The sequence below is a fragment of the Benincasa hispida genome, chromosome 6 (assembly GCF_027475165.1).
Source record: "Benincasa hispida cultivar pf3 chromosome 6, pf3_genome.v1.1, whole genome shotgun sequence".
Classification (NCBI taxonomy): domain Eukaryota; kingdom Viridiplantae; phylum Streptophyta; class Magnoliopsida; order Cucurbitales; family Cucurbitaceae; genus Benincasa; species Benincasa hispida.
The window spans coordinates 43,981,897-44,049,880 of NC_143483.1; the positions used below are offsets into that span (position 1 = coordinate 43,981,897).

The 67,984-nt window shown below is 35.1% G+C and overlaps 1 protein-coding gene across 1 annotated transcript; it reads right to left on the reverse strand.

Annotated features, from left to right (window-relative positions):
* Nucleotides 1–12,523: 12,523 nt before the first annotated feature.
* On the reverse strand, nucleotides 12,524–16,198 carry LOC120078634 (peroxisomal adenine nucleotide carrier 1-like). The gene is made up of 5 exons (XM_039032922.2): nucleotides 15,757–16,198; nucleotides 14,783–15,014; nucleotides 13,832–13,978; nucleotides 13,515–13,672; nucleotides 12,524–13,415 (listed from the first exon to the last, which is right to left on the reverse strand). Exons 1-5 carry the CDS (start codon nucleotides 15,897–15,899, stop codon nucleotides 13,142–13,144), a joined length of 954 nt encoding a protein of 317 aa, XP_038888850.1. The 5' UTR covers nucleotides 15,900–16,198; the 3' UTR covers nucleotides 12,524–13,141.
* Between the last annotated feature and the right edge of the window lie 51,786 nt (nucleotides 16,199–67,984).

Sequence of the window (67,984 nt, forward strand, 5' to 3'; positions counted from 1 at the left end):
AGAAAATAATGTATTCATAATTTAACATTTGAAAATATGGGTACTGAGGTTACCTTTTAGATCGAGTCAATAAATTCTTATATTGACCGCATGTGACCGAACATATCCAACATCATGCTTATCATAGCATTCATTTTATAATTCATGTCGGTTGGGATTGGTGTCCTAATTCTCCCAATGGTCTTGAAGTTTGTAAACTTTTTGTACACACATTGTTATTAATAAAATAAAGTCATTTTATATGCATTTACTCAAATCCAATAAACTAAGATCCGTGGTTATTTCATGTAACTTAAGCATGTATGTGAGACATACAAGTGGATCATGCCTTAAGTAATAACCTAAATGATCTGTAGTATAAGGATAAAGAAGGGATACCTTATCCTGATGACATTACAGATACGACCCGCTTTGTAGATTTGTAGATGTTATAAGTGTTGTAAAGTGCTACAAATAGTCTGATCCTGACCATTCATATGGAGACATGCGAGCATGGGTATTATATACAAAGAATTTGCATAAGAGTGGACGACGAGATTATTAGTCTCTTTATATAATACTGTTGATAATTGAGACTTACATTTCACTAAAATGACCATAGATGACATGACCTTAATCCTGAGTGAGTTAAGAACTCCTGCCTATGAGGGCAGTCCTTTGATTAGTATGGGTGAGAGTGGCCAGATTGCCAACTCAACAAGCCTACCTTTTTGGGAATTCGTCTGATTGAGGAGCTGGGAACTCAGCTACACAAGATGAAATTCACTCCTTCTCCGAAGCAGGGTAAGTAGATAAATTGCTCCCTTAAGAGTTTATTCTGGGTCTTGAACATAGTGGTCACACCCTCCCTTTGGAAGAGATGACTCGGTCATAGTAGAACTATGACTTATTGTTTATTAGAGGAATCAGTGGTACCTAAGGAGTTAGATGTAACTACCGAGGCAAAATGGTAAATTGACCTAATTGTACTGAGCGATTTGTGGAGGGTCATCGCACTGTTGATTGGTCATATGGATACAGAAATATATTTGTAGCGCGAAGAGTGCAACTGTCAATCTTTAGTGAAGTGACCAACAGTTAACGGATGGTGGATCTCGTGACTAAAGAGTTTAGTCAGTTATTCATGTATCGTTGGAGCTTCAAACTACAGGTCCATGAAGTCCCCTTGGTAGCTCAATGGGTTCAAGTTGAGAATCAAATTTTGGGTTAGTTTGTGATAACGGACAAAAATGTATGTTATTACAGTGCTAAGTTATTAAACAATGCAGGTTTGCGTTCATAAAAATATACAAGATTGCGTCCAAAAGCGCTAAGTTCACAATATTGTGGTCGCATGCGTCCATCGAATTAAAATAGTTAACTTATGTATTTTTGTGCAGAATATGCATTGACGCAAGGTGGAAAATGCGATCTATAGAAATCAATGGTTGAGTGCATCAAAAGATTGCGTTACCGCAAGGCTATGCGGTCATTTGCGCTTGCAAATATCTACTCAAGAAGGTTGTTGCATAGAGCCGGCGCAACTTGGTGGGCACATCTGGGTGAAAATCATAATAAATCACGATGGGACAGAAAGCTGATGATGGTCGATTCCGAATTAAGTTGACAAGCCGTTAACGAACTACACTAGCAAGTACACTCAACTTGTCGGTGACAAATATTTGGCGCATCAGATAGAGAATTAATGCCATCCCATCAATGCAATCATACGAGAGAAGAAGCCTTTCACCCCGAAGCTCTATAAATACCAGAGGCCACCTTCAGTAAAGGAGTTCGTCTAGTTCGATAGTTAGATAATTTTCCCTTAGATAGAAGTAGCCTTGTTCATAGTTTTTTTCTTTTACTTAGAAGGCGGAGCAAGAAAAGGGAAGAGAGGCCAGAAGATCGCTTTGGTCAGCTCGAGAAAGAACCCAGAAGGTGTGGAAAAGCAGAGAGAGGGCCGACTCTCGCGAGAGCGAGATTATCTTTTAAGCAAAATAAAGAAGAACAGTGTAAAAGCCTTGGGAAGCAAGAGATTGCTACCATGCTCTTTATTCTTATTTCGCATTATTATTTTGTATTTCAATTCTATATCTATAAAATGGAACTTGCTTATCTACATCTGTTCACTCTCTTAAAAGCACACATTAGTAGCTAAATCTATCGAATGGGTTGAGAATAACATAGCTAACATGACCTAGGATCTTCAATGCATGCGATTATCTTGTCTTATGTTGCACACAACACCTCTTTAGAGCTACTCAAGAGAGAGTTTTAAGAAAGAACCTGAGACTTAAGAGAGCTAAGTTAAAATCTAGACTCGAGAGAGTAAGATTAGATCTACATAAGCAAGAGATAGGGACTTAGAGATAAGCTCTGTTTTCCAACATGCATCGCATGCACCCTAGAGATAGGTTATGGTATTATGCAGTCGCCTTGTATATGTGTGTGTCATTCGTCATCGCATAGACAAGAATATAGGCTTAAGTGTAGGTCCTATAGACTTATCTCATATATCACATGTGTTCTAAAACTAGAAGTCATAGAATTTGCGTTGAGAGATGATTTGCTATTGTATGTGTGTTGCATGATTGCATAACATGAACGTAATAATAGGAAGTGTTAGCTAAACCCCTTCTCAACCCGTTCCCTGCATACTCATCGCATGCGTTGAGAGATGATTTGCTATTGTATGTGCGTTGAAAGTATACACGATCCAGCTACAAGTTGACTATACAATAGTTACTCGCTTGATCTCTAAACGATCGAGTAGCAAAGTCTATACGATAGGCTTCATCTTCTTCACGATCGAGTACATCGTCTATACGATAGACAGTCTTTATCTCCCACTTACTCGATCGTCTACATCCTGTTTTCTTCAATCCAAGATCATACAAAGCCCACAACTCCTAGATTCTCACATCGAGAATACCAAGGTAACACTTATGGTGGTGTTGTTCGAATTCAGTTCGAGGATCGAGTTGGACTCGATTGGGTTCGAGGTGCATCTAGTTGTTCGTGTTGTTGGTTGTTCCATTCGTTGCGTTCGAGTTCATCGTTGGATGCATTGGAAATCGATCGAGGGATATTTGAAGAAGGGTTCTTCAAAGGTATGCATACTCTATCCCTTGCTTGTTCATATTGAGAAGCATGCTGTAATTTCTAATTATTTATAATCTGTTTATTTCCATTTAAGATTGTAATTGTTGTGCTCATTCTGAATAGGATTTGGAATGATCCACTTCTGCTACTCATGGAGATCTCTGTTTAGATTTCCTTCAATCTCATCCTGTCTGTCACTGATAATACTAAGGCGATACTCTGAAGTGAACTTATTATCGTTAAAGGTAGACGCCGATGGTACCCACCCTGCAGATGGTTGTTCCATGCCATTACTATTTGCTAGCATAGACGAAGGCGCGGTGGAAAAGTTTTGTGGGGGATCATCTATGGAATGATCTTATAAGTCTTCATAAACGTTGATTGTATTATGCAAAGAAACAGAAGGATTAAGAGAAACTAATTCAGAAACAACACACTGCAGTGGCCACACTGTATGTTCGACGGGTTCTTCAGGCACATACAAATGTCTCTCGTGCACTATCATCATGCAAATTAAAGTGTAAGTACTAGAATATGCTAGTGAATTGAACTTATGTTGAATAACGAACTAACCGATGCACACTTGAACACCTTCTTTTGAAGCGTGCTTCATGGTATAGATCGGACGCAGGTCCATCTCATAATAGAAGGAATAGTGTCTCGTATAGTTAAACCTATGCAAATATGTATCCAGGAATATGATAATAATGAATATGATCAATTGAAGATGTATCATAACAGTAGTGGACATGCCTGTAGGGCAAGCGAAAACTTGGGAAAGCTGAATTTTATGATATAGGATCGGTTAGCTGTACTATTATCCTAGTAAATATTTGGTTTCCCGACAAAGTGCTCTCTGCAAACCTCCTAACATTCTTTCCATAAGATAATCCCCGAATCCATGCTATTGAAATGGCAAACATCATCAACATCAAGGAACAATGTTGTATCAATGGAAGTGTGCTCGTCCTTTCCCATCATTGTAAGTTTAATGTAGTATACAAGTGGGAGATGATACTGGGGTATGCCCTAGTTTATTATATTGTATTGTACATTAGTCTCTCGAGTCATTAAGACAAGTAGGAGATTGTTGGGATTGATGTCCTAATTCTCCCGGAGTCTTGTTGTTTTGTAAAGATACACATTGTTTAATGAATAAAATAAGTACTATTTAATTCTGACATTTACTCATGTCCAATAAATAAAGCTCTTTGGTTATGTTATGTGAACTAAAGAATGTATATGTGATATACAAGTGAATCATGCCTTAAGTGATAACCTAAATAGGTCTATAGTATAAGGATTAAGGTGGGATACCTGATCCTGGTGACATTATGGATACGACCCGCTTTGTAGAGGTTTTGCAAGTGTTGTAAACTACTACAGATGGTAGATCCTAACCATTCATGTGTAGACGTGCGAGCAGGGGTGTCCTATACAAAGAGTTTGTATAAGACCTGGACCATAAGATGACTAGACTCTATATATAACACCGTTGATACTAGAGACTTGCATCTCACCTAAACGACCATAGGAGACACAACCTCAATCCTGAGTGTTTTGGGAACTCCTGCCTTTGAGGGCAGTCCTTTGATTAGTATGGGTGAGAGTGGCCAGATTGCCAACTCAACATGCCTATCTTTTTAGGGACTTGTCTGATCTGGGAGTTGGGAACTCAATCCACAAGATGGAATTCACTCCTTTCCCGAAGTAGGGATAAGTAGAGAGATTGTTCCCTTAAGGGCTGATTCCGGGGCTTGAAAATAGTTGCCACAACTTCTCTTTGGAAGAGAAGACTCAGTCATAGTAGGATTATGACTTTTGCTAGACGATCGCTTAGCTTTAGCTAAACGATTGGGCATCGACTTATACGAATACGATAGATCTTCGCCATCTCCCACTTTTCCAATCATGTACACAATCGGTGTTTCCTTTTTCGTCTGTCTCACACCAAATCTGAATAGAGCCCACCCTTTGGATTCTCACATTGAGAATACCAAGGTAACCTTCTTGGTGGTGTCATACTCAACTCGACACCGTCGAGGTTCTGTGGAGGCCGTTCGTGTTGCTGAGGAGTTCGTGACCGAGGCGATCATTGAGGACGAGTGCGAAGTGTTCGTGCAGTGTTGCGATCGTGGTGTTTGCGCGTTCGAGGTTGCAGTTGTTCGAGCGTTCGTGAGCAAGGAGCATGGAGACGAGTCTACAAATGTTCGTAGAGTGTTCTCCTTATTCATTTGTAGTTGTTCATGCTGTAATTTCTATACTAATTATATAACCGCATATTTCTGTACGACTGTAATTTGTAATGTTCATTCATGATTGTAATTTGTAATATTCCTTCATAGACAAAATGCTTGATCGTTTAGGTGAAGTATACGATCGTGTAGAAAAAGGTAAGCGATCGTTTAAACGATCGTGTAGGATAAACTAAGCAATCTTCTATACGATCATTTAGTAAATGTCGGACGCTAAACGATCGCTTAGGAAAAGGTAAACGATCGTTTAGTAAATAGCGCGCGCGGGTGTAATCGCAATCGCTTAGCATATCATATAGGTAAGCGATCGTTCAAGCACTATCATATAGGCACAGGTTTTGCTAAGCGATGACACTCTTCAACACAATGTCCACGCCTCCCATGCTTAATACACCGTGAGCTATTTAAGCGCCTCAAAGTGATTTTTCAACTTACTCATCCGTTATGAAAACAGAAGAGATGTCGTCCTATTACCTCTTTAACCATCCAATTAATAGACAATGAATATCATCACATCATATTCATAACTTATGAATTAATATCATATATTAATCATAGTATTTTTCCTCCACTAGATATAAATCAAATTTAAATCCAATTTCCTCCAAATTAGTGTATCTCATACATAAAGTCAATTATATCATATATAATTAACTAGTTCAATTATATCATATATAATCAAACTCCCTCTTGTCAATTTGAATATTTCAAACTGACCCAAAAACTGATTCAACTTGTATCCAAGCTACCAAGGGGGCCTTGTGGACCTATGACTCAAAGCTCCAACGGTACGTGAATTACTAACTAAACTCTTTAGCCACGATATCCACCATCCGTTAACTGCTAGGCATTCCACTAAAGATCGATAGCTGAATTCTTCTTACCATAGATATATTTCTATGTCTATTGGATATAACCAATCATCAGTATGATAGCCCTTCACAGATGCTCGTAAGTACAATTGGGCCAATTTACCATTTTTCCCCTGTAGTTACATCTTACTCCTTAAGTACCACTGATCCCTCTAATGAACAATACAACATAATCCTACTATGTGTGAACACCTCTTGGGCCATGAGAAGGTGTGTGACGTCACATCGTTCAAGCCCTGGGATCAGCCCTTAAGGGAGCAATCTATCTACTTACCCCTGCTTCGGGAAAGAAGTGAACTCCATCTTGTGAAGCTGAGTTCTCAGCTCCCAAATCAGACGAATCCCCAAAGTGGTAGGTTTGAGTCGGCGCTCTGGCCACTCGCACCCATGCAAATCAAAGGACTGCCCTTAATGGAAGGAGTTCCCAACTCACTCAAGATTTAGGTCATGTTACCTATGGTCATCCCAGTAAAGTGAAGTCTCTGTCATGAACGGAGTTATATGACGAGACGTTAACACTTCATGGTCAGGTCTTATACAAACTCTTTATATAGGATGTCCCCGCTCGCATGTCCCCTATACGAATGATCAGGATCAGATCATCTGTGACAAGTCACAACACTTATAACTATTCCACAAAGCGGGCTGCATCTGTAGTGTTATCAGGATAAGGTTTCCCTCCTATATTCATATACTACAGACCATTTTGGTTGTCACTTAAGACATGATCCACTTATTTGTGACTACATACATGCTTAAGTTACATAAAGACAACCAGGGATATTAAGTTTATTCGTTTATGGTAAGATAAAAAATATCTAAATTTGTAAAGTCATGAAGTGAAGTAAATATCACATATATTATACATCACAAGCGTTCTTACAAAGTTGCTTACAAACTACAGGACATGAGACTTCAGGGCACAAACCTCAACAACTATATTTACACAAGGTCATAACTCTATCATCAAAAGGAACCTTGTCTTCCCAAAAGTCGAAATGGTTCCTTTTATGTTGAAAGTAATGCAGTCTTCTTGGCTGGTAACAACCCGCGCGTAAGGCCTCATGAACTACACCACTACTAAAAATGGTGTTTAGGTCAATGTACGGACCTTGTTTTCCTGAAAGCTTAAAGCTATGGGCGAGTTAACTTCCTCTTAATAAAAATATTTGCATTCTTGATATGGGATAGGCTCATATACTGCGCTAGAAACCATTCTTCTTGGGGAATCTTGTAACGAGGTTGTGTCGTTGCTTATCTGAAAATTTTGATTTCCATAGAAATCCAGTTAACAAAAACACATTTCAAAAACTTTACTGCATATACCAATACCGACTATATTACAGTTCCACCTCCATTAATTAACCGATATCGATTTATCAATGTATCCTTCTTCCTATTGACTTACTATTATATGACCAAATCGACATGACCATCAACGAAGCACATGTTGGGTTTTATGCCCTAAAACTCATAAATAGTAAATGTTATTAATTGATTGTCATCAATAAAGAACTATGAATGTTAATTCAATAAATGTTATCGCTTGTATTGTTGTCTATTTTATCTTAATATCCCTAAATTTAATAAATTAACATCCTAAGTTGTGTTATGAGTCTTGAACTATATGTGGAGACATAGAAGGCTCAATGTTCAAGATACAACCTAAATGGTCTATAGTATAGGGATAAGACTGGGTACCTTATCCTGGTAACACTATGAATACGACCCACTTTGTATATGGTACAAACGTAATGATCCAAGGCATTCGTGTAGGTGATACGCGAGTGGGGGTATCCTATGAAATGAGTTTGCATAAAACTGGATCGTGAAATAGTAACCACTAGATGTAACACTGTTGACTAGTCAGGTTTTTATTTCCAATAGGATGATCTATACGACTTAGTCTTAATCCTGAGTATATTATGAACTCCTGTTCATGAGGGATTGTCCTTTGATTTGTATAGGTGAGGGTGGTCAATTCTTCGACCCAATAAGCCTACCATTTTGGGGACAAGATCGTGTGAGGAGCTAGAAACATAATACTACAAGATGGAATCTGCTCCTTCCCACGTTAAGGGTAAATAATAAGTGTTCCTTCAAGTGGTGTCTCTGAGACTTGAACAAAGGACCTTACCCTCTCGTTGACCTGAGAGGGGTTTTTGTTTATTGTTGAACCATAAACATATTATTCATTAGAGGAGCACTGGTACTTAAGGAGTCGGAGGTAACCCAAGGGTAAAATGATAACCCAGTTGGAGTTATAAACACTTGTGAAAGACTAACTTGATGATATTAGTCTATCCATGGACATAGAAATATATCTGTAGTGAGAAGAGTGCAACTGTGTATCTTTAGTTGAGTGTACCTTAACGAATATTGATTAATTTGGTTAATGAGTTTAGCCAATTAATCTCATATCGTTGGAGCTTCTGATTTACAAGTCTACCAGGTCCCCTCATTAGCTCACTATTGGATACCTAAGAGGAATAATTTGAATTGTTCAAATTAATTTAAGAAAACTATATATTAATGTGATTAATATATAATTAATTATGGATATGATCTATAATTAAATTGGAAAGTAATATTTAAATAAGATTCAAATTAATTAACTCAAGTGAATTAGATTCACAAAGAATTATTTAATAGAGAGGTTTTGCACATATACATGTGATATTTATGATAATTAAATATATACATTAAATCATGTTTATTGTATAAATGGTTAATTATTTATTGTGCAAATTTAAATTAAATCGGTGTTATTTAATTAAATTGACTAATTGATTAAATAAATGTTATTTAATTAATTATAGAAAAGAAAAATATATTAGGAAAAGGGCTGGGTCCTTCTCTATATAAATATCTCCCTTTGGCCCTTTGCAAATACATATTCTCATATAATCTCATTGCAGAGAAATTCTCACAATACACAACACCCTAGTGTTATTGTGTAGACTTTTATGTGAGCCTCACTACTCTCCAAAACCCTATTCTCCTCTCCTTGTCCCAATAGAATAACAAGGTAACTCTCGTGGTAGGGTTCGAGATCGCTTAAGGAGTTGTTTGTGATCAAGATCGTTTGGAGATCTGTTCGTTGGAACCTTGGAAAGGTTTATTCGTGACATTAAAGAATCTACAAAGATAAGAAGTGTTCTAATCTTTTCCCTAATGCATGTTAATTTACATGTTTATACATTATGTTTAGCATAATGATTTTGTTTATTGTAAAAATTGAACTGTGGGATGCAAAGTGTTCTAAAAAAACGCTTCTGTTGCGGGAACACACAATTACATCATAGACGATAAGGAAGTCGATTTCTACGTTGATAAGTTTAAACAGAACATATAAAAAATCAAATAAAGTTGATATGAGTACCGATGAACGAATGGAATACTAAATAAACTAATATGACCAGATTAATGACGACTTCGTACTACTTCAAAAGTTACGATAGAAAACATGCAAGTTCCAGTTTTAGACAATATTGGAATGTATACATTCCTCGAAGCCCTAATTGTATGTATTCTAAACAATTAATCGAAGATGATTGTCAGTTAAAATGAAGTAAAAAATCGAAATAAAAGGTAGAATATGTTACACTTACATGAGGACGAGCGAACAAATGATCAATGAACATTGAAAAATGGAAATTGAAAACGGAATGGTGAGGAAGTAAAGAAGTGTGGATTAAAATGGTCAACGGATTGTTTGAAATGGGGATGAATGACGATGTTTGATGTTGTCAACAATGACGAGATGAGGATAGTATTATCATTTTCATTCCACCTTTGAATTAATAATTTGAAATAAACAGCCTCAATCACAATCATATTGCTTTTGAAAAATTAGATGAGTAAACACTAACAATCACAATCACATTGGTTGACAACTGAGACTCGTTTCGATTGATGGTCCAATTAGAAGCAACCTAAATTACATTTTTTTTTTCATTCCCCGTGTAAATGTGGCCTTAAAAGAACCATCATGAAGTAGAGATTGAAAATATATCTTCAAACATAGCATGGATTCAAGGAACAATTTAGCATAGGACAATTTGTCTGAAAAGGAAATTCCAAAAGAAATATCTAAAAAAGGAAATTAGTGAAGTACAATTAAACAACGCTAACCTAGATTTAGAAATATTTCTTTAGAAAAAGGAAAAAAATTCAAAATATTGACGAAATTAGTCCAAAATCGACCGTCAACCATCCTTTTTTTTTTTTCTTCTTCCAATTTATGTGATGAGTGCCGACAAATAGGTCCTAATTAGTTTTGGAAGATGCAGTAGATGAAGTAGTATCCTTAGAAATTTACAAACCCTTTTTATTTATTTTTTTAATCTAAGAAGAATTAAAAAGGAAAAAAAATTGTAGGGGCAGTTTGCCCACCAACTTTTAAGTTGGAATAAATGACTCAATTTTAAAAAAAAAATTATCAAAATTTACATATTTATTGTGGTACATCTGTCTCTATCTTTCTCTCCTTTCTTATTTTTCACATTTATTGAAGAATAATATCCAAAATTTTTCTAGTAATTCGGGGTATTAGATTCTCCTTGTTCACACTATAAATTTGTTTTCATAAATTTTTATGGATTTCATATATTAATGTCACTGGATCCTACGCTATTTTTAAAAGTGTGTTGACGTGACATACAATAAGTGTGTTATCGAAAAATCTATCTCGCAACTCTACACCCCAAACATAAAGTTATGAACTCCAACATATTAACTTCACACTAATTAATTTCACTCAATAGACCAACAATATCCTTAAAATTACTAATTACTAAAAGCACTTTATATTTGATTCCTATTTACAACCAGATATTGGGAACTCCACACATAGACTCCCCTGCTAATGAGAGGCTAACACCAACTTAACGGGAAAAAAAGGGAAGCATTTGGGGCAAGGAATTGATTATTATAGTTCTAAGTTATTACAATTGGATTATAATAGTTTGTGCTTGGGGTGTAGATTATTTTAGTTTAGGTTATAATAATATGTATTCAGGGTGTAAATTATTTTAGTTTGGGAAGGAAATAGTAAATACGGTAGCAAATAATAAAAAAATTGATGAATGTAAAATAGTAAAAACTGTAGTAAATAGTAAATATTTTAGCAAATGAGAGTTTTAAAATAGTATTAACTATAGCTAATTAGGGGTTTTTAAATAGTATTCACTATAGATTTATTATAGTCTTAGAATATTTTTTACCCAAATGGTCCCTAACGTTTCAAATGAGTCATTTTGGTCCCAAATTTTTAAAAATAGGTTTAAAAGATCTCTCCCTAAAAAAGAAAAAAAAAACTTTTTAATTGAATATAAAAATATTTGTAAATGCTTACGTGGTAATGTAACATGGAAAAAAAAAATGTTTTTTAATCATTTCCTTTCTTTCTCCCTCCTCCTCTTCGGCCTTTCTCATTCTCTCCTCTCAGTCTCTCTCTCTATGCAATGAATGGTTGATTGTTTGATCCTTTTTATTCTCAAGTATAGGTCTTTAAAGCTTCAACATATTCCTTTGATTTTTCCGTCATTATCTTGATTTGAATAAAATAGGAAGCGAGGAGGAGAGGCGAAAGATATTAAAAAAATATACTTTTTTCATGTCTTGCCGCATAAATATTTACAAATATTTTTATATTCAATTAAAAAGTTTTTTTTTAATCTTTCAAACCAATTCTCGAAAACTCACTGCTCAAAATGGCTAATTTAAAACTTCAAGAATTAAATGCAAAAAATAGATAAAAAATTACCTTTTTAATTTTATTTTGTATTATTTATTTATTTGTTATGAGTCCCCTTCAACTATGCAAAAGTGCTACTTTAAACCTTTAACTCGAGGTACATGCTTCATTTTACATTTTTAATTCTAAGTTTTAGAAATTTTCGATTTGGTCCTAAATTATAAAAATGCTACATTTTTATCTGTGAATTTTGAATTTCATTTGACCCTTTTCAACTGAATTTTTACTAATGCTTGTTTTTTGTCACTACGATTAACTTTCAGCTTATTAATCTAAAATAATTATAATTTGAATCTTTTAATTCATTTTAATAGTGAAAAAAAAATTAATGAAAAATAACTTAAATAAAATGAATTCAATCCTATCTAAATTAATTAATAGCAAATTAACACGTAAACTAAAAATGAGCCACCATCTTGAAATCTAGAACCATGTGAAAACAATACTCAAAAGATGTGGTATAACATCTTGAAATAGAGAATCAAATGCAAACTACACTCAGGAGTAAAATAGTAATATTTGAAAATCAATGGACGAAATGAAAATAATAATCAAAATTTAAGGATCAAAAAGATATTTCACCAAAAATTATATGGAAAGAAATGTAGGATTACAAACTAACTTACATGGACTACTAATTGACTTATGGCATTGGCAAATTATATGGAAAGAAATGTAGGATTACAAACTAACTTACATGGACTACTAATTGACTTATGGCATTGGCTACAGTCATGTTCTAACTAAACAGAATCCCCTCTAACAAAATATTCTGCATTTCATCGTAAAATGCTAATTATTAGTTAAATTGTAAATTTGAACTCTATGACTTGGAGAAACTTATAACTTAGTCCCTATGATTTGATACAACCTCATAAATAGTCTCTACAGTTTGATAAATTCTTTGTAAATAATCTTTTAAAACTATTTATGAAACTTTTATCAAACGATAGAGACTGAATTCAAATTTTAAACCATGAAGAAGACTAAATTCTAATTATAAACCATGAAGACTAAATTTTAACTTTCTCCAAATCTTAAGGACCAAATTAGCAATTTACCCATCATTATTTTGATAAAGATCAAAAAGCTTGCATTATTTCCATGGGAATGGTGCTTATTCCCATGTTATTGCTTCTTCTTCTTCACAGGTTTTTGGCCTTTATTGAACACCTTCAGCTACTTTTAAGTTTAGGTCTAGTAAGCAATAGATACCTTCTGGTTGCAAGTATTAAAACCCAAGTACTTGAAGTAATCTTCTCTTTTATCATCAAAAGAAGAGCTGAACTAAGTACAGTCTTCAAGATCTGTGCTTGCAATCCCTTGAAAAAACCTAGTATCCCTTCCTTTCTCCAAATAGAATGAACAACACCTGGAACTGTTCGGCGAACCTTTGAACGATTTTCTTTAGTATCATCGTCGTGTGCAGCTTGGATCATCACCTTACACCTGTACGCAGAGGGGAAAAAAAACTTCATTGTTTCAGCATGCCGGTGTTTGAAGGACAAGGATATGAGAATTTTGGTGAAGAAAGAAAAAATTATGCACCTGATTGCAGGATATGTCAAAACGGTGGCAATGCTTTTCGAAATTGCACCTATTACAAAAGCTGTAAAAGCAGAAAGAACTACTGGAGGTGAACCTTGTTCTGATTTATTCTTTTTTCCTTCGAGGATGTTCTGCTTCAGCTGATCAAATACTGTATACTGAAATAAATCATTAGATGATGGGTCAAACCTAGAGTGCAATCACAAAAAAGAATGGAAGATATATTGGCTGGAGAGAACTTTGCAAGTTGAATGACTTCGTCACACCGAGTACCGACAAATGGATGACTGAAAATTAGCAATGGATAGGATAAATACCTGAATGGCAGGGTTTGCAGTGAGCAGCAAAGAAATTCCAAGTCCATCAAATGCATCACTCCAACTGCCCTCTGTCAGGGTCTTGAAAAGCCCTTTCGATTTTCCGAAGGCGCTTGTCTGCATTCTCGAGGAAGCAGTATCCAAAGGCTACATGACAGAAAACCAAGAAAGAGTTTCTTCAGTTAAACCTTAAAATTTAATATTTCATTTATCCCAAAAAAATTTCAATATTTCATCAGTACTTGTTCTTGTCCATACAAAACTTCACAAAGAGGCCTGAAACTTTATATAACGATGGCATTCATCAAACTACACATCTGAATGTGGCACTCGATATCGTAATAAAAGCAATCGATATCGTAATAAAAGCAAACCTATCTTTTAACAAGCAGGATGGACTGAAACTAGAAGTGGATGGACAAAGAGTGAAGTATGCTTTGCTTTCTTGAATTATTTCTTCATCCATTCATTCTAGAAAAATTGCATCACTGAATTGAGAAATTACAACATGTGAACGAATATGAAGCCAAAACCTTATTTTGGTTCACAAGACTAAGCTCTAAATATTAGTGACCATAATACCAAACATCACAGGCAAATGTTGGCTGATCATCTCTTAATTCACGTAAGTGTGAAAATAATGTTATAAGCATCATAATTCATACTCACTCTTCTATGTAGCCAAAAGAATGATATGTCAGCTTCAACACACATCACATAAAAGGTCGAGATCTATTATTTTTAGAAATTAAAACATCAAAATAACACGTTTCACGGATCCTAAAAAAGAAAATACTATGTGTAAAGTTGGCAATTAAAATAATAGCAATAAGCTAATTACAAATAAATAATAAAAATCATGCTTTCCTCTAAGAACACAAATTCAGGGCTTGCGTAGATGGAAAGATTGTCTTTTATTCACCAGAAGGTTCACAACAGAGATATATCAACCTGAGTTAAAATGGCATTGCAAGCTCCAGCAGCAGCAGCAAGTAACAGGTTTGCTTTTGTTCCAATTGATTTAGCCCCAGTTTTTTCCAGATATAGTCTTTTGAAGTAGCTATACCCATAGAAGTACAAAAACTGAGAAACAAAAGATTGTAGATTCTTGGTTCCTAGTCCCTGGTACAGCGAAAGAACTTGATTGTTTTTTATTGCTTCCCACAACACATCTGAAAGATATCTACACAAGAAAAAACCAATGGAATCAATAGCTACACAAAAACGACAACTACATCCAACATTTTTGTGGCCTCTAATTAGTTTTCTAGCAGAAAAGCAGAACCATTGCAGTGAATGTGCTGGATTGTGTCAAAAGCGTTAATCAGAGGTACCAACTAACAAGTTTTCTATATTGCTTTGTTCTTCAACAAGCATCATTTCCTTAATGGTCTAAACGCCATGAACCCCAAACAAGCGATTTTGCATTGATACTTTAATTAAATCATCTCATCCAACTCACAATATTAGCTACAAAATACGTAACAAGAGATTTTCTAGATTTCAAGGAACCTGAAACAGCCGCAAATGCTTTCAAACTATCATTAAATTCCTAAGCTCACCAATCAACCACTTCAGAAGCGCTCAAATTCTATAGATCATTCAATTAAACAAAGAACAACCCTTACCAACTAAAATTCGCTAAAAGTACGTCGTCTGAGAAATCATGAGATCAATGACCAGATAGACTTCCAAAGATCATAAGATCGAATAAGAGGGGGGAAACAGAGCTCCAGTTATAATGTTAGGTACATTCATCAGAAACTAACTCAGTTTACTAAAGAAATTCCTTGAAAAACAGGGTAGCGACGATACCCCAGATCATGATTTGAGCGCAAAACAAGAAAGTTACCCCAATCCATCGAGATAACAGGGGAAACACACAAACCCAGATCAATAAAACCAAAAACGAAATTATGGGCAACCTGTATTTCTGTTGGCCATGAGCTCGAACCTCGGCTTGGTACTTGGACTTGCAAGTGTCAAGTGGGTACAAGACGGTGGTGCTGACGAGCGAACCGATCGCACCGGAAGTGGCCTCCGAGAGCGATTCAAGATCAAAACTCATGATTCTCTCTTCCTATGAATGAAATTTCAAGCAATTTCAAATGGAATTCTCTCGTTTTGTGGGTAGGTAAGGCTTTAAAATGGGAACAAACACAGGGAATTTCCGAGTAAGAGAATTGAGAGCGCGTGGTACCGGTGGCGTCTTTTGAAGAACTAGCTCCACCGTTCGGTTGGGGGTATTGGCCGTCGGATTAGGTTCACGGCGACTGGATCGACGGAGAAGATCGATCCACTTCCTAGGTCCCATTTGGCCTTTGTGTTTTCGATTTGAAGAGAAACTCAGCTACTTTTTTTGGACACTAGTAATAGTCTGCATGTTGCACGTGTTTTATGTATTTTTATGGGAAAAAAAACATTATTATTATTATTATTATTCTTGGTAAAAAAAATATATTTCCGTCCCTAATGGTCGTTTGATAGAAAATTTAAAAATATAAATTTGAAAACTAGAGATTAAATAAAAGTATGGTTGTTTTTCAAATATATGATTAATAGCATATTCAAAAATTGAATGCTAGTTTAACGTATTTGACTCAACTTATTTATAAATCACAAATTTAATTGCAGTTATTTACTAGTATTTAGTTGACAATAAATTATTATTTTGTAATATTATATCATTTAAAATATAATGTACAATACATATTGTATTTTTTTAAAACAAATTAATTGAATTTATAGTATGATAAGTTGTATTTTTTTCTTTTGGGTAAATGAGTGTTTGGGTCAAGGAGTTGGGAAGTGTGAAGGTGTGAATTTCACTCTTTGTTTAGTCAAGAAGTTTGTGGGCTTCTCGACTAAAAAACATGAATTCTACGCTTTGTTAACTTTTTACATTGGGGGTCCTAAGAGTTCACACAATGTTTTTATCTTTATTTAATATAATTCTGCATTTTAAGATTTAATATTCAAAGTCTGAATACAATGAAAACATAAAATTATCGTTTTCAGAATTTGCATATTACAGAATCCAAAAACAGTTTTTAAAATAGCATTTGAGGTATGTCAGGCACGGATTTGCTAAACTCAGTTAATCTGAAAACATAAAACATAATTCAGATTCTCTACCAAACAGTTCCTAAACTTTTCTCAAAAAAAAAAAAAAAAAAATAGTCCTTGAATTTTAGTTGGTAACGGATTAAATTATTACAAATTTAAAAATATAGAGACTAAATTGTTATCAACTAGATTAAATAGTTACTTTTACGAAAGTTGAATGATCCAGATTATTTTTATCTTAATTTTAAGGTAATCCATTTGTTTAGAAAATGCTCCAAAAAGCCAAATTTCACGTGTACCGGTGTGGAAACTTTGAGAGTATCGGAACAACCAAGTATTCAATGGTGTGGCGATCTCAATGCCATCACTTTTGGAGTCCATCCAAGATTTCTTCAACGAATTCACGTATCCAAGTCCTCCGACTGATTGCATTGATGGTTCAATCTCCTAGACTTCTTCACACTCACATACAAGTGATGCCATTGTCATGTGATACAGCTTGCCTCCAAGCTAAGATTAAGGGTGGTTTTGGTTGGGTTCTAAGAGATCATAACGGAGATATTGTTAGTGTGGATTGTGAGTTCATGATTGGATTTTTCAATTGATATTTTGTTGGAAATGTGGACAATAGGATATAGGATGTGGGCAATCCTTATATTGATCACCTCTTCTTTTCTTATTGAATCATATAGTCGTGATGCAATTCGTCTTCTTCTTTAAAAGGACATGAACTTAATTTTGGTGAAGTCGATCTCCGACAAAGTTCTCAGGATGGCTTCCTTGTTAGAGGTTTGTTCATTTTGACACGTTATTCACTCCCAAAATATTTTGATAGATGGTTTGGTTCATTGAATGTTGTATGAGACATGTTTTCATTTATTGATGACTCGTTTTTTTTTATTGGTTTGTTCGTCTTGTTGAGAGTCTCGAGAATGATGAATCTTCTCTGTTGAATATTTCATTTGTTGGCTTCATATTTTTCTAAGGCATTGGTCTCAAAAATAGTTTTATCATCGATGTTAGACAACATATTATTTTTCTGCATAATATCTTTTCCTATTCTGGAAATATCTTGACATATATGTTTTGCTTAATATTTTTCTTTATTTAGGTGAAAATCTTCTCCAAATTAGGAGTTGTTTCCTTTTCTGGATTTGTTTATAAAATAAGTATCATATTGATTTTTGAAAGGAGTCATTAGTCCTCGCTTTTGTTAATCAAGCAAGACCAATTTTCATTCTACGGCCATTGTGTGTATCGTGGTGTTCTTGCTTGTTGTTTATTGTTCTGCTGGGCAAATTCTTCATCCATTGATTGCAACAAAATAAAGATAATCACGGTCTTAGAGGGAGGCTAAGTTATTGCTATTGGAGAACGGATTCTCATTCTTAAGGGAGCCTAAAATTCAGCATCGATAGAGAAGTTCAACATCTTAGGGGAGATCCTAAGAATCATCGGTGAAAGGAGTTCACTGAGGAAAAATATCAACATGAGAGGAGTATCATTCATCGTCAGAAATCGAGATAGTTAACACTAATATTATCAAACTTAGGAGGAGCCTAAGTACACCTAAGAGGGAGTCTCACATCTAGTGAAAGCCTAGGTAGTTAGTGAATTGAGTTTTACATAAGTCATTGTAGTGGTCATGTATTACAGATATTTACTACGTCGTAAATTGCGTAACTCTTTAATATTAGATGATTATCTATCTTTATGTTGTTAGTATTCTGATGTTACAATGATTATCTATCTTTATGTTGTTAGTATTCTGATGTTACAATACTTGTCATTACTTTTTGTTTAACATTCAGTTTACAAGTAAAGAGTCATCCTAACGCTTTTTCATTCTCTTATTTCCTTGTAATTTTTCTTTGTTATCTTTTTGAAACAAAAAAAGAATATCCTTATAATTTCAAAAGTTTCAATATTATTTTGACCTTTTATAAAATTTCAAAACTACACTTGGAACAAAAACTTCTTTAGGTTCAAATGGAATTGGGATCTAGAATGGTGTGGTAATGACTTTTAACATATTGGATTACTACACTATTCTAAATCATCATCATGCTATTCTAGGTCCCAATGTTTGTCTAAAATTTTAAAAGATTTATATTTCAATGACAGTCTTGAAATATGTAAAAGATTAAGGGTAATATTGTCAATTTTGACCAAGGGTATATGCTTGTGAAACATGTGACAAATTTAGAAGCATTTTTTTTATAACTTAACCTAACTTTTACTCTAGAAGGTGTCGATTTTAATTTAAACTTTCAATCAATTTAAGCTACATGTTAGACTCTAACTAGGATTGAAAATAAGGATAAAAATATCGTTATTGGTGTAATTATATTTACGGATATATCGGATATTTTGAAAAGAATTACGAATATCACGGAAATTCATAAAATTATTGTGAATTTTTTAGTGAAAATCTAAAACAAACTTATTTAAGTAATAAACTATGACTTTAAACATATAAATAAATAATTAGAAGTCAAATATGATTGGTAATGGAATAAAAGATAATAATGAAGACAGAAATAATTATATGAACTGAACATTTTATTGATAAGTCTAGATCATACAAAATGAATGTCAAATACAAGATTCAATGATAAAAAGGTGATCTAAAGGTACTAGCTCAACATTGTTCCAAGTCATTGTATGTTAAAAATTTATAACATAATTGGAAGTATGTCATCCATAAGTCCCAATATGAACCCCAACGCTTCCAATAGGAGAATACCTTGGATCAAACTATGTTTCGTTCAAATAAGGATGGGTATAAAGAAGATAACATAGAGGCTCTAAGTTCGAGTCTCCATCAGATTGATGTCTTAAATCCATCACTATACCCCAGAAACCATAATCACTTGAATGGCTATAGTTACTATAAGAATAGCCATGGTTACTTCTTATAGATATATTGACCATGTCCATGTTAACTGTCCAAACTCATCCCTTCCATAGTTAAAACAAGTGAGTCGGCAATAATCTGAGCATCATCATGTGTGGATCTTCTACAAATGAAAGATTTTCCCATTGCTCCAGTTCCTAGCCCACCAACTCTATGGTCACGTTGGAGTCTTGTATGACATGCGTGAATTGAAATTGTCCAGTGAAGGGGCTAATTCCTGCTCCACCAGCTTTATGATCATGATAAAAAAAAAAATTGATTTTTCCAAATTTAATTTATTTGAAACTATTGAAAATTGGAAACCTTCCCTGTGTCTATCTTTTCTTCAAAAGGCGGGGTCTTCTTCCGCCCAAGACTTGTCGATCACATTGGAAAAGCTTGATATTGGAAAAAGAAAAAAATATATATATTAAGATATCCACTAAATATCCATGATATATCTATAAAATATCCACGATATATCCACAAAATATCAATAATTTTGTTGAGTTGAGAAAGATATTAGCCCAAAAAGATATATCGCTAATATCGACGATATATTGTGAAATTTGGAGAAAAAAGATCATACCCCTAATATCTCTATCGGATATTTGATTTTATGGATATATCGCCAATATATCGAGATATTTTCATCCTTGCTTGAAAATGTGAGTTTGATATAATTTTGATTTGATCATATTTTTGCTAAACTAGTATAATCATTACCAAATTAGAATTAAAGTTCAAACTTTCACTCACATGATACTTTTTTTAAAAAAAAATCTCAACAATATTTGTAATAAAGGTGTTTATGAGTTGGGTTGGGTTGGATTTAAGAATTTTTAGATCCGATCCAATTGTTTGGATCGAAAACCTCTTCAACCCAAATAACCTTTATTAAAAAATAAACTCAATCCAACCCAACCATGAAACATTTTATATTTGATTGGTTCGGGTTACTCAAGTCATTTATTTAAATTTTTATTCTAAAAATGTAACATCTTGAATTTTTCACGTAATTTTTATTAAATTATTTTGAAATATTTTGGTGTTATTTTGATATATTGTGGCTAAAAATTTAATTTGGAAGACAAGACAATTAATTTAAAAGATATTTGTAAAAGATTGGAATTTTAATTCAATTTAAGGGAAAATTGGATTATTTTAATGTGGAAGTGAGATTTTAAATTGATTCCTCTTTAATTTTGGAATATGGATCAAAATAGAAAAGATAATTAACTTAAATTGAATTGATAAGAAAAATTTTGATTTAATTTAAATTAATTAGATTATGGAATTTCTAATTTAGTTAGATTGTGAAATTTCTAATTCAATTAGAATATAGATTCCCAAATTAATCAGATCATGAATTTTCTAATTAATTAAAATATGGATTTCCTAAATAGAGAAAATGTCTTATTCATAAAGAAAATCTAATCTATCTACTACTTTAATTATTGATTTTCTAAAAAATAGATTTTCTAATTAGATAAACTGTCATATTCAAAAAGAAATTCTAAGCTATCTATTAATCTATCTACTACTTTAATTATTGATTTTCTAAAAAATAGATTTTCTAATTAGATAAACTGTCATATTCAAAAAGAAATTCTAAGCTATCTATTACTTCAAGTTATGGAATCCCAAATAATTTAGAATTAGGATTATTTTTTTCCATAAATATAGACATTCATTTCATTCCAAACCATTCACTTCATTCCAAAAGGAGGTCAATTAGAAAGAAAAATCCGAGAAGACAACTTTTTTTTTTCCAACAAGAATTTCTAGAAATTGGATAAGGGAGGTTGACTACTTGCAAATAAGTTTTATCTAACTCAAGTTCAAGGTAAGTGGTTTTCTAGTGGAATGTCCTTGAGTTGGACATTCAAGTTAAACAAAAATATTAGCTACATGGTACCCTAAAATCATGCTAAAGATTGATAGGAAGGATTTGCTAAACTATATAATTTTAAGCTTCATTATGAGCATGTTGGAAAGCCATGGACTATGACTTTATGTCTAACCTTCTTTGACTGTTGTGTGCATGCTAGGCTAAGGGGTGATTATTAACTCTCCTATCGGGCTGTGTACATCTTATTTTAATGAACCTTCGGGTTCACCACTTACGACTATTTGGGTGTCCCTATGGGATCACCACTATTGTTATGATGTGTGTTCCTTTGGGTTCACAGTTGCGACTGATTTGGTGTTCCTATGAGAGCATTACCTGTACCATGTTATTCCATGCTATGCTAAGCTATGTTGTGTTATATTCGTTATGCCAATATTAGGTTAGGTATAATAGTTCACCCAAATAGCCCTAGTAAGGGGTCATTTACTGAATATTTTTATACTCGACCTTTCTTAATTTATGTTTTTCAGGTAAGGATAGGAACAGACCGACGAGTGACAAGAGGGACCTGTAACCGTGCCATATGTGACATGTAAATTGCTTCCGCTCAGTTTATATTTTCAAGCTATTTAAAAGTTTTGATTTGAAACTCGATATTGGTCAAATTTTTATCTGGTTAAGTGTTATTTTCCTTAGTTATTTTAGGGGTCCCGAACAAAGCTTTTACTTATTTGTTATTTATTAACTTTCTAGTTTATTTTGGAAAACTATCTTATTGTTTTAATGAATTTTACTCCGATGATTAAAATGTTTTGAATGTAAATGTGTAATTATGAGTAATGGCCCTTATCAGAGTACTCGAAAGGTTGGGTCATTACAAAAAAGAAGTAAAGTGTTAATATGTAAAATTTTGATTTAATTATTTTCACATATTGAATTAATAATAAAACTTCGATTTATTTAGTGAAAATTTTCTTTTCAAAGTGATAAAAAACTACTTCTAAGAGTCATTGGATAATAAATTATCTAAAAAATAATGAATTAGATAAAACTAAACTAAATATATAGTAGTAGATGGTTTGGTTCCTTGATGTTGTACGAGACATGTTCTCATTTATTGATGATTGGTTTTTCTCAATTGGCTTGTTCATCTTGTTGAGAGTCTCGAGACTCACGAGTCTTCTCTTATTTCCTTGTAATTTTTCTTTGTTGTCTTTTTCGAAAAAAAAACTTTATACTTTCAAAAGTTTCAATATTATTTTGACCTTTCATAAATTTTCAAAACTAGTACTTGGAACAAAAAAAATTCTTTAAGTTCAAATGGAATTGGGATCTGGAATGGTGTGACAGCGACTTTTAACATAAAATTGGATTACCACACTATTCTAGATCATTGTCATACTATTTTAGGCTCCAATGTTCGTTTAAAATTTTAAAAGATTTATACTTCAATAATAGTTTTGAAATGAGTAAAAAATTAAGGATGATATTGTCACTTTTGACAAAGAATGCTTGTGAAACATATGACAGATTTTGAAGCACTTGTTTTATAACTTAACCTAACTCAGATCTTCACACACATGTTACCTTTGAAAAAAAAAAACAATTTCTTGATAAGATTTGTATTAGAGGTATTTGTGGGTTGGGTTAAATAACTTTTGAGATCCAACCCAATTGTTCGGGTTGTAAATTTCTTCAACCCAAATAATTCTAATTAAAAAATGAATCTGACTCAATCCAACTATGATACATTTTAGATTTGGTTGGTTTGGGTTACCCAAGTCATTTATTTAAATTTTTATTCTAAAAAGAAGTAAATTGTTAATACGTAAAAACTTGATTTAGTTATTTTCATATATTGAATTAATAATAAAACTCAATTTCAATTTATGTCGTGAAAATTTTCTTTTCAAAGTGATAATAAAACTATTTATAGAAATTGTTGGAGAATAAATTATCTAAAAACTAGTGAAATTAAATAAATTTAAAATAAATATATGTATATATAACTGCATCACAAGTAATATATATATATATATATATATATATATATATTAAAGTTAATAATAAGTTATGGTTGGGTTGGGTTATTTTAGATGAACCCATGAACCAACTCAATTCATAAAATTTTTATTTATTTCAACCCAATCCAACCCAGACCACATAGGTTGAGTTGGGTTGATGAATTTTTTTGTCATTGATTATTTTGAACACTCCTAATTTATATAGTTTACAATTGTTTAATAAAATAAAGATACTGTTATTTATAATGTTATAAATTATAATACACTTTTTGTCCTACAATTTTCATGAAAGTAAAAATCTAATATTTGGATTTTAGCTAGTAGTGATTTAGTTCATATACTTTTTATTTTGTAACAATTTAATATATAATTGCATATAGTCCCAAATGTGAAAATGTTGTCCAGATTTAATAGAATTTCTCATAGCTGTAGATGAATAAATTGACAAAAGACCATAGATATTCATAAACAATAAATACTAAGTTTTATTTTGCTTTTTTTTCTCTCTCTCTCTCTCTCTCTTTTTTTTTTGACCAACTAAGTTTTCTTTTTTAGTACATGAAAATACTTTAAAAAGAACATAAAAGTTAGGTTATTATAACAAAAATCAATGCTTAATTTGATTTTTTTTTCTTGCAAATGGGATTATATTGTTACAAAATATAACACATAGGTTAAGTTATTATGTATTAAAATTCAATTATAAAATCGTAACAAATAGGAAGCATAAGGCCAAAGTTTAGGAACTAAAAAATTAATCACATTCTCATTTCTTAAGGACATTTTGATAATTATGCACGTTTTTCCTTTTTTTCATTTTGAATAATTACATATTTAACTACCATCCTAAATTTATATGAAAGTAAACATTAACAGATTTTTTATTTTAGTTTTAGATAATTCTAATAAATAATATTAAATAAATAATATTCTTATTTTCAATTGATTTTCATTCAGATTCCATCCCATCCTGATTTCTAATAAATAAATGAGACCTAAATTGTTACTTTCGTAAAAAGTATTCAATCCTACCACGAAGTATATTTTTTTCCTTACTACATATTCATAAAATTTACTATCAATCACTTTAAAGACACTTGTTAGATATTCTATCAGGTGTTCCTAAAAAAAAAGGTTTTGAATTGTCATTATTTAATTTTAAATAGTTCTTTTTAATCATTAAAATTTTACCTATTTAGTGAAGGTATTATATCATCCTCCAATTAAATAGGAAGGCTCGTATAATTTTTTTTAACTTTTGAGAAAGAAATGGTTAATATGTACTTTTAAGTATCACAAAGATGTTATTGTTAAACAATTAATTAAAGATATAAATTCCTTAACTTATAAATCATTTTATTAATTTAAAGAAGATAATCTATATAATTTTAGTATGAGTCATATTTTCACCAATTGGCATTCAATGATGTTTTTTACGATGAATCTTTATTCATTATTGAAATTTTTTTAACGTATGGTGAAAACTTTAACTTTTTTTTTTATCAATAATTATACTATTTATTATGTGTTAAGATTTGGATAAGATTTAAACCATATCTTATAAGGTGGCTATTGAATTTTGCAATTTACATGAACAATTATTAAATCAACTATAACCATTGTTGAAATTATCCTACAAATTAATCCAGTGTAAAGGTTGATTTTACATGTTCTAATTTTTATTATATTTACAATCACTTTTTCAATATTATATATTTCGCATGCTCAATTTGCAACCATTCAAGACTTTTTAGAGTGTATTTACGAAATTGTTATTACTACATACAAATATATAATAACAAACAATTCTTAATTAATTTCTTCATCATATTTATATAAAAAAATAATTTGTTAAACTTTCAAAATATATTATATAAGTTTGGCTGCTTCAAGATATAATCTATGAATCAATTCCTACAAATATACTTAATTTATAAAAATGTCCATACATTAATTAATCTTATTCTGAGAATATATAAACTTGATTCGTAGTTGAATATGACGTTGGATGTCCATCTAACAATCTCCCTAACATTTAATTGAATTTTTACATTTTGGCGAAAAAATTAGTTGGACTAAATAAATATGTTTGTAGTTATATTTAAACTACTCATTACCCATATTACTATGTTTGTCAACCTTGTATTTTATTAAAATTTGGAAACTTCTTAATTATAACAATAAGTATGTTATCTCTATCTAGTATAAGTTTTTTTTTTTAAAAAAAAATTATTTTAAATGATAAAACTGCTTATATATTTACAAATAATAACAAAATATCACAGTCTATTTACGATAGACTGCGATAAATTATGATAGACTACTATATATATTATAATCCATTTCAAGAAGTTTAAAGTAATAATTCTAAGTTTATTATATAGACAAATATATTGTGAACTAACTTAAAAGATAGTTCTTATTGGGTGAAAATTTAATTTTAAAAAATAAGAGGAAACCAACCTTTGGTTGGAGAATCCCACATTGGAAGATTTTGATTTGGAAGCCTCCCCTATGTACTCCAATCTTGAGTTTTAGGTTTGGACTCCAAGGGATACTCATGTTTTGGAGGGAGTGAAGAGATAGATCAATGTGGATTCGATGGATGTCCTACATGCGGTGCCACTAACCTTCCACGTTGAAGGCCTATAAAAGGCGTGACCTTCAGCACTGAAACTCTTCCATTTTTTGCTGTTCTTCGTTCTGAGGGTCTTGCTGTTTTCAACAATTTTAAGATGGTGCCGCCACATCGCTAATGGCCATCACTAGCAACAATGATGTTCTGAGGCTCTCCGCCTCTTTTGCTCTCTACTATTCCACGTTGAAGGCCTATAAAAGGCGTGACCTTCAGCAGTTCATTCACACAAATTATTCATTCACTCCCATTCGAATGTTCTCTTTTCCTTTCCTAACTCTTCCATTTTTCGTTTTTCGAGCAGTGGGTTTTAGAAAGGGTGTGTGTTCCGGTCGGTAATGGTGTAGTTTCGATCGGATTTCTTTGATTGTTTTATCCTGTGGACGATGTGGCAATATTCCAAACCTGCTTGCACACTTGGGCAGAGCCACGAAACGCCTTAAAGAGCCGATCATCCCTTTAGAAGAACCAACTGAACAACAGATAAAAGAAGCTGCTGACTGGGAAGAGAAAAACTTTCTTTGTAAGAACTTTATTTTAAATGGTTTGATTGGTGATCTGTATGACTACTACAGTACAATGAAGACAGCGAAGGAGGTCTGGGATGCCCTGAAAAAGAAATACGACACTGAGGAGGCGGGTCGAAGAAATATATTGTTAGTTGTTATCTCAAGTTCCAAATGACGGATGAAAAATCCGTGGAGGCCTAATCCCATGAACTCCAAAAGATAACCCACGAGATAATTACTGAAGGTATGCCTCTAGATAAACAATTCCAAGTTGTTATTATTATTGATAAACTACCCTCTTTGTGGAAGGACTTTAAGAATACTTTGAGGTATAAGGCCAAGGAGTTCTCCTTGGAGAGTCTTATCACCCAATTAAGGATTGAGGAAGAAGCTAAAAAACAGGACCAGAGGGAGGAGGTGAACGCAGTATCTGGGAAACCCACCTCTGCCATGGTAAAACCTAACAAAAAAAATCCAAAGGGACAAAGAGAAAAGGTCAAAACCATGGCTTCAGCAACTAGAATCAACAGAAAAACCAAAAGCCCCCTTCAGAAGAAATGGTATAGTTCCTCTGCTTTAATTGTAATAAACCTGGGCACATGACTAGAAACTGTAGGAACAGACGTCGTCTAGCTGGTCAGACGAACCTGCAGAAGAACCATTAGTCGCCATGATCACATAAGTAAATGTGATCGGTGGTTGTGAAGGGTGGTGAATAGATAACTGCACTACGCACCATGTCTGTCACAACCTTAGTCTATTTAAAACTTGTACTGAAACTACGGATAAAAATATTCTATTAGGGGATCACCACTCCATGAAAGTTGCTGGAACCGACAAGGTAGAATTGAAATTTACCTCTGGGAAGACCCTCATGCTGAAGGATGTCCTGCACACTCTAGAGATAAGAAAGAATTTGGCCTCAGGCTATCTCCTCAACAAAGTCGGGTTTACTCAACTATAGGGTCAGACCTATATACCCTTACCAAAAATAATGTATTTGTAAGAAAAGGGTATGCAATTGAAGGAATGTTCAAATTAAATTTAGACCTCAATAAAATGAAATCTTTTGTGTATATGTTGTGTTCTATGAATGTTTAGCATGCTAGACTCTGTCATGTGAATAAGAATTTAATTAGTAACATAATTAGGCTGGAAATGATACCTAAGTTATCCATGAATGATTTTGATAAATATGAGTATTGTAGTCAGGCTAAAATTACTAAAACTATGCATAAATCTGTACTTTTGTATACTTGCTAAAAAACAAAAGTGATGTTTTTTTATGCCTTTAAACTTTTTGTTTCTGAAATAGAGAATCAGTTTAATAGAAAAGTTAAAAGACTTCGTAGTGATAGGGGAACCGAGTACGACTCGGACAATTTTAATGAGTTCTTTAACTCACATGAAATAATACAGGAAAAGACCGCACCTTATTCTCCTGAAATGAACGAAAAAGCCGAAAGAAAAAATAGAACTTTAGCTGAGCTAGTAGTTGCTATTTTACTTAGTTCAGGAGTCGCGTTTTATTGGTGGGGTGAAATCATCCTTACTGTGTGTTATGTCCTAAATAGAATCCCAAAGTCTAAAAACAAAACTTCACCTTACGAAATTCTCAAGAATAAGAAACCAAACTTGTCCTACTTTAGAACATGGGGTTGTCTAGCCTTTGTAAGGATTCCAGACCCAAAAAGGAGAAAGTTGGCTAATAGAGCTTACGAGTGCGTCTTTATAGGTTATGCCTTAAATAGTAAAGCCTATAGGTCCTATGATCTAGTGAACCAATTTATCATTGAGTCAAATGATTCAACTTCTTTGAAGATAGATTTCTTTTTAAATCAAGGAATAGTATGGGCTCTAGATCAAGTGTCTAACCCTAGTTAGAAATCCTAACCCTAGAGAGGAAACTGACTCAGAACCTAGAAGAAGCAAAAGAGCTAGAACCGCTAAAGATTTCATAAATGACTTCTTAACTTACAATGTAGAAGAAGATCCTAAAGATCTGAGAGCTGTCTTGTCCTCAGTAGATGCCAACCTATGGCAAGAAGCCATAAATGATGAGATGGACTCATTTGAGTCAAATAGAACTTGGCACTTAGTAGATCTACCCCTAGGCTGTAAAGCAATAGGGTGCAAATGGATCTTAAGGAGGAAACTTAGACCTGATGGGACTGTTGACAAATTTAAAGCTAGGTTAGTAGCAAAGGGCTTTAGACAAAGAGAAATGTAGATTTCTTTTACACCTTCTCCCCTATCACTAGAATTACCTCAATTTGTGTCCTATTCTCTCTCGTTGCTCTTTATAACCTCATAGTACATCAAATGGATGTAAAAATCGCTTTCCTAAGCGGTGAACTTGAAGAAGAGATTTACATGGAACAACCTGAGGGTTTTGTAGTCCATAGTCAAGAAAATAAGGTGTGTAAATTAGACAAATCTCTCTATGGACTAAAACAAGCTCCCAAGCAATGGCATGAAAAATTTGTCGACCTTATCCTATCTAAAGGTTTCAAGGTTAATGAAAGTGACAAATGCATCTACTATAAGTTTGAAAATAATCTCTGCATTATCTTGTGTCTATATGTAGATGATTTATTGATCTTTGAGTCGAATTTGCACGTCATAAATGATGTGAAATCAATATTGAGTGCAAACTTGGACATGAAAGACTTAGAAGAAGTTAGTGTAATCTTAGGCATAAAAGTGAATAGGTCTAAAAAAGGAATTTATTTGGATCGATCTCACTACATAGAAAAGATTCTAAAGAAATATAATTACTTTGATTGTAAACCAGCCTGTACTCCTTATAACCATAGTGTCAAGTTGTTCAAGAACACTGGTGACAGTGTTAATCAATCTGAGTATGCGAGCATCATAGGCAGTCTTAGATACGCTTCTGACTATACTAGGCCTGACATAGCTTATGCTGTAGGATTACTTTGCAGGTTTATCAAAGATTCATCTGCAACTTTTCTCAGATCGCAAGACCCATAAGTGCGCTCCTCAAGATTGACCGCGAATATGATTTTGATGACGCATGCGCCGAAGCATTCCATACGCTGAAAAATGCGCTCATCACCGCACCCATTCTGATTGCACTAGATTGGATGCAACCATTTGCGTTGATGTGTGATGCTAGTGGATATGCAGTGGGCGCCATCTTGAGTCAGCGCAAAGGCAAAGTTTTGCATCCTATTTATTATGCCAGCAAAACGTTGAATGATGGGCAGGAAAATTATACCACCACGGAAAAAGAAATGCCCGAGTGGTATTTGCGCTGGAGAGATTTTGACAGTACTTAATTGGAACCAATGTAATGGTGTATACTGATCATTCTGCGATCAAATACCTGATGACAAAGAAGTATGCGATACCGAGACTGATAAGGTGGGTACTACTCCTGCAAGAAATTGACCTATATCTATGTATAATTGCTTTCTTTATTGCTTTCTGCATTGCGTTATTTACTGTTTACTAGAATAGCCTTTACTGCTTTATGAGTTTACCTTCAGTTTAATTCAATTGTATTATTTCCATGCTTCATTTAAGTTCCTTACTCTTCGGCACTAGTTGCGTGGTTTTTAAAGCTTTGGGAATGACTGAATAAAAAGAAAATGAACACCGCAAAGTCTTATTGACTTGCGTTGTTGAGGAGTTATAAAAAAAAATAAAAGCCGATATGCATTATGGGTGCATCTTGTGCTGACAAGATACATTTTGCGTCCATCTTTCACAAATGCATTACGCTGAGGGGTGTGTTGCGCGCGTATGTATTTTGCGCCCGTCCTTGACGAAAACGCACTATGTTGAGGTAGTGTTGCGCCAGTAGAAATATCGTGCGTCCGTCTTCCAGAAATGCGTTGAGTTGAGGGGTGTGTTGCGCTGATACATGTGTTGTTACCCGTCCTCTGCAAAAATGCATTTGCGTTAATGGATGCATGGCGTTAATCTTTAACCTTGCAGTCGTCTAAATAAAATGCAAAGGATAAATCCATTCATTATTTTTATGTATAGAAGCTATTTCTTGATTATTTGTACATGCTCAAAATTTTGTATTGCGATATTTGTAATTTTTTGTATACTTGGTTAATTTTAATACAATTGAGTAACTATTCTTTTCATATGCGTTAGCCTCTTACTTATCATCCTTTGTCAATTATTGTGATGTTCTTTATCTTTTATTTTGCGTTAATCATTGTGCTGCCATGATGAGTAATATGCATACCCTTAGCAACATTTCTCACACTTTGCACTTTCTGACTAACACTTAGATAATTCGTAGTAATAGCACTGCTTTACCTTTTATACTTCAAGACTCTACTCAAATCTTCTTTTCGAAATTTTGACTAAGTATTTTGTCTATTCTGTCAAAAACAACGCAATGAGGACCTTGTGCACCTTTAAATTTGGCGGTGGGGAAGGTCTGAGCAGATGCGATCAAGCGGATGCGGTTATTATTAAGAAAATGTGACCATCAAAATATATATATACACATATAAAGTTTTCATACAAACTCCAATGTCAGCGCAGGGAAAAATCCCAACCTGATAAGAGATAAGTCGTGAAAGGAGTCTGCTCATAGTTGGATGCTCGCATGATACCCGTGGGAGCAAGCTAAAACGAAGGGTGTAACCATGATCAACAATCTCTAATAAAATGACGCAAACTAGACCACCGCATATAGACGCACCAAGTTGTTTTTGCAAGAAGAGGTAAACATTCTTTTCAAAACAAGAAGGGAATTTTTTAGTAGAGGTTTGTTGTATAAAAGAATAAAATAAGGCATGTTGATGAATTATCAAGGATAGAAGAAAATTGCATTGTTAAGTAATGTTGTATAGGGGGAGCATTCGGAGCAACCAATCGACGCAAAGTTAGGATAAAAATTTAGCGATATTGCCTTAGTCGAAGATATGCTTGAGGACAAGCATATATCTAAATTTGGGGGTGTGATAACTTGTAGAAATACAAGTTATTTATACTGTTTTATTTAGATATTGCAGCTAAAAGAAAGAAAAGTTTCTTCGATAGTATACAAATTGGCTAAGAAATACGAAAATTACGAAATGCCGTAAATATACCCACTAACACCATTGTGATGGTAGAATAGAATGTTTTAGTTTCTGTTTGTAGGAAATAAGTCACCGCAGGCGTTCATGGCTCCGCATCTACGTCGCATTGCGTCCATCAATCAAGAACGAAAAGATGATCAACGCAATGATGGCACATGGACAATCGATCTTGAGCTTAGCGATCAACGCAATTTCAACCGCATGCGGTAATAAAAAACAATACTACATGCGGCGATTGATCGAAGATGTGAAGAGCAACACATTTGCAGAGGATTCTGACAAATGTACAGCTTTTAATTGTGCATTTCTAACGGATTGATTGCGTAACAGAAGGAATTTTCCATTCCGCCATTTCGGGAACTACCATAACTATACAGTGGGGACAACAAATTCAAAGAGCCAAGGTCTCGCCTATAAATAGCTTCTTCAAATTCACTAAAATATATACATAGATACATAGATACATAGATACATAGATACATAGATATGAGATACTGGTACATACAGATATACATAGAGACGTGCATATATTGATTCTGAGATAGAGGCTGGTCTGGAGCGACTGTCCATAGTAGATCTGGGAGAACGACGAGAAAAGGCCGAGAGATGAGTCTCCGAACTGAGAATTCTTCCGATACCCATAATTGAAGCTCTGTGTAAAGGTCAATTCTACCGAGAAAGAAAGCCTGAGAGGGAAGCTTTCCTCTCCACCACGTCCACACGTCGGTAAGCACAAATCTCTGATCGGGATCTTTGTCAAGACGTTGACACTCTTTCCGTATTTGTTTCTATCCTCTATTTCATCTTCTGTGTTCATCTTCTATAATTCTTCATTCACAACATGTATTAAACGTTTAACTTTATAATTAAATGTTATCATCGTCACCATTATCATCTCTCTGTCTCTCTCCATATATTCATAATCTATTTTCTCCATGATGTGTTCTTAATCTCCAGGGTAAATAGCAAGGATTAAACGAGTGAGTTAAATTGTGTTAAGGAATTAATTAAGTTTAGCTAAAGCATGCTCGATGGCATCTTCACCTGTGAGAGCAGAAGTGAAGATGCTATTCCGCCTATCGAGAGAATGTTAAAAGAATGCATTAACTAAAACGAGAAGTATTTCCAGAGATGGAAACAACCTTGCGTTCATCACGTTCATCCCTGTTTCACCATAGAGATATAGGAACGCGGCCGATCATCGAGAGGTGTACGCCAAGGAAAAGTGAAACCTTAGTTGCGTTCTTAATACAATTGACAAACTTGAGATGTTTTTACTCTTTACTCTTTCTCTTTCTGCTTCATTCATAAGACTTGCCATCCCATACATCGATTCATTTGTACAACTTCACAGTCAGTTCTCGACCTCAGTACCATGTATCATGTATCTTGTATCATATATCATAGTAGTTTAGGATTTTACTTTATCAACGCATTTTTACTTTACTTAGTCAACACATTTTTACTTTCATCGCAATTTATATTTCTGTATAAAACAATATTCTTTATTCATTATTAAAACCGGTCGCATGTATCACATAAGTATCGCATTAACGACAACAATCCACGTGTTCGACCTCAGATCATTCTGAGAAACTTGCGTTGAAATTATACTTGGTTTTAGTGCAAGGAAACTTGTGACATGCACTACTTCATCGTATACTACGAGCACATCACTATCAACGCATATATTTTAGTCATCAAGTTTATGGCATCGTTGCCGGGGACATGATCTTGTATGATTATTATTCACATTGTCCATATGCTTTAAAGACCATTTTATTTATTTTTGTCATCAAGTTTATGGCGCCATTGCCGAGGACATGAGCTTGTATGATTATTATTCACATTGTCCATATGCTTTAAAGAACATTTTATTTATTTTAGTCATCAAGTTTATGGCATTGTTGCCGGGGACATGAGCTTGTATGATTATTATTCACATTGTCCATATGCTTTAAAGAACATTTTATTTATTTTAGTCATCACAAATTCTCTAGAGCATTCACTAAACCGGGATACACGTGCTAGGCCTTAAAGCACGGACCCTAAATGCTTTAAAGAACATTGTCCATATGCTGTTAGAGATAGAGTTCAAAACCAAGGGTTACTCTAGTATATTCTGAATCATCTACACTATATAAAGGTTCAAGTCGTAAGACACCTTTGCTTATGCACAGTGTTGTATAGATTGAAACTGCTCAATGAATTTTTTTTCCTTTCTCTTTTTGATTAAATTTCCAAGGGGGGGATTGTTGGGTGAAATTTCAATTTTCAAAAATAAGAGGGAATCAACCTTTGGTTGGAGAATCCCACATTAGAAGATTTTAATTTGGAAGCCTCCCTTATGTACTCCAATCTTGAGCTTTGGGTTTGTGCCCTAAGGGGTACCCATGTTTTGGAAGGAGTGAGGAGATAGACCAATGTGGGTTCAATGGACGTCCCACACATGCACCATTGCCACTATCCGTCCGGTCAGACGAGGCGCGTGTGTATGATTATTAATTTTAATAAAAAATTTATTTTTTTATTTATTATTTTTTTATTTTTTAAAACTGGAAAAAAAAAGGAAAAGTCATCTCATTTGCGTGATTCGTCTGTGTGAACATTGCACGTTCTGAGGCTCTCCGCACCTTTCGCGCTCTACCGTTCCACATTAAAGGCCTACAAAAGGCGTGGCCTTCAGCAGTTCATTCACACGAATTATTCATTCACTCCCATTCGAATGTTCTCTTTTCCTCTCCTAACTCTTCCATTTTTCGTTTTTCGAGTAGTGGGTTTTAGAAAAGGTGTGTGTTCTGGTCGGTAACGATGCATTTTCGATCGGGTTTCTTTGGCTGTTTTATCCTGAGACGACGTGGCAATATTCCAGACCTGCTTGCACAGGTAGAGCCGCGAAATGTCTTAGAGAGAGCAAGCTCCACGACTTAGCCTATAATGAGTTTTTATTTTGCAGGTTTTATTCTTTGCTTGACCATCGTGCCTTGACCGTTTGCTATTCGTCGTTCTGAAGGTCTTGTTATTTTCAACCGTTCTAGACATTTATTAGATACACAATATTGGAATAAACTATCTTTTTCATAGATATAATTATATAGGCGCAAAAAATTAACTCTAAATTTGTTGAACGTGCACATATTAAAATTAAAAAAACTACCAACTATGGACCAATATGAAATTTTAACCTACAAATTGTGAGTAAGATGGTAGACAAATATTAAGTTAAAATACAGTTTTGATCATGTATTTTATGCCTTATTTTATTTTAGTTACGTCTATGTATTTTTTTTTAATAAAGAAAACGTTTAGATACTATCAAGTGCTTGAATTTTGTTCATGTACTTTAAATAAATATTAAAATTAGTAATTATTATTGGTTTTAAGTTGTTTTTTATAATCAAAATGGGTTAAATAAGAATAATACTTGCCTACAGGGCCCTTCGAGTGAATATTAAATCTAATTTTAAAAACCAATAAATTTTGACCCTTTGCTTATGTCAAAACCATGAGAAATTACTACTTTAACCTCAAATACACTTGTTCCTTCTAAAAATTATGCATTTTTTATGATGAGGAACGAGAAGTGAGAGACCCGAGCAAGAAGCTAGATGATTAGGAAGTGAGAGGAATAACCTGAACAAAGAAAAAGGTCATGAATGTGCTTGATGAAGAATAAAAGAAAGAAACGAAAAATAAGAATTCGTCTTGAACGTCAGGTTCTCGCGCACCGTTTGGCGACGAGAGGATACTTCCAAGTTTTGCAGGAAGTTGACTAATAGTGACACCCTTTGGCTGGAAAAATACGACAAGAAGAATGATTATTTTGCCGAAATCATAGAATTGGAGTAATGTAGCGGATGTGCCCATATCTTTATTCCTTCTATAGAATGGAAGAATTCTCTTTCTTTACCTTACCATCTGAATACTTGGGGAACCCTATCCCCAACACATCAAATATCCATAAACCACTTTCCTATAATATAGTGGTTGGACTCTAGGCCTCCTCATCCAATCCATCATTGCCCACTAAGCCCCTAGCTCCACTTAAGACTTCCAATTCTCCACCTTCACATTCACCTATTAATGCACAATTTGACTAGAAAGCGACATTGATTGTTCAACGACATAGGCTAAGTGATTATCGATATATTACAATGACACATTCGGAGACATCTAGATGTTAGTTGCTCCATCAACCCCTCTCTTGTGGCAAAGTATTGCTCCATGTATACTATTTGGAGGTCTCCACATACACTATGCAACCTTTCGAAAATGGGCCACAATTGAAAAGCTCAGGCTCAAGTTCCTATCAATAAATTGTCTCTCCTCCTTCAAAGCAACAGATGATGGCAGGATTGTTTCTTTTAGTATTGTTTCTCCTAATTTTATATATCAATAAAATGTTTCTCCAGAAAGAAAAATATGTGCTCGTGTTAGCATCCATTGAACAATTGAGTTGCGTTATTGGTGGAAAAAAATTCCTAAAAACTATGAACTAAATCATATACTTAATGTATTTATCAACAATATCCCAAATATATAGAGAAAAGGACATTAAAAAAAATTAATTTATATAAAAAGATACTCTTAAACTTAATCAATCAACCAAAATACCTTCGTACTTTCAAAATTTCCAATATTATGATTGACATTTCATAAACATCTCAAAACTATCATTGAAGTAGAAATTTTATAGAATTTCAAATGAAAATTAAAACTTATAATAATGTGGCGAAGACCTAAAATAATAATTAAGATTGCCATGTCATATCATTGAGGTGGTAACATTATTCTAGGCTTCAAATTTTATATGTAATTTTAATTTTTTTTTACTAAAGATTATGCGTAATATTGTAATTCTATTATTATTTTTCAAATAACGATACTTTTGTTAAATTTGAAGGTTTTATAAATATTATGATAATAGATGCTCATTAGATGTTCATGTTTAGTATCTATCGATCATGTGTCATGTCCTTATATTTCCAAATTGTTGTCCATGTGTCTCAACATTACACATTATTGATGTCCATGTAATTCACCTCCTATTTGCCAAATTGCTTATAAACAGTGGAATTTGGTAGATTTTGGAAGACATGCACACATTGGGCAAAGTCCAAAAAAATTAGAGAAAGTGGAAAATCACTACAAGAAATAACGAATAGGATAGCTAACGAAAAAAACTATGATAGATTTTTATAGCCTTTTTCGAATGTCCTGAAAATCCATGTTATTAAAAGTCTAAGACTTTTTATAGCGTTTTTGTATGGCTATAATGAATGCTATAGTAGAGTAAGAAGATATAGTATATATACATTGCTATAAAAACATTTCATAGTCTTGATTATTAAGACTATTGTTAATAAAAATAGTTTGTTCTTAATGCTATTTTTTCCATATAATAACTTTTTTTAGTGCTATCTTTACCATATAACAACTTTTATTAATGCTATCTTTAACATATAATGAACTTTTCTTAATGCTATTATTATATCCTATATATAGGTTTAATTTTATGCTACAATGAACTTATACATCAAAATTTCATAATCAATTTACATTAGAATTACTTATTTTTAGCTAAGTACACACATGAAATACTTGGTAATGCATCAAATATCATGACTTCCTGTAATAATAAAAATTTGTAATCCATTTGTACATTATAAATTAATGAAATTATCCAATAATAAAAGTATACCAAATATAATTTGCAACTATATAAGTTCACAAAATATAAAATTTACAAGCGTTCAAAATTATGTCATCATAGAATTGAGCTTCCATCTTTGAGTCAAATTGGATTGAGATTATGGTTAAAGAATTTTGAGTTATTGAGTTGGATGAAGTGAAAGTTGGATCATGAGTCAAATTGAACCAAACAACGGGAGAAAATTTGGTGATGAAGATATCTCTTGAGGTGAAATTAACATTGAGATCTAAAAGGCTTCGACACAAGCAATATAACCTATAATTAAGAAAGTTATCAAAACGCTTCATCACAAGCAATCCTTTAAATCTCAGTGTTCCTCCTATTATTATAAAAGATCTAAGCCGACCTAGACAAATTTGTTGTATAAAGAGATCATAATTAGAGATACTATAAAAATCTCCTACTATTTTATTTCTCTATACAGTAACAACTTAAATCAATTATTGGCCAACAAAATCCTCGCCTAGCATAAATGATCTCCAATACCACAACTAGGGGGATTTTGAAAAAACAAAAATGAATGACCAATTTTACAACTTCCTACTAAATAACATTAATAAAAATAAGAGAATTGGAACGCAAATAGTTCCCATTTAGAGAATCCAAGTTTCAAAAATAAAAATATGACACAAGAACAAGATTAGGAAATTATCATATTTCAATAAAGAGTTAAGAGAGTTTCATGTTTAAGGAATTGTAAATTTACCAAGTTTTTTCTCAATAAGTTGAGTGTGATCCCCACCTTAAGTCGTCGTCTTCTTCTTTTTCTACTTCAACTTCATCTCTTGTTCTTCTTTCTTCAAAATCCCTCAACAGAACTCCCCACTACCCACTAAAACAGAATGTGAAAAACTTTATGTGCAACCTACAAAAGAACTCACCACTAAAAAATCCTCCAAACAATAAATGTATATAATATTCTAATCTGTTAAGTAGGTCTCTCTAAGAACAATCAATAACCATTATAAGATCAATAATCATTCACACAAAATTCTAAACAATCAAATGATCTACTCCAAAATTCAAAGAAGATTATTTAAGTTTGTGGTGTAATTTGACAAAACTAAAAGTTCAAATTAAAAATTGATACACCGTCATTTACTACACAAAGTAAATGAAAAGGAAAAGACAAAATAGAAGAAAATATTACAAATGAAAAGATCTAGACCTAATATGCAATCCTGTAATAATCACTTCAAGTTTCAATCAATATGCACTCCTTTAAATTCCAATGTTCTTCCAGTTTTTCATAATAAAAATAATCACAAAGACTCTATCTAAGTGTTTAGAAATGATCATCAAGAAAACAAAAACGTATGAAATAACGTATCTCCATTATTCAAAACATTAAAGTTCTCGACCTTTATACCATTCAGTGTTGGGTTTGTCAAAGGAAAATTGTTCAAAAAGATGTTGCAAGATTCATATTTTCAACAATGAAGAATAAAATAAGAACCGAAGATTAATCACTAACTCATAGTTTACTGCAACAATGAAGAACAAAATAAGAACTGAAGTCAAGGAGATGATAAATCTCCAAGCCTAAACTACCTAACAAGTGGTCGTAAAGGAAATAACCCATTAAGATTAATAAATAAACAGAAAAATAGGGAAAGTTATAGAGCTCTTATAGAGGGCAGTCCAAGTCTCCAAAGTGGCAGTATGTTTAACAGTCTCTCAAAAATGCTATGAACCCAATAAACTATAAGTATCCTTGAAATTTCAGTTATTTTTCTGCATCCATAACAGCCAAAGAAAAACTTTAGTTGTCTTTCTCCAAATGATTCTATTTCTAGCTTTACAATGGAACCATTAGCGACAAAACCTCAAGGAGTTGACGCAGGATGAGAGGCTAAACCTCCAAAAAAGGGGAGACCAAGACTTATAATTAGCAAATGGCAAGTGACAATGGAAGAAAAGCTCATACACCAGAACGAAATTTTGGATATTCTTCACTTTAGCCTATCATTAGTATTAGGATCTTAAAAGGTAGAGACCAAAACAGCCACATGAAAGCTCGAGGTTCATTAAAATTTAGAAAGCCACAGAAACTTGAGTCAGATTAAATTGGAAATTGTATTTATCTACAAAAATTAGGGAATAGCAACAGAACATAATTTGCGAACTCTAATTCGTAAATGATATATATAAAAATCAAGATTACCAAAACTTTTGTTGAATCATATAAACAGAATATATAAGAGTTGTTAAGATTGCAAACTCTTCGAAGTCTGAAAACTTCAAAATTCTAATGAAATTGTATTATGATTCATCAACGAAACTCTAAATTATGGTAGAGAATATAGAGGAGATTTTACGAACCTCGCAACTTTTCTCGAATCTCTTCATGGATATGTGAGGACAAGGAGCCGAGTCATACCATCCTCAAAACCCATCATCTACTGCCAAGTAACTCAAAAAATAAGAGGGCGTCGTTTGGAAGAAGGAATTAGAAACATAGAAGACAACATCTGTTGGGATTGGTGTCCTAATTCTCCCGGAGTCTCGTTGTTTGTAAACTGTATGCATTGTTATGAATAGAATAAGAGTTATTTTATTTGGCATTTACTCATATCCAATAAACAAAGCTCCATAGTTATTGTATGTAAACTTAAGCATATATATGAGATATACAAGTGGATCATGTCTTAAGTGATAACATAAAAAAGTCTGTAATATAAGGATTAAGGAGGGATACCTGATCCTTGTGACACTGCGGATATGGCCTGCTTTGCTTTGTAGAGGTTTGCAAGTGTTGTGAACTACTATAGATGGTAGATCCTGACCATTCATGTGGAGACATGCGAGCGGGGTGTCCTATACAAAGAGTTTGTATAAGATCGGACCACGAGATGACTAGTCTTTGTATATAACGTCGTTAATACTTGTGACTTACATCTCACCTGAACGACCAAATGTGATATGACCTCAATCCTGAGTGTTTTGGGAACTCCTACCTTTGAGGGCGGTCCTTTGATAATATAGGTGAGAGTGGCCAGATTGCCAACTCAACATGCCTACTTTTTTGGGGATTTGTTTGATTTGGGAGCTGGGAACTCAGTTACACAAGATGGAATTCACTCCTTCCCCGAAGCAGGGTTAAGTAGATAGATTGCTCCCTTAAGGGTTGATTCTGAGTCTTGAACATAGTGGCCACAAAGCCTCTTTGGAAGAGAGGACTCAGTCATAGCAGGACTATGACTTATGTTCGTTAGAGAGATCAATGGTACTTAAGGAGTTAGATGTAACTACAGAGGCATAACGGTTATTGGCCCAGTTGTACTTACGAGTGATCTATGAAGGGTTATCAAACTGTTGATTGGTTGATATGGACATAAAATATATCTGTAGCAAGGAGAGTGCAGTTGTCGATCTTTAGTGGAGTGCCTGATAGTTAACGGATGGTGGATCTTGTGACTAAAGAGTTTAGTCAGTTATTCATGTACCATTGGAGCTTCAAGCTACAGGTCCATAAGGTTCCCTTGGTAGCTCAATGGATTCAAGTTGAGAATTAGTTCTTGGTATTGATTTGAAATGTTCAAATTGACAAGAGAAAATTTGATTATATATGATATGATCGTTGTGATGTATGAGATATATCAAGAGGAGGATTAATGTAAATGAGATTTACATTAAGTACCATGAAATAGAAAAAGAACTATGGTTTATATGTTTCATGAGATAAAATATTAAAACTATAGGTTATAAATATAATATGGTAAGTTGGTTATCATATATATTTATAAAATATTAATTATTGGATAATTATCTCTTTTTCTCTAATAACCAATTGAGTGGGAGGTTATTAGTGGTTTCATGATAACCTTGAGATAAAAGGAAAAATGTTTTCCTAATTTTGGTAGAGATTTGAGAAAAAGTTTCTATTCTCGGGAAATCACTCACGGTTTGTTGTCAAGTGAATAGGATTCACTAACGATAGCTAAAGAGAGACTAAATGACTGTGGAGTGACACTACACGATAGTTCACTCAGCTAATCATCATCCAAACGATCGCAGGGCTCTAACTATACGATAGCTCGCCATCTTCTAAACGATTAGGCATTCATCTATACAATAGACCTTTGTCATCTCCCACTTGCTCAATCATTTATACGATTGTTATTCCTCCAATCTCTTCCTCTAACCAAGTCCACACAGAGCCCACACTTCTGAATTCTCACACCGAGAATAACAAGGTAGCCATTGTGGTGGTATCTTACTTAACTCGACTGAGGTCGAGGTTTTGGAGGCTGTTTGTTGAGTTCATGGTTGTTGTTTGATTGTGTTGTGATGCGGTCGTTGTGTTCGAGCGTTCATGTGTTGCAGTCTTGGAGATTAAATGAGCGTTCGTGATCGAGGGAGTTTGAAGATGAGTCTTCAAAGGTATGATAATCTTTCCCTAGATCTTATTGAAAGCATGCTGTAATTTTGTATTGTGCATGATCTGTAAGTTTCCGTTTCTTGATTGTAATTGTTATTGCTCAATAACAAATGGAATTTGGAATGATCATTTCGCTGCTCATGAAAATCCTCATGTCTTATTTCCTTCAACTGGTATCAGAGCCAGGTTGTTCTGATATTCCAAATTTCACTTCTGTTTTGAACTTCTTTTACAGTCGTGTGGGTTTTCTGTATTTGCGTTTAATTGTTAAATGCGTTTGTAGATGGCGTTGATGAATGTTTACGGGTTAATTGCCTCTGTTTAAAGCTTTCTTTAAATTACAAAGTGTTAATTTGTAAGGTCCCCTGTGTTTATAGACATAATTAACGAGCAATCGAGTCTGTAATTCAAAGTGTTTAAGTTTGTCGAGTCGTTTGTGATGAAGTTTCAAAGCATGGAGATGCACTTTTCAGCGAAGAAGAAAACCAAGAGTTGGTCATATCGTGTAGCCTCAGGTAAACGATCATTGGGATTTGGCTAAACGATCGTATATATTTTTTATGTGATTGTATAGCATTTACGCTAAACAATGGGATAAAGTGTTTGCTCTATCGCGTAGTGTTGGTTGCCTGATCGCATAGGCGCTGGAGGTAAAAGATCGAGTGGGAACATTTGATGCTCATCGTTTAATGAAACGTGCATACTAAATGATCGTGTAGTTAGCATGCCTCATTGCATAGTCACTGACTACACGATCATACGGTATACGATACTTAGGCACTCGCTCAGTGATGATGGGCAGAAACGTATATTATTATAAACCTTTTTATTTAGAATTATGAGGGGTGTTAAGTAGAATATGCGGCGATTATACTCAGGATTCATGAGAAAACAAGCTTGCGTCGATTAGCATTAAGAATCTCGGCTAACCCATTTTTATGCATTATTATGCGTTCAACTGTTTATTTTTGTACCAAACGCAGAAATCGATCGCATGCGCGAAAGCAAGGCTATCGCAAAGATGATCGCATACAGTGATCTCATGCATCTGTCGTATGGGTGTTGCGGTGACCAAGCGAATGTGGTCATCGCAGGGAGATTGCGGCTACAGAGTAATAACCATAATAGAGGGATGAACGCATGGGTGGTGGAATGCATTGACACTTCAGAAACCAAGCATGAACACATACCTCGGGAGTGTCAAAAGTTGATGTTGACATTTCACCTACCATGTCGTTAGCAGCAGAGATTCAGAAAAGGACCATCGTATCGCGAGTGTCAGATTCAGAGCAAGTCCATAAATACTATCGGCGATCAAGCTCTATAAATAGAAGCCTTAGAGCATAATTTCAAATCATCCAAGGTTTTCTGCCTGAAGGCGTCCAGAATTCTGCCTGAGGCAGATCTTTGTGATTCAGACCAAAGCGTGAGAAAATAGTCTTGAGAGTTCTTCATCCCCTCAACCATTCCGAGTGACGAACAGAGCCTTCGCTGGAGTTAGAGCTCGAGAGAGTCCACTCCACCGCTCATCTATGGCACCACCGGCAGCCTTGACACACATTTGCTGGAAGCAAGATATTGCTTCCAGCTGGCCCTCCATTTCTCTTCTTTCCTTGTATTGTATTACATAATGGCTTAAGAGATTAATACATTTTGTGATCAATGCATTTCTATATTTTCCTTTGATTCCATCTCCATTTTCGTTTTCTTAGCATCCTTCACTTTCATTGCATTACTAAGTAGGATTGTTAGAGTATCGCATACTTAATCATGTGAAATAGATATATGAAGCATGTAGCAAACCACCGGGAGGGTGCATTGCGCGAGTATTGTGAGAAAATCCTATTTGCTTAGTGTGAAGCTATAGCAATGCTTGTCTATAAGCGGATGCAATGCCTGTCTAACAGTAGAGTTAGCAACAACCAACTGCCCGGGAGGGTAAGTAGTTGATCGCATTAAGCAATGTAAGCAAGTGTTCGCTAAAGATAGGAATAATCTTACGTCAACCATGTTTTATGTGATTACCTTGTCTTATGAGCGCATCATTAATCATTTAGGCATACTTGGGAGAGTAGCCTAAAATCCAAATCGAGACTCGGGAGAGCAGATTGGATCACATAAGCAAGAATGGGAACTTAGGAATAAGCTCCGTTTGTTACTACACAGCGTATACACCCTTTAAGAAAGATATAGTGGTATGCGGTCATCTTGCTTATGTGTGAGAGCACGTGAGCGGGAATAGATACTTAGAAATAAGGCCTCTCGACACTATCGTATATACATCACATGCATCTACGTCAAGTGTGTATAGCATGATCGCATAGCATGCATTGGTTGGGGTTACCCTTGCGATCAAGCTTAGTATTGTGGTGAAGACATCATCGCCATTTCATCTATTTTCCCATACATTTTACTACGCGTTAGCAGTTTTCGCGTCTCTTATCTTTCACAGTCATACTTCCACTGCTTAATCTGTTAGTTAGGAGTAGGAGTAGTGCAAAGTCGTAACCCTCAACATTCTTTTATTCTTTGTCGCAAACACATTACTTCATGACATTTAGCTACAAGTCCCTGAGTTCGACCTTGGATCACCCGAGAAACTTGCGATCTCATTATACTTGGCGAGAGTGCAATAAAACTTGTGATAGGAACGCATGGTCATTGCATACGAGATTAACGCATACTTTCCATTCCAATGCATGACCACCGATGCATGAGAACAAATGCATAACTTAAGACATGCATCACATAATTGCGTTCCGAATTTCCATCACCACTCAACGATCGTTTAGACAATTGTGTTTCATCGCATTGTTTTCGTTTAGACGATTGTTTAAGGTTTGTGTTGTCTTGCGTGTTTCACGATCGCGTACCTCATGCTTCATCGCATAGTAAAAGATACGCAATTGTTGCTAAATGGTCATTTAGCTCTGGAAGCGTTGGTAAACGATTCAGTAAAGTGTTTACTCTTTCATGTAGACGATCGCTTAGGTTTTGGTACAAGATCAGTGGAGATGCGGACTTCGACCGGATGGTTCAAGACTCGGTTCGCCGTTTTGAATCGAGACTCTTTGCTTTTGTAATAGTTAGCTATTAGTTTTTGAGGATTTGAGGCTAATCATCCTGGTTCATCAACTTTTGCTTAAAATACATGAGATGTGTGTGGTTTATATGGCATAATGTATGAAACATATATTTGAAACCTACCTTAGGTTGTGCAATTATTTATGCATTATGTATTATAAGTGTTATAATACGACATGATGAAATTACAAGAAAGCATGTGCATGCATCATGAAATATAAGGGTTATATTTGTGCATGCAGTAAGCATATTCATGCATCATCTTTATATTATAAGCTTTATAGTATAAGGGTGAATGGAAACATGTTTTTGCTTGGTTCGTTGCTTATATGTATAAGAGTTATATAAAAAGTAGCAATGAATGAACAATGCATGAAGCATGATACTTAGGTTATTTATAAACGTTATGAATGCTTTGTATGTGTGTTGTTTTGTGTTGTGATTGGTTTTAGTTGCTTCTGTTATAAGTGTTATAATAGAAATTAGAACTAAAATCGATAAGAAAAATTTGCATGCGGACGTAGGCAAACTCATGTTTTAAAAGGGTTTTAAAATTGGATTGAGATAGACCTAAGTTCAAGGTTCTAATGGGATTAGCAACCTAATTTTAATCTTTTTAAATCGTTTTAATAGGATTAAATTGATTGGCATAAAAGATTAAAATTGCATTAAATTTATCTATAAGGGACATTTTTTTCTAAGGCGGGTTCTATCTAAGCTAGGGTACTTAAGCTGACGAAAACGGAACACCCCTACCTGGGAACCTACCTGGAAAGGTGAATTAGATAGATTTTCTGCAAGCATGTGACAGTTGGTCAAAGACTCCGTTAAAGAGTTTAATGGATGGTGATAAAAAAAATTATTAAACTATCCCAAGTAAAAGTTACTCTTGGGCAAACCTAAAAAGTCACTTAGTTAAAATTCTTAGCCGTGTTTTTTCTAAGTAAACTAAACCCTAGGTTATAAATACTCAGTGAGAGTAAGAGATGTATATGATATGTCAATGATTCCACTCATGTTTCTCCCTGAATGTTCACGCCGTGAGATTCATGCTTGGCCTCGTGATGCCCTAGGAGCAACCCCCTTCGGATGGTGTTTGCATGAGTCAATATCAAGGTTGACGAAGAGAGTGTTTATAGTAAGTAGGTGAAGAGTGTGTGTCAACACGTTCTACGGTCTCTGTCATTGGTTCTCACCGTGAGATCATCTTGTACTCCCTCGTGGTGCCTTAGGAGCGTCCCCCTTCGGATGGGTTTTGTGCAGTTGGTCAATATCAAGGCGAACTCCAAAAGTGGATAGAGTCACTTTAGTTTTTGCCCTAATCAGATTTTTTCCCTTCGGATTGGCTGCTTGGGGCAGAACTCTAGGGCCTAAAATGGCGGGTCACACTTAAGAGAAATTGTTAAGTAAGTTAATGATTTCTTGATCAAATCAATGATGGCTAGTCGTTATAGAAGCAAGAGTTGTTCTGATATTAATGGTTGATTTAGAATGTCTCAATTCAGAGGAGGGATAAATTGACCACCCTTCGGCGGCTTTTGTCCTAAACCTTTGAAGTGTCATTACGAAACTAGATGTCACACGAGGTTCATGTTAGTTTTGCTAAACCATATTGGATGTTATATGTTTTTTCAACGGGTATTTGCTTAAAATCGAACGAGGCCAATGTGTTTTTTGTTTTCAATAACATGTTTGATTTTTCGTTGAATGCCTCTAGTTTGATCGGTTATTGTTGGGGATGATGCCCTAAAGTCTCGTGTCCTGTAGTTTGTAAACACATTTTATACGAATGCTTGTGATGTATAATATATGATACTTACTTCACTTCTTGACTTTGCACATTGGATGTTTTATTTTCTTTACCACAACCAATAAACTAAAATCTCTGGTTGTCATTATGTAACTTAAACTTGTATATGGTGACATACAAGTGGATCATGTCTTAAGTGATAACCAAAATGGTCTGTAGTATATGGATATAGGAGGGAAACCTTATCCTGGTAATGCTAAGGGTGTAGCCCACTTTATGGAATGGTTACAAGTGTTGTAACTTGCCACAGATGGTCTAATCCTGATCATTCGTGTGGGGACATGCGAGCAGGGGCATCCTATACAAAGAGTTTGTATAAGACCTGACCACAAAGTGTTAATGTCTCATTATATGACGTCGTTCATGACAGAGACTTCACTTCACTAGGATAACCATAGGTAACATGACCTGAATCCTGAGTGAGTTGGGAACTCGTGCCATTGAGGGCGGTCCTTTGATTTGTATAGGTGCGAGTGATAGACGACCGGGGTGTTGCTAAATGATCGTATAGACGATCACTTATCTTTTCCTACACAATCGTGTACCTCGCCTAAACGATCAAGCACTTTTCCTATACTATAGACTTAACATTCTCCCACTTGCTTGATCGTTGTATACGATCTCCTTTCCTCCTCCCCTCTACCAAATCCGAACAGAGCCCACTCTTTGGATTTTCATTCTGAGAATACTAAGGGCTCCAAGTGGTGGTGTCATCCTCATCTTCATCTGTTCATGTGAAGCCGATCGTGGTAGACGACCGGGGTGTTGCTGAACAATAATTTAACGTTCCAGGAGATTAAAAGCTATCATTCGTGGAGAGAGTGAGATTTCAAGTTAATAGAGTCTTCAATTGGTAAGTTTACTCATTCTCTTGTTTATTTATCTTCAAGCATGTCGGTAATTTAGTTGTTTGATGCATATCTGTATGTGTGAATATAAATGTGGTAATTCTGTCACAATGCTTTTGGAAAGATTCGATTCCGCTCATAGGTACTCTTGTATAAGAGTTCCTTCAGTTACATATAGTGGAAAGCATCTTGTAAAACGTATTTCGTGGAAAACGACCTCAAGTTTATCATGGTTGAGGAATGTCCTCAAGCCCCAACACTTGATGCACCGTGAAGTGTTTGTAATGCATATGAGGTGTGGATGAAGGCTAACTCATTGGTTCAACTTCACATTTTGGCTAGCATACTTGATGCTTTGGCCAAAAGGGTTGAGAACATGGTCATTGCACATGAGATCATGGACTCGTTGCAAGATTTGTTTGAACGTCAGTTCTCACTTTTCGAGCACAAAGGGATAGATGACAAAACCAGTAGTGTCAGTTCCCAAGTTAAACTCTAAGAAGAGAAAGCAAGTGTTGCTAACTCTGTTGAAGTTCACTGACGAGAAGTGTTCTCTGACATGGAACTTGGAGCTTATTTAGGTTCTGATACTAACCTCACTACTTTCCAAAAGAGGAGGATGTCTAAAGATAGTAAATATGATTTATTGGTCTTGGAGACGTGTTTGGTAGAGAATGATGATTCTGCCTAGATCCTTGATTCGGGTTCTACTAATCACGTCAATTTCTCTTACCAAGGATTCAGTTCCTGGCAAATGTTGTCACAGGGAGAGATAACTCTTCGAGTCAGTAGTGGTTACGGTTTTTTAGTTGTTGCTATAGGCAGGCTGAAGTTATTTTTGGACAAGAAACGTTATCTGTTACTGATAATGTTTTCGTAGTTCCTCATATCAAGAGGAACTTAATCTCGATTTCTTATCTCATTGAACAAGGTTATACCATCTCTTTTTTTTAGAATAAAGTGTTTATTTTCAAGAATGGGATAGAGATTGGTTTTGGTTCAATGGAAAGTAACTTATATGTACTAAGGTCATTAGTCATAAAAGTCTTGTTTAATACTGAAATGTTCAGTACAATGACAATAGCTAATAGAGCAAAGGTTTCTCCTAAGGAAAATGTCTATCTTTGGTATCTAAGGTTAAGTCACATTAACCTCAATAGAATTAAGCAGTTGGTGAAATGTGAACTTCTAAAGAGTTTTGAAGAAAACTCTTTGTCGTTGTGTGAATCATGCCTCAAAGGCAAGATGACCAAACGACATTTTACTGGTATGTGCACTTCTAAATAGTTTAGTATTGTATGTGGATGATATCCTACATCATTCCCAATGAGTAGGATATCATCCACATACAGTACTAGGAAACCTACTGAGCTGTTGATGATTTTCTTGTAAACACAAGGCTCATCAACAATCTTATCAAAGCCAAACGACTTGATCACACTGTCAAATCCAATGTTCCACGATCGAGATGCTTGTTTCAGCCCATAAATGGACCTATTAAGCTTGCAAACTTGCTCTTGATCTGGAACTACGAACCCCTCTAGTTGAGCCATGTAGATGGTCTCCTCAAGATTACCATTAAGAAAGGAAATCTTGACGTCCATTTTCCATATCTCATAATCATAAAATATGACTATGGACAGAGTATTCTGATAGACTTGAGTGTGACAACAGGCGAGAAAGTTTCCTCATAGTTCACTCTCTCGCTTTGGGTATAACCCTTTTCCACGAGTCTAGCCTTCAAGGTTTGCACCTTTTCATCTACACCTCGCTTTCGCCTATAGATCTACTTACACCCTATAGGTTTTACCCTATCAGGCTCATCCACAAGCTCCCAGACTTGTTTGAAGTACATAGACTCCATCTCCTGGTTCAGATCAGTTCATCCTTGTGAACACCCTCCATTGCTTGCTTAAAAGACAATGGATCCTCGACCCCATCATTAAAAATGATGTTTTGGGCTTCAGTTAAACCCATGCAGTGATCTGATGGGTTCATAACCCTCCCATTATGTCGAGGCAATCTCAACTCTTGAGTTGGTTGACTAGATGTACCGACCTCAACAACTCTTGTTGATCTGTTAGTCTGTTCAACAACTCTTGTTGATCCCTCAGTAGTCTTAGTCTCACTAGAAATCTCACGTAAAACAAGCTTACTTCGTGGTTTATGATCCCTTATATGGTCATCTTCCAAGAAGATAGCATTTGTAGAAACAAACACTTTATTCTCACTCAGACCATAGAAGTATCCACCCCTCATTTCCCTGGGTTAGCCTACAAAGAGACAAACTTCCGAATGTAGTAACAACTTCTTCGGGTTAGTCACAAGCACGTGGGCCGAACACCCCCAAATCCTGAAGTGGCGTAAACTACCTTTATGACCTCTCCAAAACTCAAAAGGTGTTTCAGAAACATTTTTCGAGCGAACGTTGTTCAGAATGTAACATCAGTCTCCATTGCAAAACCCCAAAATGAGTCTGGAAGATGAGCATAACTCATCATAGACCGAACCATGTTCAACAAGGTTCTGTTTCTCCTTTCTGATACACCATTCTGCTGAGGTGTACTTGGGGCCGAGAGTTGAGATATAATTCCATGTTCTATCATATATTTCTGGAATTAGAGGTCCATATACTCTCCATCACGATCAGATCATAGTGTTTTTATCTTCTTACCTAACAAGTTTTCAACTTCAGCCTTATACTCCCTGAACCTGTCAAGGGCTTCAGACTTATGTTGCATTAGGTAAAGATACTCGTACCTTGAATAATCATCTATGAAAAAGATGAAATATTCATACCCACCTCGAGCCCTAACACTCATCAGACCACAGAGTCTGAATGTACAAGCTCTAAAGCTTCCTTGGCTCTATAACCTTTTCCAGTAAAAGTCGTTTGGTCATCTTGCCTTCAAGGCATGTTTCATACACCGGCAAGGAGTTTTCTTCTAAACTCTTTAGAAGTCCACATTTTACCAACTGCTCAATTCTATTGAGGTTGATGTGACCTAACCTTAGATGCCGAAGATGGGCATTGTCTTTAGGCAAACCTTTGGTCTTTTAGCTATTGTCGTTGTACTGAACATTTCAGTATTAAACAAGGCTTTTATGACTAACAGTCTTAATACATACAGGTTACTTTCCATTGAACCAAAACCAATCTTCATCCCATTCTTGAAAATAAATAATTTATTCTCAGAAAAGGATACGGTATAACCTTGCTTAATGAGACAAGAAACTGAGATTAAGTTCCTCTTGATATGATGAACTACGAAAAAATTATCCAGTAACAGATAACGTTTCTTGTCCAAAAATAACTTCAGCCTGCCTACAGCAACAGCTGAAACAACCTCATCAGTACCAACTCGAAGAGTCATCTCTCCTTGTGGTAACGTTTGTCAAGAACTGAATCCTTGGTAAGAGGAACTGACGTGGTTAGTAGCACACGAATCAAGGATCCAGGCAGAATAATCATTCTCTACCAAACATGTTTCCAAGACCAATAAATCATATTTACTATCTTTAAACATCCTCTAAATTGACCTCGGTCGAGTTGAGTAAGACACCACCACAATGGCTACCTTGGTATTCTCAGTTTGAGAATTCAGAAGTGTGGGCTCTGTGTGGACTTGGTTAGAGGAAGAGATTAGAGGAATAACAATCGTGTAAACGATTGAGCAAGTTGGAGATGATAAAGGTCTATCGTATAACAAATGCCTAATCGTTTAGAAGATGGCGAGCTATCGTATAGCAAAAGCCTCACGATCGTTCAGCTACGAACAGCTGCGTTAACTATCGTGTAGTGTCACTCCACGATTGTTTAGTCTCTCTTCAGCTATCATTTTGTGAATCCTATTCACTTAATAGAAAACCGTGAGTGAGTTTTCGAGAATAGCAACTCTCACAACAACTTCTAAAATTAGGAAAATATTTTTCCTTTTACCTCACGGTTACCATGAAACTACCAATAACCTCCAACTCAATTGTTATTAGAGAAAAAGATATAATTATCCAATAATTAATGTTATTATAAATATATATAATAACCAACTTACCATAATATATTCATAACCTATAGTTTTAATATTTCATCTCATGAAACATATAAACCATAGTTTTTTTTTTTCTATTTCATGGTGCTTAATGTAAATCTCATTTATATTAATCCTCCACTTGATGTATCTCATACATCACACCGATCATATTGGTGTCCTAATTCTCCCGGAGTCTTGTTATTTGTAATTATACACATTGTTTATGAATAAAATAATTGTTATTTCATTCTGGAATTTACTCATATCAAATAAACAATGCTCCATGGTTATCTTATGTAAACTTAAGCATGTATATAAGATATACAAGTGGATCATGCCTTAAGCGATAACCTAAATAGATCTGTAGTATAAAGATTAAGGTGGGATACCTGATCCTAGTGACACTACGGATACAGCCCGCTTTGTAGGGATTTGCAAGTGTTGTAAACTACTACAGATGGTATATCCTGACCATTCGTAAAATCAGACAACGAGATGACTAGACTCTGTATATAACATCGTTGATACTAGAGACTTACATCTCACCTAAATGACCATAGGGGACATGACCTCAATCCTGAGTATTTTGGGAACTCCTGCCTTTGAGGGCGATCCTTTGATTAGTATGGGTGAGAGTGGCCAGATTGCCAACTCAACATGCTTACCTTTTTGGGGACTTATCTGATTTGGGAGCTGGGAACTCAATTACACAAGATGAAATTCACTCTTTCCCCGAAGTAGGGGTAACTAGATAGATTTCCCCCTTAAGGGCTGAGTCCAAGGCTTGAACATAGTGGCCACAACTTCTCTTTGGAAGAGATGACTCAGTCATAGGACTATGACTTATGTTCATTAGAGCGATCAGTGGTACTTAAAAAGTTAGATGTAACTACACGGGTATAACGGTTATTGGTCTAGCTGTACTTACGAGCGATCTGTGAAGGGTTGTCGCATCGTTGATTGGTTAAGATGGACAAATAATATATCTGTAGTAAGGAGAGTTCGGTTGTCGGTCTTTAGTGGAGTGCCTGGTAGTTAACGGATGGTGGATCCCATGACTAAAGAGTCTAGTTAGTTATTCACGTATCGTTGGAGCTTCGAGCTACAGGTCTATAATGTCCCCTTGGTAGCTCAATGGTTTCAAGTTGAGGATCAGTTCTTGGTGTTGATTTGAAATGTTCAAATTGACAAGAGGTTATTCGATTATATATGATATGATCGGTATGGTATATGAGATATATCAAGTGGGGGGTTAATGTAAATAAGATTTACATTAAGTGCCATGAAATAGAAAAAAAGTTATGGTTTGTATGTTTCATGAGATGAAATATTAAAACTATAGGTTATAAATATAGTATGATAAGTTGGTTATCATTTATATTTATAATAATATTAAATATTGGATAACTATCTTTTTTTCTCTAATAACCAATTAAGTGCGAGGTTATTGATGGTTTCATGGTAATCGTGAGATAAAAGGAAAAATGTTTTCCTAAATTTAGTAAAAATGTTGATTTGAGATTTCCTATCTCGGAAAGTTCTCACAGAATAATTGTCAAGTAAATCAGATTTACTAAACGACAGCTTAGAGAGACTAGACGATCATGGAGTGTTCCTACACGATAGACACTCAGCTAGACGATTAGCTAGACGATCGTATAGCTTTTGATAAACGATTGGGCATCGCCCTATACGATAGGTTTTATCTTCTCCCACTTGCTCAATCGTTTACACAATTGTTCTTCCTCCGATTTCTACCTCTAACCAAGTCCACACAGATCTCACACTCAGGATTATCACACCGAGAATACCGAGGTAACCTTTTTGGTGGGTCATAATCAACTTGATACAGTCGAGTTTCTGTGGAGGCCATTCGTGGTGTTTAGGGTGTTTGTGACATTATGATCGCTTTGTTCGAGTTTGCTATGATTGTGCAGTGTAGCGGTCGTGTTATACGAGCGTTTGAGTGTTGCAGTGTTGTAGTTTGTTCGACTGTTCGTGATCAAGGAACTTGAAGATGAGTTTTCAAAGGCTTGTTTGTTCTATCCCTTGATCGTTTAGAAAAGCATGTTGTAATTTCTGTTTTATGCATAACCATATGTTTTCGTTTGTGATTGTAATTGTAATGTTCATATACGATTGAAATTTGAAAAGATCCTTCCGCTGCTCATGAAAATCTTCATGTCTGTTTTCCTTCAATTGGTATTAGAGCCAGGTTATTCTGATATTCCAAATTTCACTTCTATTTTGAACTTCTTTACAGTCGTGGTGGGTTTTCTATATTTGTGTTTAAATGTTAAATGCTTTTGTGGATGGAGTTGATGAATGTTTATGGGTTCATTGCCTCTGTTTAAAGCTTTCTTTAAATTACAAAGTGTTAATTTATAAGGGCCCCTGTGTTTTTGGGCGTAATTAACATGCTATCAAGTCTGTAATTCAAAGAGTTTGAGTTAGTCGAGTCATTCGTGATGAAGTTCCGAAGAAGGTCGATATGGTTCTCAGCGAAGAAGAAGACCAAGAGTTGGTCGTGTTATGTAGCCTCAGGTAAACAATCGTTGGGATTTAACTAAACGATCGTGTAAATTTTTCTATACGATCGTGTATATTTATTAAACGATCGTTTAGCTAATGCTAAACGATGGGATAAATTGTTTACTCTATTGTGTACCGTTGGTTGTCCAATCGCATAGACGTTGGGGTTAGACGATCATAGTGGGAGCATTTGATGCTCATCGTTTAGAAAAAGGTGTGCGCTAGACGATCGTGTAGTTAGCATGCCTCATCCCATAGTTACTACTTATAAGATCATGCAGTATACAATACGAAGGCGCTCGCTCAGCGATCATTTAGACGATGGTGCTTCACCGCATTGTTGTTGTTTAGACGATCATATAAGGCTTGCATTGTGCGGAGCGCGTTAAACGATCGCATACCTCGTGCTTCATCGGATAGTAAAAGGTACACGATCATTGGTAAACGATCGTTTAGCTCTTGAAGCATTGGTAAACGATAGAGCAAAGTGTTTGTTTTTTTGGGTAGACGGTCACGAGGTGTTTGGTGCACGATGAGTGGAGACGCGTTGCTTCTCCCAGACGATTTTATCCGATTCATCAACATTTGTTATTATACATGTGATGTATGGTGTTTATATATGGCAAAGTGTTTGACATATAGTTTTAAAACCCACATTAGGTTGTGCATTGTGCAATCATTCATGCATCATGTATTATAAGTGTTATAATATTACATGAAGAAATTACATGAAAGCATGCGCATGCATCATGAAATATAGGAGTTATATTTTGCATGTAGTGAGCATATTTATGCATCATCCTTTTATTATAAGTGTTATAGTATAAGGGTGTATGGAAGCGTGTTTTGCTTGTTTTATTGTTGTTTTGTATAAGCGTTATATAAAAGAAGTAGCAATGAATGAACAATGCATTGAGCATGACACTTAGGTTGTTTATAATCGTTATGAATACGTTGTATGTGTCTACTTTGTGTTGTGGTTTTGTTTATTTCCATTTATAAGCATTATAAAGGAAATTAAAACTAAAATCAATAAGAAAGAGTTGCATGCGGACTTAGGGTGAACTCATGTTTTTTAAAAGGGTTTTAAAAATTGGATTGAGATAGACCTAAGTTATGAACCTTCTAATGAGATTAGTAACCTAGATTAATCTTTTAAAATCGGTTTAATAGGATTAAATTGATTAGCATAAAAGATTAAAATTGTTTTAAATCTATCTATAAGGGACATTTTGTCTAAGGCGGGTTCTGTCTAGGCTAGGGTTCTTAAGCTGTCAGAAATGGAATACCCCTACTTGGAAACCTACCTGGAAAGATGAATTAGATAGATTTTCTACAAGCATGCGACAATTGGTCAAACACTCCGTTAAAGAATTTAATGGATGATGATCAAAAGTTGTTTAACTATCCAAGGTAAAAGTTACTCTTGGGAAAACCTAAAAAGTCACTTAGTTAAAATTCTTAGCCATGTTTCCCTAAGTAAGCTAAACCCTAGATCCTAAAATACTCAGTGGGAGGAAGAGATGTATCTGATATGTTAATGATTCCACTCATGTTTCTCCCTGAATGTCCATATTGTGATATTCATGCTTGGCCTCGTGGTGCCCTGGGAGCATCCCCCTTTGGATGGTGTTTGCATGAGTCAATATCAAGGTGGACGGAGAGAGTGTTTACAGTAAGTGGGTGAAGAGTGTGTGTCAACACGTCCTACGGTCTCTATCATTGGTTCACATCGTGAGATCATTCTGTACTCCCTCATGGTGCCATGGGAGCGTCCCCCTTCGAATGGGTTTTGTGCAGTTGGTCAAGATCAAAGTGAACTTCAGAAATGGATAGGGTCCCTTTAGGTTTTGACCCGATCAAATTTTTCCCTTCGAATTGGCTACTTGGGGAAGATCTCTAGGGCCTAAAATGGTCGGTCACACTTACGAGAGATTGTTAAGTAAGTTAATGATCTCTTGACCAAATCAATGATAGCTAGTCGTTATAGGAGCAAGAGTTGTTCTGATATTAATGATTGGTTGACAACTTCTCAATTTAGAGGAGGGATAATTGACCTCCCTACGATGGCTTTTGTCATAAACCTTTGAAGCGTCATTGCAAAACTAGATGTCACACGGGGTTCATATTAGTTTTGCTAAAACCTTATTGGATGTTGTTTGTTTTACAACGGGTATTTGCTTAAAACCTAACGTAGGTCAATGTATTTTTCTTTTCAACAACTCATTAGTATTTTCATTTAGTGCTTTTAATATGACCGATTACATACAATGCAAAGAGTCATGAAAAACGTTTTTCGTGGTAAACGACCTCAAATTTTTCATGGTTGAGGAATGTCCTCAAGTCCCGACCCTTGATGCACCACGAAGTGTTTGTAATGCATATAAGATGTGAATGAAGGCTAATTCATTGGCCAGACTTCACATTTTGGCTAGCATACCTGATGTTTTGACCAAAAGGGTTGAGAACATGGTCATTGCAGCGATATCATGGACTCGTTGCAAGATTTGTTTGAACGTCAATTCTTACTTTTCGAGCACAAAGGGATGGATGACAAAACCAGTAGTGTCAGTTTTTCTGACACTGATCCCACTACTCTTCAAAAGAGGAGAACAGACAGTAAATCTGATTTATCGGTCTTGGAGACGTGTTTGGTAAAGAATGATGATTCTACCTGGATCCTTGATTCGGGTGCTACCAACCATTTCAGTACCTCTAACCAAGGATTTAGTTCCTGGCAAACGTTGTCACAGGGAGAGATGACTCTACAAGTCGGTATTGGTGAGGTTGTTTAAGTTGCTGCTGTAGGTAGGCTAAAGTTATTTTTTTGACAAGAAACGTTATCTTTTACTGGATAGTGTTTTCGTAGTTCCTCATATTAAGAGGAACTTAATCTCGGTTTCTTATCTCATTGAACAAGGGTATACCATCTTCTTTTCTGAGAATAAAGTGTTTATTTTCAAGAATGGAATGGAGATTGATTTTGGTTTAATGGAAAGTAACTTATATGTACTAAGGCTGTTAGTCATAAAAGCCTTGTTTAATACTGAAATATTTAGTATGACAACAATAGCTAAAAGACCAAAGGTTTCTCTAAAGAAAAACGCCCATCTTTGGCATCTTAAGTTAGGTCATATCAACCTCAATAGGATTGAGAAGTTGGTGAAAAATGGACTTCTAAAGAGTTTAGAAAAAAACTCCTTGTCGGTATGTGAATCATGCCTCGAAGGCAAAATGACCAAACGACTTTTTACTGGAAAAGGTTACAGAGCCAAGAAAACCTTGGAGCTTGTACATTCAGACCTTTGTGGTCCGATGAATGTTAGAGCTCGAGGTGGGTATGAATATTTCATCTCTTTTATAGATGATTATTCAAGGTTTGGGTATCTCTTCCTAATGCAACGTAAGTCTAAATCCCTTGACAAGTTCAAGGAGTATAAGGCTGAAGTTGAAAACTTGTTAGGTAAGAAGATAAAAACACTACGATCTGGCAAAATGACCAGAACTATATGATAGAACCATCCCAACTCTCAGCCCCTAGGACACCTCAGCAGAATGGTGTATCAGAAAGGAGAAACAGGACCTTGTTGGACATGGTTCAATCTATGATGAGTTATGCTCATCTTTCAAACTTGTTTTGAGGTTATGCAGTGCAGCTGCATGTTATATCCTGAACAACGTTCCCTCGAAATGTGTTTCTGAAACACCTTTTGAGTTATGGAGAGGCCGTAAAGATAGTTTACGCCACTTCAGGATTTGGGTATATCCAACACATATGCTAACAACTAACCCAAAGAAGTTGGAACCGCGTTCGAAGGTTTGCCTCTTTGTAGGCTACCCCAAGGAAACAAGAGGAGGATATTTCTATGATCCGAGTGAGAACAAAGTGTTTGTCTCCACTAATGTTATCTTCTTGGAAGAAGACAACATGAGGGATCATAAGCCACGAAGTCAGATCGTTTTACGTGAAATCTCTAGTGAGACTGAGACTGCTAAGGGTTCAACAAGAGTTGTTGAACAGACCGACAGATCAACAAGAGTTGTCGAGGTCGGAACGTCTAGTCAACCAGCTCAAAAGTTGAGACTGCCTCGATGTAGTGGGAGGGTTATCAACCCACTGGATCACTACATGGGTTTGACTGAAGCCTATAAAGTCATTATGAATGATGTGGTCGAGGATCTGTTGTCTTTTAAGAAAGAAATGAAGGATGTTGACAAAGATGAATGGGTTAAGGCCATGAACCAAGAAATGGAGTCTATATACTTCAATAATGTCTGGGAGCTTGTTGATCCACCTGATGGGGTAAGACCTATTGGGCATAAGTGGATCTTTAAGCGAAAGTGAGGTGTAGATGGAAAGGTGCAAACCTTTAAGGCTAGGCTCGTGGCAAAGGGTTATACCCAGGTTGAGGAAGTTGACTATGAGGGAACTTTCTCACCTGTTGTCATGTTGAAGTCTATCCGGATTCTCCTGTCCATAGCCACATTTTATGATTATGACAAGTTCAAGGAGTATAAGGCTGATGGTTTGGGCTCTTCCTAATGCAACGTAAGTCTAAAGCCCTTGATAAGTTCAAGGAGTATAAGGCTGAAGTTGAAAACTTGTTAAGTAAGAAGATAAAAACACTACGATCTGATCGTGGTGGAAAGTATATGGACTCTAATTCTAGAACTATATGATAGAAGCATCCCAACTCTCAGCCCCTGGTACACCTCAGCAGAATGGTGTATCAGAAAGGAGAAATAGAACCTTGTTGGACATGGTTCGGTCTATGATGAGTTATGCTCATCTTCCAGACTCATTTTGGGGTTTTGAAATGGAGACTGCATGTTACATTCTGAACAACGTTCCCTCGAAAAGTGTTTCTGAAACATCTTTTGAGCTATGGAAAAGCCATAAAGGTAGTTTACACCACTTCAGGATTTGAGGTTGTCTGGCACATGTGCTTGTGACTAACCCGAAGAAGTTGGAACCGCATTCGAAGGTTTGCCACTTTCTAGCCTACCCCAAGGAAACGAGATGTGGATACTTCTATGATCCAAGTGAGAACAAAGTGTTTGTTTCTACAAATGCTATCTTCTTGAAAGAAGACCACATCCAGGATCATAAGACACGAAGTAAGCTAATTTTGCGTGAGATTTCTAGTCAGACTGAGACTGCTGAGGATTCAACAAGAGTTGTTGAAGTCGGTACATCTAGTCAACCAGCTCAAGAGTTGAGACTGCCAGGGTTATGAACCCACCGGATCGCTACATGGGTTTAACTAAAGCCCAGAACGTCATTTCCAATGATGGGGTCAAGGATCCATTGTCTTTTAAGAAAGCAATGGAGGATGTTGACAAGGATGAGTGGATTAAAGCCATGAACCCGGAGATGGAGTCTATGTACTTTAATAACGTCTGGGATCTTGTTAATCTACCTGATGGGATAAGACCTATTGGATGTAAGTGGATGGCGAAAGAGGGGTGTAGATGGAAAGGTGCAAACCTTTAAGGCTAGACTCGTGGCAAGGGTTATACCCAAGTTGAGGGAGTTGACTATGAGGAAATTTTCTCACCTATTGTCATGCTCAAGTCTATCAGGATACTCTTATCCATAGCCACATTTTATGATTATGAGATATGTCAAATGGACGTCAAGACTGCCTTTCTTAATGGTAATCTTGAGAATATCATCTACATGACTCAACCAGAGGGGTTCATAGTTCCAGATCAAGAGCAAAAAGTTTGCAAGCTTAATAGATCCATTTATAGGCTGAAATAAGTGTTAGATCATAGAACATTAGATTTGACACTGCGATCAAGTCATTTGGCTTTGATCAGAATGTTGATGAGCCTTGTGTCTACAAGAAGATCATCAATAGCTCAGTAGCTTTCCTCGTACAGTATGTGGATGATATCCTACTCATTGCGAATGATGTAGGGTATCTGACTGACATTAAGAAATGGCTAGCTGCCCAGTTCTAAATGAAAGATTTGGGTGAGGCACAGTATGTTATAGGGATCCAGGTTATTCGGGATCGTAAGAACAAGAGGTTAGCTTTGTCTCAGGCATCGTACATCGATCAAATGTTGATCAGGTACAGGATGTAGGATTTCAAGAGGGGTTTGTTACCCTTCAGGCATGGAATCGTTTTGTATAAGGATCAATTTCCTAAGATACCTCAAGGGGTTGAGGAGATGAGACGGATTCCCTATGCTTCAGCTGTAGGAAGCTTAATGTATGCAATGTTGTGTACCAGACCTGACATTTGCTATGCTGTAGGGATTGTCAGATGATATCAGTCTAATCCAGGATTCGATCACTGAACAACTGTCAAGATGATCCTCAAGTATCTTCGGAGAATGAAGGACTACATGCTCGTGTATAGAGATAAGGATCTAATCTTTATAGGATACACGGATTCTGAATTTCAAACCGATAGAGATTCTCACAAATCGACATTGGGGTCAGTGTTCACCCTGAATTGAGAGGTTGTAGTGTGGCGAAGCATCAAGCAAGGATGCATCACGGACTCCACTATGGAAGCCGAATACATAGCAATTTGTGAAGCAGCTAAGGAGGCTATTTGGCTGAAGAAATTCCTTTCAGATTTGGAAGTTGTTCCAAATATGGATTTGCCAATCACTCTTCATTGTGATAACAGTGGGGCTGTGGCAAATTCGAAGGAGCCTCGAAGTCATTGTCGGGGCAAGCATATAAAGTGGAAATACCACTTGATTAGGGAGATTGTGTATCACAGTGATGTGATAGTCACAAAGATCGCGTCAGAGCACAACGTTGCTGATCCCTTTACAAATGCTCTCACGGCTAAAGTGTTCGAGGGTTACTTAGAGAGTCTGGGTCTGTAGGACATGTGGCATCTTGTCTAGGGCAAGTGGGAGATGATACTGGGGTATACCCTAGTTTATTGTATTGTACATTAGTCTCCCGAGGCATTAGGACAAGTGGGAGATGTATGATACTAGGGTATGCCCTAGTTTATTGTATATTGTACATGTTTTCTCTTGTATTGTACATTAGTCTCCCGAGGCATTACAAGTGGGAGATTTTTGAGATTGGTATCCTAATTTTCCCGGAGTCTCGTTGTTTGTAATTATACACATTGTTTATAAATAAAATAATTGTTATTTCATTCTGACATTTACTCATATCCAATAAACTAATCTCCATGGTTATCTTATGTAAACTTAAGCATGTATATGAGATATACAAGTGGATCATGCCTTAAGTGATAACCTAAATAGGTCCGTAGTATAAGGATTAAGGTGGGATACCTGATCTTGGTGACACTACGGATATGACCCGCTTTGTAGGAGTTTATTTATTAGATATGAGTAAGTGCTAAAATTCAAAAGGGCATCCCTTGAAGAGCCAGAAGATTCTTCAATCTAATGAATTATCATGTGATGCTCGCTCTTAAGGCAAATTAATAATTAAACCATCACTAGCCAAAGTGGGAATTGAATCCCCTACATTTTTAGAACGAATCCGTGGTGATATATGTTGAACTATTAACCCACCAAGTGGACCATTTAGATATTTTATGGTATTAATAGATGCGTTCAACAGATGATCACACATGTGCTTATTATCAAGTCAAATCTTGCATTTGCAAGATTACTTGCTCAAATAATTAAGTTAAGAGCATAATTTCCTGATTATATAATTAAGACAATTCGTCTTGATAATGGTGGTGAATTTACATCCCAAGCTTTTGATAATTATTGTATGTCAATTGAGATAGTTGTTGAACATCTTGTAGCTCATGTCCATACACAAAATGGTTTAGCATAATCGTTCATAAAACATTTGTAGTCAATTGCTAGACCATTGCTTATTAGAGCTAAACTTCCTACATCTGAATGGGGACATACTATTTTCAATGCATTGTCACTTGTACGCATTAGAACAGTAGTTTATCATAAGTATTCGCCATTACAATTAGCTTACGGCCATAAGCCAGATATTTCCCATCTGAGAATTTATTGATGTACATTATATGTTCCAATTGCTCCACCATAATGTACTAAGATGAGTTCTCAAAGAAGGTTAGAAGTATATGTTAGATATGATTTCCCATCGATTATTAAATATCTTGAACCCCTAACGAGAGATGTACTGCACGATTTATTGATTATCATTTTAATGAGACAAATTTTCCAACATTAGAAGGAAGAATTAAGAAGTTGGAAAAAGAAATTACATCGAATGCATCATTATTATCTCATTTAGATCCCCGTACAGATCAATGTGACCTTGAAGTTTAGAAGACAATTCATTAGCAAAATATAGCAAATAAGTTACCGTATGTATTTATAGATGCAAAGAAAGTAACTAAGACACATATACCAGCAGCAAATGTTCCATCAAAAATTGATATCCCAACACAACAAGTTGTCACTAATGAGTCTAGAACATGCCAGAAGTGTGGTAGACCAGTGGGTTTCAAAGATAAAAATCCTCGAAAAAGAAAATAATTAATAGTCAAGAAGACTTGGTTGAGGATGTAAATACCCATGAATCATGACATGATTAATGAGCTATTAGGATTGGTGTCCTAAATCTCTCTTGTATTCTCGTAGTTTGTAAACTGTGTATAAATAAATTGTTATTAATAAAATAATTTTTATTTTATAAACATACACTCAATCTAATAAACAAAGATCCTAGGTATGTAACTTAAACACGTATGTAGAGATGTACGGGTGGATCGTGTTTAAATGATAACCTAAATGATTTGTAGTAGATGGATAAGACTGGGTACCTTATCCTGGTGACACTACAGATATGACTCGCTTTATAGATGTTACAAGTGTTGTAAAGTGCTATGATGATTTGATCCTGATCATTCATATGGAGGCATGTGAGTTAGGGTATCCTATACAAAGAGTTATATAAGACCGAACCACAAAATGATTAATCTCATTATATAACACCATTAATAATAGAGACTTACATTTCACCAGGATGACTATATGTGACATGACCTGAATTCTGAATGAGTTTTGAGCTCCTGCCTATGAAGGCGGTTCTTTAATTTGTATGAGTGAGAGTGGCTAGATCGCCAACTCAATATGCCTACCATTTTGGGATTCGTCTAATTGGGAAGCTGGGAACACAGCTACATAAAACAGAATTCACTTCTTTCCTGATGTTGGGGTAAGTAGATAAATTGTTCCATTCAGGGTTGATTCCAAGACTTGAACGATGTGGCTACACCCTCTCTTGGCCTGAGAGGGATTTGGTCATAATTGGACTATGACTTATTGTTCATTAGAAGGATCAGTGGTACTTAAAGAGTTAGTTGTAAGTATAGAGGTAAAACGATAATTTTGACCCAGTTGTACTTACGAGCAATTTATAAAGGGTTATCGCACTGTTGACTGGTTATATCCAATAAATACAAAAATATGTTTGTAGTGCAAAGAATGCAGTTGTCGGCCTTTAGTGGAGTGACCGACAGTTGATGGATGTTGGGTAATTTATTTAAAGAATTTAATTAATTATCCAAGTACTATTGGAGCTTCAACAGGTCCATAAGGTTCCCTCTGTAGCTCAACAAAGATTATTGAGAATTAATTTTGGATTAATTTGAATTGTTAACATTAATTGAGAGAATTAATTATATGTAATATATTTAATATAATGTATTCGATACATTATAATATAAAGTTTATTTTGAGAGAAATTAAATATTTGAATGTGATTCAAATATTAATATATGGATGAGATTCATATAATTAAATTTAGTATAAGTATGATCTATATTAAATGTCATGTATTATTGAGATGAATAAAACTATAGGTTATATTATATTTGATACAATATAATAACTATAGGTTATGAGTTATATTTGATATAACATATAGTTATATACAATAAGTTAGTTATTATATATATTATTATTATTAATTAAATTAAAATGTAAAATTAAAGGAAGGGAGTTACAATTCCCCCCTAATTTTCTCTCCATCAATCATGTGGCACAAGGGATGAGAAGTTTGGTTTTGACACCTTCTTCATCTAACTCTCCCCTCCCCCATAATTTTCTCTCCATCAATCATGTGGCAGAAGGGATGGGGAGTTTGGTTTTGATGCCTTCTTCGTCTTCTTCACAGAGTGTGTCTAAGAAGAGATCCTTCTTGTAATTCCAAAAGAACAATGAGAAGAAAAGTTTGTTTTCATATTCTTCTCAATTTTATCTCCCTCTTTCCAAAGATCTTAGCACAACCCATACCTCTTGCTAATTCTCAATTTCTAAAAAGAATACAGAAGGTTCATTTGTGGTAATGGCCATTTGGGATTTCAATTTTGTAAATCAAGTTCCAGACGAAAGTTCGTGACCAGATCGAGGGAATACATGAAGACCTTGTGGCTTCAAGGGTAAGTGTTACTTATTCCTAATTTCCTCATTAGCATGTTGTAATTTTTCTGATAATGCATAATATTTTATGTTCTGTAAATTGAGATTATGTGAAAAAAAAATTGGGAACGATCTTACTTTGGTTGCGGAACTTCACTGTTCCTTTACGAGAAAGGTGGAATACATAAAGATAATAATGAGATGTCAATAAACTGGGTCATGACAAGAAAAAGATGGAACCAAACTAATGTAGTTAATGACAACATTTTTGTGTATGATGTTGCTTTTTATATGATATCTAAAAGTGAGGATCCTAAATCAAAATTTGTTGAAGAATGTTGACACAGAAAAGATTGGCTTAAGTGAAAATAAGCAATCGAGGCAGAATTAAACTCATTTCCAAAACGTCAAGTTTTTGGACCAATAGTCCGAACACCAAAAGGTGTCTAACTTGTGGGATATAAATGGGTATTTGTGAGGAAAATAAATGAAAATAATGAAGTCATAAGATATAAAACAAGATTGGTTGCACAAGGTTTTTCACAAAGACCTGATATTGATTAAGAGAAGACGTACTATCCGGTGGTGGATGTAATTACACTAAGATATTTAATTAGTTAATCTGAACATGCATCTTATGGATATAGTCACAGCATATTTATATGGATCTTTTAATAATGAAATTTATATGAAAATCGCAAAATGATTTAAGGTACCTGAAACATTTAAATCAAATTTTTGAGAATTGTATTCGATAAAGTTATAGAGATTGCTATATGGACTAAAACAATCAGGATGAATGTGGTACAATCGCCTAAGTCGATATTTGTTGAAAGAGGGATATCAAAACAATATAATATGTTCATGTGTTTTATAAAGAAATCATGGTCAAGATTTGCTATTATAACTGTATGTGTTGATGATTTAAATATAATTGGAACTCTTGAAGAGCTTTCAAAGGCAATAGAATATCTTAAAAAATAATTTAAGATGAAAGATCTCAAAAAAAAAAAAACAAAAAAACAAAGTTTTGCTTGGGTTTGCAAATTGAACATTTAACATATGGGATATTTGTTCATCAATCATTTATACAATAAAAGTTTTGAAAATAGTTTTGAAAATATTTTATATGGACAGAGCACATCTATTGAACATTCCAATGAAAGTTCGTTCATTAGATGTGAGGAAAGATATATTTCGACCTCGAGATCATAATGAATATCTTTTTGGTCTTGAAATACCATATCTTAGTGAAGGAACTCTTATACAAGAGTACCTCTAAGTAGAAGCGGATCTTTCCAAAACATTGTGATAGAATTTCCACATTTATATTTACACATACAAATATGCATTAAACAACTAAATTACTGGCATGATTTCAGATACATACATAAGAGAACGAAGACTTACCAGTTGAATACTTTCTTCAAAACAAAACTCGCTCTCACACGAATGGACTCCTTGAGCGAAAAGGGTTTTCCATGAGATAGGAAATGAAAACTATTAGCCCCACACGAGGAGACTCTTTCAACAAGGCTACGAGTTCTGGCATACTTTACTTTAGATTGGCTGTCGTACTTTCCTTTATAAAAGATGTCCTACTTCTATTTAATATTTCATCGAACCCTACTTCACTCAATCAATCTCCTAATCTTAATCCTACCACCCTTACTACAACTAAACCACCAACAGCGGGAGAGCCCACATTCTGACTATAGAATGATAGATGTTCAGTGCATTCAGTAAGGCTAACAACTCATTCTCTAACAAGAAAAGCAAAGACCTCTCACTAGAACGTCAGGCAGTCGTTCAGTGACACCCTGGTCATCTACCATGAACGGCTTCGCACGAACAACAGGAAATGGGGATGCCATCACCACTCGAAGCCTTCAGTATTCTCGGAGTGAGAATCCAAAGGGTGGGCTCTGTTCGGATTTTGTAGAGGTGAAGAGGAAAAGAGATCGTGTAGAACGATCAAGCGAGTGGGAGAAGACAACGACTATCGTATAGTCAAGATGCTTGATCATTTAGGCGAGGTACACGATCATGTAGGAAAAGCTAGGCGATTGTCTATACAATCGTTTAGAAGGCTCGGGTGCTAAGCGATCGTTTAGGTAAATGTGGACAATCATTTAAAAAATGCGCGCATGGGTGTGCGATTGTTTAGTAAATCATGCACTATTGTATAGGTTCTGAATTACTATGCGATCGATTGCTAATCACACAGTGAGCAATTATGTGTATCTCATGCAAAATGAAAACCATTTTCATTTTATTCTTCAGTTACGAAAACCAAATTGAACTTCCCACTAACGCATGATTTCGGAGAAAACGTCGGGCAATTATCTCATAACTGTCCAATTAATAAAATAATAAATATAATCATATTATATTCATAACCTATAGTTTGATATCATATATCAACCGTAGTGTTTTCTCCTCTATTTGATATAAATCATATTTATATCCAATTTCCTTCAAATTAATGTATGTCATACATTTAGTCAATCATATCATATATAATTAACCAGTTCAATTATATCATATATAATCGACCCAAAAACTGATTCTCAACTTGTATCCAAGCTACCAAGGAGACCTTATGAACCTATGGCTCGAAGCACCAACGGTATGTGAATAGCTGACTAAACTTTTTAGCCACGAGATCCACCATCCGTTAACTACCAGGCATTCCACTAAAGACCGACAGCTAAACTCTTCTTACCACAGATATATTTCTGTGTCCATCAGATATAACCAATCATGAGTACGATAACCCTTCACAGATGCTCGTAAGTATAGTTGGGTCAATTTACCGTTTTGCCCCTATAGTTACATCTCACTCCTTAAGTACCACTGATCCCTCTAATGAACAATACAACATAGACCTACTATGTGTGGACACCTCTCGGGCCATGAGAAGGTGTGTGACACCACATCGTTCAAGCCCCGGGATCAACCCTTAAGGAAGTAATCTATCTACTTACCCCTGCTTCAGAAAATGAGTGAATTCCATCTTGTGTAGCTGAGTTCTCAGCTCCCAAATCAAACGAATCCCCAAAGTGGTAAGTTTGAGTCGGCGACCTGGTCATTCGCACCCATGCAAATCAAAGGACCGCCCTCAATGGTAGCAATGCCCAACTCACTTAAGATTGAGGTCATGTTACCCATGGTCATCCTAGTGAAATGAAGTCTCTGTCATGAACGACATTATAACGAGACATTAACACTTCGTGGTCAGGTCTTACAAACTCTTTGTATAGGACGCCCTCACTCGCATGTCCCCACACGAATGATCAGGATCAGACCATCTGTGGCAAGTCACAACATTT

Bases quoted from the DNA above. Each gene is read 5' to 3' on its own strand.
- LOC120078634 (XM_039032922.2), bottom strand. From the start codon at position 15,899: ATGAGTTTTGATCTTGAATCGCTCTCGGAGGCCACTTCCGGTGCGATC. The intron at 15,015-15,756 runs GTTGCCCATAAT...TTTCTTGTGTAG, and splicing joins CATGGCCAACAGAAATACAG to ATATCTTTCAGATGTGTTGT. The intron at 13,979-14,782 runs GTTGATATATCT...TCTGTCATGTAG, and splicing joins GCAATGCCATTTTAACTCAG to CCTTTGGATACTGCTTCCTC.